The 72089-nt window shown below is 29.4% G+C and overlaps 3 protein-coding genes, 1 long non-coding RNA gene and 3 pseudogenes across 11 annotated transcripts; 4 read left to right on the top strand and 3 right to left on the bottom strand.

Annotated features, from left to right (window-relative positions):
- Positions 1–33779: 33779 nt before the first annotated feature.
- LOC149061929 (uncharacterized) lies at positions 33780–36254 on the top strand (annotated as a pseudogene).
- Positions 36255–41147: 4893 nt separating this feature from the next.
- LOC149061928 (uncharacterized) lies at positions 41148–41759 on the bottom strand. Of its 2 annotated transcripts, XR_016189504.1 has the most exons (4): positions 41645–41759; positions 41479–41564; positions 41262–41360; positions 41148–41198 (listed from the first exon to the last, which is right to left on the bottom strand). It is a non-coding gene; the product is annotated as an uncharacterized LOC149061928 (long non-coding RNA). The 2 variants fall into 2 exon arrangements; XR_016189503.1 differs by having other exon boundaries at positions 41479–41690.
- Positions 41760–42411: 652 nt separating this feature from the next.
- LOC149061927 (uncharacterized) lies at positions 42412–42881 on the top strand. Its single transcript, XM_089216357.1, has 2 exons — positions 42412–42619; positions 42757–42881. Exons 1-2 carry the CDS (start codon positions 42412–42414, stop codon positions 42879–42881), a joined length of 333 nt encoding a protein of 110 aa, XP_089072483.1.
- A 1701-nt stretch (positions 42882–44582) lies between these two features.
- Positions 44583–46199, top strand: LOC107161300 (E3 SUMO-protein ligase ZBED1-like). Its single transcript, XM_015507656.2, has 3 exons — positions 44583–45208; positions 45291–45545; positions 45838–46199. The coding sequence occupies exons 1-3, from the start codon at positions 44638–44640 to the stop codon at positions 46197–46199; spliced, it is 1188 nt and encodes a 395-aa protein (XP_015363142.2). The 5' UTR covers positions 44583–44637.
- A 7373-nt stretch (positions 46200–53572) lies between these two features.
- Positions 53573–56565, bottom strand: LOC149061926 (uncharacterized). Of its 7 annotated transcripts, none has more exons than XR_016189689.1 (6): positions 56333–56565; positions 55687–55785; positions 55400–55616; positions 55052–55317; positions 54694–54890; positions 53573–53777 (listed from the first exon to the last, which is right to left on the bottom strand). XR_016189689.1 is itself a non-coding variant. In XM_089217178.1 (5 exons), exons 4-5 carry the CDS (start codon positions 55303–55305, stop codon positions 54755–54757), a joined length of 390 nt encoding a protein of 129 aa, XP_089073304.1. In that variant the 5' UTR covers positions 55306–55317; positions 55400–55616; positions 55687–55785; positions 56333–56564; the 3' UTR covers positions 54682–54754. The 7 variants fall into 7 exon arrangements, 1 of the variants encoding a protein (XP_089073304.1); XR_016189691.1 differs by having other exon boundaries at positions 54654–54890; positions 55393–55616; positions 56333–56564; XR_016189692.1 differs by having other exon boundaries at positions 54654–54890; positions 55052–55314; positions 55393–55616; positions 56333–56564.
- Positions 56566–59754: 3189 nt separating this feature from the next.
- LOC149061925 (uncharacterized) lies at positions 59755–61848 on the bottom strand (annotated as a pseudogene).
- Positions 61849–65972: 4124 nt separating this feature from the next.
- On the top strand, positions 65973–69187 carry LOC149061924 (uncharacterized; annotated as a pseudogene).
- Positions 69188–72089: the final 2902 nt, after the last annotated feature.

Below are 72089 nucleotides of genomic sequence, written 5' to 3'. Positions count from 1 at the left end.
GCCCAGGCTAGGTATATACTTTATTTATTTACATTTAAAATTATACTCTTGCTAATTATATTTTTATATTGAAAAACTATTAACACAATAATTTTAACACGGACACCTCATGAATAAACAAACTCCAACCGAATGCACCCCATGCGGAACGACCCTCACGGTTAAACATTTTGCTAACCGAGTGCAGTCAACGAATATGAAAGGAAAAATTACAACATATCATCAAGCCTGTACGAAATAATTGGCCCGACTGCCAACCAGTAAAAAGTTTAGCATTCCTCAAGTCTTTTAAAATAGAAAACAGCATCTAATAATAAATAGATTTAAGTGACTACATTTAATATGTAAAAACTTATAAATAAAAATGTAATTGTAAGATTGTCAAAAGCTAATGGCTTATATTGCCTAAGCAATAATGTTCAATAAAAAAAAAAAAAAAAATTTTAAAAAATAATTAAAATATTATATAGCATTTCTATTCCATATTTCTTCATCTTTATTATGTATTGTTATACGATATTAATATAAAATTAAAATAATTGCTTTATAATCATTTACACCCAAAGAAAAACCATTAGTAATATTGATCATGCAAAATTGTTGACTGCTAACAAAGCAAACACTGTGAATTTGACAAAATCTTTTTCAATTAACTTAGATAATTGTTGAATTAATTATATTTTTGTCACTTCGATAAAAATGTATTATCAAGAAAAGAATAATGTATAATATTATTATTGAATCGACAATACTATTTATAGATTATTATATTATATTTATAAACAGTATATATAACCAATATGAAAGGGACAACAATATTTTTTTTAGATTGAAAAGATTATTGTTATATATTAATAATATGACTTATAAATCAACCGCGACTGTTATATTGTTCTATTCATCAGCTACACATGCTTTATTTAATCGTTTAAAGTGCTTTAAGTGTTTAAACACAATTATTTTGAAGTTGCGAGAATTCTTTTTTGTTATTTGAAAATCGATCATCGGTATCAGGCGATAGGTAAGTATAACTTAATTTAAACAATAAGTATGATTTGTTATATTTGTAAGTCATATATTAAAGGATGGTTACCAGCATTAGTGGCTCACTATAAAGTGTTCCACATGCTTAAGCCTGACAGTAATTACACTTGTTGTGAAGACTCGTGCAATCAATCGTTCGGTAACTTGTCATCTTTTAAAAGGCACGTGAATAAAAAACATATGGAAATGGTACCTAGCAATATCTCAATTGTGCCAGAAAATCAAAAAAATGTTACAAATAATGCAATTTTAAGTAGTGATATGATGATTTCTGAGGACCAAGGTGTTAATGTTTTCAATAGTGTTACTATAATTAATGAATTTAATTTCGAAAATTCTGTCAAACAACTTTATGAATCTACCGTGCAGTTTATTTTGAGTCTTTACAATAATAATAATTTTAATAATAGTGATGTCATTAATATACAGACTGGAATAAAGGATAATATTTTAAAACCAATGGCATCAATTTTAAATAATGTAGTAAAAATTGAAATCCAAGATCCTATTAAACTTTCTAAATTTAATAATCTTGAATCAGTAATTAAAGACCCTTTTCTGTATTGTAGCACTGAGTATTGCTTGATACGTTGGTTAAATGCAGAAAAAAAACTGCTCACAATACATTTTTGTTTATAGGTGGAAAAAATACAGTTTTTTTTTATTTACTACATTCCATATTTGTACCTACTTCTAAGAAAGTAACAAGGGATGGTAATGGGAAAAAAATCAAATTAAATACTCAATTAGAGATTCCCAAGATACATTTTTTGTATTCAAAAATACAATTGGCGAAATTGAAGAATATATTTTGCATCTTGGAAATGAAAATATGCCTATTCAACCATTCATTCTTCTCGTTGGTACTCCATTAAACCATAAAGAAATTATTGTTTATTTTGATTCCATAAAGTATAGAATGTTTAATATTTTATCTGCAATTGACATATGTTTTAAGATTTTTCATCTTTTTAATTTGGAATATCCACCTGCCAGCAGTATTGTATGGACATTTATACAAAAATATTTTTACTGTTTTAATACAAAATATGACAAACCTTACCATACTTTGAGCCAATTTTCGTCAGATATAAACAATTAAATTAAATACTTTTATTTTCTTTCTTTTATTCGACCATTAAAATCATACTGGCATACATAATTCTTGCCACTATTCTCTGTATATTGACAAAATATGTCAACCAGGATCTAACTAGATTCTTTCTACATTATTATAAATTATCATATTATCTTTATTAACTATTACTCTTAGAGTTATATTTTAAGCTGTATGTATTTTTTTTAAATATAGATTTATAGATTACACATACGTTTTATTGCTTAAATATAATAATATATACAAATGTTGTTACTTCGTTAGCTAAAAATTTGCGTTACTTTTATATTACAATTTGAATTTTTTTTTTAATTATTAATTTATACAACATAAGTGATTTGTAGATATTGTTTTGATTTAATTAAGTTTCATATGTTACACATGCATTTTTTTTATTTGAATTAAATAATATAAATGTTAGTTAAAAATTTGTTACTTTTATATTATTATTTGAATTTTTTTTTTAATTACTTTTATTTCAGATGTAAATTTTTACATTATAAATTATTTAAAGATATTGTTTTGAATTAATTTTATACATTATACATTAATTTTTTTGTTTGAACTATAAATATTATGTTACTTTTATACTACAATTTGATATTTTTTTTTTTTTAATTACTTTTATTTTAAATGTAAATTTTTACAACACAAATTATATAATTATATTGTTTTGTTTTTTAGTTATGTTTTTAATTAAGTGATTCAATGAGATTGTTTTGTATTAATTTATATGAATTTAATAAAATACATTTTACATTAACTTAAGTCTAATCATTTTGAAAATTTACAAATCAATAAATTGAAGATTAACAATTAAAATTATTGAAACAATAATAATTTTGTTGATTCAACAATGATATTTGTGGTATTAAAAAAGATTTTTGTCTTGACAAGAATATATATAATTTTTATTATAAGATGTGTATGTTAAATTAACAATTAAAATTGCTAGAAAAATTATAATTTTGTTGGTTCAACAATGTTATTTGTAGTATTTAAAAACGTTATTGTATTGGCAACAAAACATAATTGTCACTATGACTATCATTATGATTATGATAAGAAATATATTATTATTTCAACCATAAATATTGTTGAATTGACAATTTGACTCATTGGTATTATAAATTCAAGACTGTTATTTTCAACAACATGGTTTATTAATTTCACAATAAAACTTTGTTGGCTCTATACTGACAATGTTATTATCAAATCTACGTACATTATTATCAATATGATTCCAGTTTTTTTTTCAGTGTATGTATTTATATATTTTATTTGTTAATATTTTTTTTATGAATATGTCCTTATATGAATAGTGTTATTTATATCATTAAAACACGCGCATATATATATTATATGTATACGATTTATATATATTTTTTTAGTAAATTATTAATAATATTCATTTTAGTTATCTTATAATTATAAATAGGTTTTGATCGCAGATTGTTATCATATAATTTGTATAATATAAACACGAGATTTATTTTTGTAATTTGTAGAAGAAAAACACGATTTGTTTACAACAAACTGGCTATTGTAAATTGGTTCAGATATTCCAATATGTACCAAAATAAATTATAAATTATATACCCTAGAGTTTTAGATTTTTCCCGTTATATTAATTATAGGTGTGCATATATTTATGTATAGATTATCAGCGTTTCCAGTTACCCGATACGAGTCGAGTAAAAATGTAGGTATTACGCTGGGTGCCGTGTAAGGGCTGGGTAAAAATATAGGTACTACGCCGGGTACCGAGTAAGAGACGAGTTAAAAATATGATATCGAGTACCCGGAACATCGCTAATATATACGAGTAATTTTATTAAATTTTGTATGTTAATTGTAATGAAATTCTGTGTGATCCTAGGCTGAAAATCGGCTTAGAATAAAGGAGACGTATATTTTTGTTATGAACGCTAAAATATATTAGGTACAGATGTTTAATGTATAGTATTATACAACATTAACATTATAGCACAATTTCACGAAATGTGTAGCATAATATTTTTAACACGGTCTCGAAAATTCTATCGGAGACACTGTCTTAAGTTTAGGCTCTAAACTGGACTCTTATATGAGTAGGTTACTAGCTATATTATAGTACTGCTGCTGTGGTATGTTATAGCCTCCACCTCTCTCCCAACCGCTCAATCTGGTAATATAAGGTGTTCGAAATATTTGGCCCACGGGCCGTGAAGCAAAGCGGCGATGAAGGGGCCTCGAGACTGGCTGGCGAAGAGCTGGGTCGAGAAAACTGGATGGAAAACTGGTGGGCTTGAGCGCAGTTATTGTACGACTAAATAATTGCAATTATTTTTATTTGTTTGTTGTACAATAAACGATGAGAGCCAGGGGGGAAGCAATGCTAACAGCAGTCCCCTCCCTGGTTCTCGATAACACGGAAAAAAGGTGTTCGAAATATATATTAGACTTGTGTAAATCGTCAACAGACAGGTGGGGGGGGGTCAAAGGGTATGACCATTGACCACGCTCCCGAACATTTGCCTGTGTATGTAGTACCATGAACCTATTTACTGACAATTAATCGAACTAAATTAAAATGCAATAAAAGATTTATTTTTTATTTAAAACTAAATGATTTGTCAACATCAATATTTCCAATACTGTATTACATAATATACTGTAAATTGGATTTTGTTACATAATTTTTAAATGTAATTATAACTGTGATTATTTGATGCTTGTTAACAATTTAATAAGGCTTTAATGTCTTTATTTTTGTTTCATTTCGAAAACTGTATCTTAAGTTATTTTTCACCCCCCCCCCCTGAAATATGAGCTGAGGTACAGGACCGCCAATACGAATATCAAGTCTGGAAAAGACATCGAAGAATGAATGATTTTGACCGCACTAACTCAACATTTTAACCTAGGTCTTCGGTAATCGTTATGTAGGTAAGTATACAGAATGAAGCTTAACCGGACAAGTCTGTTTTAATCGAAATTAATCGTCCTTTGTTTGTTTATGCACACAGCCATAACCCTTACTTATCACCAATGCACGCCACTGTTGACAATAATTTACATAATATAATGTAAATAAAAAAAACCGCATAAACAAGGATCGCTCACCGCGGTGGCGTTGTAAGTTAATACGATAACGTACGACGTCAGGTATGTTAGATAACACTCATAATATAATATGTATTTTATACATCCTATAATATATATAGTAAATCGTAACTCATTTCCGGCTTCCGAACAGTGTACTGCACCAGGTGTCACGTATAATCGTACTTATTAAGTATTATTATATTATTATACACATATCTTATCATCGCGAGTGGCCAGTACGTTGGGTATACGATATATATTACGTGTGTAATAATACAGACTTACTGTAGCGACGGTACGATTTCCGTTATTTAAAAACACGCGATTTGTATATACGTAATATATATATATGTGGAACCCTGGCCAAAGCTCAACAATTTAAGCCGAAAAGATGAGGTCATACTAAATAGACTTAGAATTGGCCACACGCGATTCTCTCATGGATACCTGATGGGAAAATCCGAACCCCCCATATGACCGTCTTGCAACTTAATCATCACCGTCAAACACGTACTCATTCATTGTAAAATTTTTACCCAAGCCAGAGAAGAACACGCGATTCCAAACAACCTTTATGAAGCCATTGGACCTTATACAGATCCAGAAAAAAATTTCTTTCCTAAAAAAAATTGAAATGTACAACATAATATAATATTAATCTATTGTAAATACATATATAATATATTATAATAAATAACTTAAAATATTACTATTGTAAGCTAATAACCTTGTAGTTGATGCTGTAACAATAAAAAAAATATATATACATCGTTCACTCCTTTCAACGTCATATCTCAAAAATCGGCTAATTTCAGTTATGCCCATATTTAGATTGCTATTAAAGAGTAGTCACGGATTTCGGTGTGTGAATTGACAGACATACGAATTAAAACGTAGCCTGACAAATTGTACCAACGACTAAAAATTATGAATACATGGATTTATTTTTTTCTTTTTCTTTTGTGTGTGTGTATCAGATTTTTCATATATAATGCCTATTTAACAACTATATTTCCAAAGGATACTATCGATATTACCCGTAACATACATAAGTTAAAGTCAATATGATGCATATCCATCGGTTGTATTATTATTTATTACTAAAGAATATTAGTGTCGGGTGACACTGTAAATAATGTATAGGAAAACACCAGCGACATTTGCAATCACAACCACCCCTGCGACGGTTAGTAACATTCTGAAAGTATTGGCGCAATAACAATATTTGACTCGGGTTAGGGAGGCAAAAGTACAATACAACTCTCCTAAATGGCGCGGGCGTATTCACGATTGTAAATATCCAAATTGCGTGTGCGTGTGTGTGTAAGAACAATAAGAATTCAAACTGACTCTGCAGCGGTGTATTTTTTATGGGAAACACTTGTAAATTCGGAACTTTACTTGAATAACACCTGCGCCCAGTGGCTCACGTACAATAATAATATGTAAGCCAGCTGCATGATATATGCCTAAATATGCAATGTAAAAACGGCGCGTGGTTTATGATCATCACATTAATAAAAAAGATTTCCAAGCAACGATTTTAAATATTAAACATTTTGCAGGCAATACAAAATATAAGACGTCAACATTCTGATGGACCATAATACATACGTCTGCATAGTTTATACTTCATAATATATTACACGTATTTTGGTTATAAACAATACCTATTATACATGCTTCAACACTTGACGCTAAAGTACGTATCTATATCAACCACGCACGACACTATAATTACTGATAGTAATATGATTTTATCTTAGTTTAATTTCTGTTACAAAGTAGCGTAGAATAACAAACATTTTCATTCAGTGGGTTAGAATTTTTAGAGTGATGAGTCATATAATCTACCTGTAGGTGATACAAATGTATGGCTTATTAGTATTAAAATACAGTTGACGCCGCGAAACAGTTAACAATAAATCTATTCATCAGACTTACATACGATTTGATTAGAGAACGACATTATTATGACGGACCGTAAAGCACAATATTGAAATATGTTTACAACAATTGATGTTTAATGCAGTTAACATCGAATGAGATTTCATACTTAAAGATGCCGCGACCGAATTTAACAACCTCTAAATCCAAAATTCAACTATACCAATTTTTAAGTACATAATTAATATTCCGCGCAACGTTTGTCGCTTTATTTAATGTTCATATTATTTAATATATATATATTATATGTTAGGTAAGCTATAAGTTATAGCCTATAACCATAATTTTAGCAGCTACAAAATTGTATATAGTTACTCCAAAACGATTGCGTGACATTCATATGTCACTACGCAAGTGCCCAAAAATCATCTTAAGAAACCGTGGTTTATATAATATTCTATAATATTGTTCCGAGACATTTAAATCATCTTCGTCTAACATTTATCACCTATTCCAATTTTTTTTATACGAACTGTCCAATGAGTAAACAAGTATAATAATACAATATTATGCGTTTAAAAGGACTGTATCGTCCACAGCGGATTTCCGTATACACCAGGTTAAACTATGTTAAATAATAATCATTATTATAAATACAAATAGAGGTATATGTGGTATTGTGGTTAGTTCAACTTCACACGGTAAGTGGCTGTAACGGTAAGTGCTTAACTATTTACATTGGACGTATATAGGTACTTACGTGTACACGACGACTACTATTATACCGAAAATCGAAATTATGTGGTGCATGTAAATTATTTACATTCGGTTACATGACGCGATGATAATATTAAATACTTAAGCTTATGTAGGTATGCACCAATATATTGAGAATCGAAATTTATTGACGTAGAAACTAAGTTTTCATTTTCGACGCTTTAGATATTTCTTATATTGTTAATATCAGTTGTCTTAGGCAATTAATTTTTTTCTTACTTGGAACAAATGCTTATGTAGTGATATATTAAGCATAGAAATAGAACAATAAAGATAATACAGTAGTTAATCTGTGTCCTTTAAACAAATACAATATTATAATATAACATAAGATTGTCATTAAGGCACAAACAATACTTACAATATACGTTAACTATTGTATTTTACATCTGTTGTGAACCTATGCAGAATCAAAATGGATTATGAAAATAAATGTATCGCTGACTGGATTCAGTGTTTGATTTTATTAAAACAAAAAAATATATTATTTTCAAAGATTTTTCTGATTTAAGTAAGTATACCTACAACTATTGGCTATTGTTTACAGCGTGTGTTATAAATTAACATCGCATAATTATTGTTACATTATAGATAGCTATATAATATCCATAAGGTTGTAAAAATAATTAATTATTATTGGCCAAAACTGATAGATGACCATAATTTTAGTCAAGCTTCGTCATTCAAAAATAAAATTAAAATTGGCAAACTCTGAATAGAAAAGTAAATTTCAAGTCACAAATTCCTTTCATAATAAATTTTATTAAATGTCATCTCTAGGTTCTAAATGAATTAAATTCGTCAGCTTCGAATGAGATGATTCTAGAATTAGCAATGAGTAACGCAAATAAAATATTAATATTTTAAAAATCTTTGAAAGTCGTCATTGACAAACAATGAACAGAAAAAAATAATAAATTTATAGGAAATACATATCCATCCAGCAGGGTCTGTGGAGATGTAAGTAATTGTTCTCGTCTCAGATCATTTAAAATAATATTTTGTTCTCTTAATTACGGACCGGTCGCGATAGGACCAGCAGTATATAGGCAGGCAGGCATCTCGCATCGGTCGTAATATTAATTTATAATAATACGAGTTATTAACATAATATTAGGCGTATTGGCCGCGGGGGGTTGCGATGAGCACATAATATATTATTTAGGACCGGGTTGCGTCCGTGTCGGAAATTTCATTTTAATTCGGCCAATTAAAAAATATTATAATATAATAATGTAGACTTGTATGTATAATAAAGGAGCGCGCGACACCGCTGCAAGTATTATAATGTACCTACCTATAGCTATGGTGGTGGTTAGCACAACATTCACCGACGATATTTATCATTAAGTCGGTGCAATTTTAACACGCCGTTACTGAACTAGTACCTATATATACTATATATATATCATAATACGGCAGTAGTTACGGGTGTTAATAAACGCACCGAATCGTTGTAATAAATAATTATAACGTATGACGTACTTTTACGACTTCGTTTTTTGTTTAGTACGAGTTAATCCATTTCGTTTTCGGTTATTTTTTTCACTTTGAATTATTACCTCGCCATAACGCGTGACGCCTTGAAATATCAAACTATAATATTATATGTTTATGTATATACACATGCGTTTTAATATCGTGTAATTTAAATAACACGTGTGTTTTACAATTAATTATTATTATAATATAACCGTTCGTTTTTAAAATAATAGGTAGGTGTAAAAGACGCCTATATAAAATATAATACTACATATTAACCTATTTTAGGTCACATATTAAGTAATAAAGATATTATATAATTAATAATTATATTAACTTTTAGAATTTTTAACAATATAGTAATAGTCGCCTACAAGACACTTTCTGGCCTTGATTCCAACAAACGTTATTGTTTTCTGATCGATCTGTGTTCTGACTATTGATTAGCGGGAAAATTAAGCAAGAAGAATTTTGGTGGAATAGAAAAAAAGCTTGAAGTATATTACGATTAATACATTAAATTATTAAATAAGGTTATATGCAGTCATGAATACTCAATTACCAACATGCCTCCGAAACCGATATTTTTTTGTGACTTAATTATTTATTATTTTACTATAATTTTTGTTTTTTTTATACCTTTATGCTATAGCTAAAACGTATGATACAAAGGAGAATAACACCTAGATTAGAACAATACCAGTAACCAACGCAGTCACTTATAAAATAGAGTATATATAAATACATATTCGTTAACAATATGTATTTATAGATTTTAATTAAATTATCTGTATATTCAATCTCCACAGCAGTCGTTTACAGATGAAAATTTACTAGCATCGCAACTGCAAGCCTTCAAGCGATCTGTGCTGTATATTTTTTTAAATACAAAATTAACTTAATTATGTTTTATTAATTTCCAATGGCTTTATACGTTTTTATTTAAAAAAAATTACTCAAAAATAAATGCTCTAACCAACAGCAAATGATTGGAATAATTTTGATGAAACCTATTATAAGAATTGGCACTGTATGTACGACTAAAAAGTGTCAAGTAATCTGTGAAGATACTGTCAAAGGGTCATGTTCCGAAATATTACAGTAATGAAAAAAAAAGTAGAAAAAATACATTGCCTATTAATTTTATAATCTACATGAATTAAATGATAATATATTTTAGTAAGAGGAGTGTCTTACTTATGTAGTACAGCATAGCAAAATTAGTTTTGCGCATGATAGAGCCATTCAGGCAGTGGTAGGTACTCATGAATATGGAATTGAAGTGAAGCAATACTTCACTTCAATCACTCATAAAAGTGAGCAATTTCAAGATATTATTGGTTATCTGTTGTGCTATTTAAAACATACTTTCGACAAAAATAGTAGTTGTCGAGTATAACATGAACATATTTGTTAATTTAAGCTTAGATATTAGCTTAAATATTTTTTACATCATTCTTACGTCATATTTTATATACAATAATTTAATCACTCTCTTGCTCCCTCCCCCGAATTAAAACTCTAGATACATTCATGCTCCGTTTACACGCAAAATTTAACATATTAATATATTTCTACAAAATCACGTATAATATATCAACTATAAAATAAGCATCTCGTGATATTTTGGTTTGACTTTACTATACTAATATGATAATATTATGTCCGTGTTGAGGGAACCGATGAGATTCCTACCGATATAGCCTCATCCGAAATGATGATGGATATGATCCAAAACAGTTGTTGTTAAAACGTAATATAGGTACTAAATATACACGTGAATAATCGGATCTATTAATCACACGCGCAAACGCATTACGCCCGTATAATAACTCGATATAAACGTAAGCCTTCACGCGCTCTCTAGGTAGGGTTTTCAAAAACGACGTACATATGTACATGTATTATTATGCGTATTTATACATAATATGTGTGTACCCTACTGAACAATCAACAGTAGCCCGAGTTCGTACGAACAATAATGTCCGTATACACGTATACAAAAACACACTCAATAATAAATATTATGTGATTAAACGGTCAAGACGATCAATTGCATCCACGTCGGATTACACAACGTGGTTGTGACGAACGCGGGGCGGTGTCTGAACATAATATATAAATATTATATACATAAACTCGTATACCCTGCCATAAATGTATACATACATAAACTATAGTATATAATGCGTGTGTGTATAAGTACCTACACCAACAGCGATAAGTCAATGTCGCAATTCCGATGAAAGCCCGCCATTTACATATACCACACGCGCATATATATATATATATATAGGTATATAAAATATGGTATACCTATACCTTAATGTATATACATTATATTTATGCAGTATGACCTAATACCATTCAGTTGAAGTACCTACATATCTATATATCGCTGCAGGTACCTACATCGAATAAGTGCCACACATGTTCAATATGTTTAATATAATATTATAATTTTTAGATATTTGACGCGTATTTTGAACATATCAATATGAGACAGTTCTGTCGTGTATTCATATAATATACTTACGCACACACGAGTATTGCAACGTTGCAGTTTTACCGTGTTTAAGCATTTTGCAATGGTAGTTTACCTCCGACAGCTTTACATTAGCTTTGCACCGTAGATTACATGAAAAACAAGCTGAGCTCCAGCCGTATAAAACTTTGAAGTATATAAATTAAAAATAATTATATTTATGGGAATAAATAAAATGTCTGTATCTACCCAACCCGAAACAATCAAAAGTTTTTCAAATTTATTCCTCGTCAATTTAATTATATCAATACTATTGGTGAATCTTTTTATATCTTCCGCATCTTTATGTGTAACGAATTGAATTTTTCGAAAAATATTTAATCGTTTTCAAGCAAACTACGTGGTCACTGCGTGAAGAGATAAACGCGGTATCAGTTCAATTTTATTCTTATATTTCCCGTGGGCTGTGATACTTCGACAGTGAGGATTGTAAATCCGTTCGCACGTCTGCACAGCACATATTTTAACCAATTCCATAAAATATAGATATGTGGCACATACATACCCGTATATTTTCAGATTCGTGTTATACGAACTCGTATATAGCTACCTGCAGCACTGCAAATGTATAATTATGTCTCTTTTTAGTTCTGTATGAGTAATTACAGTGTGTAAAAATCGGAAATACAATGCTTAATATACCTATAGGTAATATAATATGAATATATAATTGGTAAATAAAAAAAAGGATTAGTGAGTGGTTCTAAAAAAGGTCGGCACGTAATTTAAATATATAATACGCAAGCCCGGAAAAAATCGGATATTCCTAGGTATATGTTTTGGGATTAGCCTTTCAGATAAGTCATATATGTCATAAAAACGAATTTAAATTAAACAATATATATGGTGGAAAAAATAAAAGAATATTTAAAAAAATCGTATTTGTAAAAATGTTATTAAACTAAATGTTTTTGGAATTAATTTTTTTTAATTATTGCACGACGTGGATTTAACGATATTGGCCATTTTTATCATTTTTTTCCCACTTTGTTAGGATTTTTATTTACACGGCGAGGAGATTAATGCTAAAATACCTTTCATAGTGCAGTGCACATAGAGGGGATTGTTTGTTTGTCACTAAGTGTCACTACGTGAGGCTTATTGCTAAATAAGGATTGGCTAAATCAATGTCACGTTCGTCATACTAATGACTTTGAATGCCATTTTTTTCACACAAAATCATTAATTTTTTTTTCATTCTATGCAACGGAATATTTTGTCCTTCTGTCAACTAAATAAAACGGTGTTTAAAAACACATACAATGAAAATACATGCACCATACCGCAAAGTATTAGTAACAATATGAGCGTTGCAACATCATCAAATATAAACACTGAACACAACGATGCGATTAAAAATCCAAAAGCTGGTTTGAATAAATTCAATTGATAGTTATTCGATTAATTTAAAATGATGCTAATACAATTTTGAAACAATTGAAATCCACAAAAAAAAGTTTAAGATATTAAAGAAAAAAGATTATTATATACTTGTCTGATCAATTAATAATATATAATATTATTAAATTTATATATAAATATAATATATAATTGAAAATGTTGATGAAGATCGATGATGTAGCATCTCGTTGATCGTAGATCACATTTATTTCCATTATATGTCAAACATTAAACAGATTTTTATTATTAAAGTAGCTAGGTCGATTTCCCCAGCAAAAACTAGATAAATATAACCTATTGTATTTTTGTTTATTCCATATGTTCATATATTATTTTTAAAGAATTTTCTTTTATGCAAAATAAAATTAATAAAAGCTTTTTTTATTTTTAGCAAAAAAATAAATTTTATAAAAAAATGCCAGTATGTTGTACAGTAGATATCTAAAATGGATGTTACAAAATTTGAATTCAATGATAAATAATTGTATACGAAAGACGATTTTGAACGGAGACAGTTTGTTAGTCTAGATATCTACCTATAATATATATTCAAAATCAATCAGATCAAATTCCTTATGTAATCGACTCACTCAGTCATTCATAGTATATATACAATTATATAGTATAATAAATATTATATAATTGTTAGATTTAGATAGTATAATGCTGAAACTTTAAGTACTAAACCTATGTGAAATTTAATTTTAATAGATCGGAAACTAATTACCTAATAATTTTTCATATTTAGTACCTATATTTTGTAATAAAGTTATTTTGATCACACATTCAAAAGAGTATACAATTTTTTTTTTTTTTAATTAATGTTTACCCTTTTTTTTTGCATATTTTTGTTGAAAAAATAGGCACATATATTTAATATAGTTTCTAGCATATAACAAATCTTTTTTAAATGCATATTTTAATAACATTTTGGTAATTAACATCCGGGACCGCTCAGAATCTAAAATATTTAGTGTTGCGGAATACATTGTTAAAAAAAAATTGTAATCATCGCAACAGCAGTAAAGAACAATAATCTAATTTATAAGCGGATAGCTTAATGCGATTTTAATTTTAGTTTCTATTGTTTTTATGATTCTAAATATTTGTGCAGCATAAATCTACATATTGTTATTATAAAACAACACGAACATTATGAATGAAGTAAGTGCTCTTTATTAAGTAATGATTATAATAATAGTTATAATAAAGAATGAATTTAATAAATACTTTTTTTAGATTCTGTAGAAATGCAATCTAAATTATGTTCAAAATACATACATTAAATTTATAATTTTACTGTTGCAAAAATAATAGTATAATCTTGTAGAGAATGGATTAAAAAATATTCATATTTTTATTATAGTAGTAAGGAAATATAGAAGTACTCTTTATGAATTGGCTTCGGCTAACTTAAATTTGATGCAGAAATATTACAAATAATAATAATATGAAACAAATAATATAATTAAACATTGAAAACTGAATATTACCTATATTATTATATTATACTTCACATTGTAACATATTTTATAGGAGTTAAGTTATGATGATGATGTAGAGTCAGATTGTTTAAGTACTTATAGTTATGGATGCATTAGTATTTAGTAGTGATGATTATGAAAATAATCCAGACTACATACCCGTTGTCAATTGTAATGACTTAACAAATATGGTGAGAAAATAATATTATATACTTTATTATTTAAATATAATACATTGTTTAGAATTATAATAATTAATAACATTCTACCTACTATTTATAATATTGGATGAGAATCAAATTAATCATAATAATATTGAAATAATTGATGTCTTCTATAAAGATCTAGAATGTAGTGTTCTCGACGGTGTAAGATATCATTTATATTTGTAATTGGAATTGTTTGACCATCAATTAAATTAAACCATTATATTTATAGGACGAGATTCAAATGAATAGTTCTGATCTCGAGCCATGTAAACTAGGTTTTGATAGTCTTTTCAGTGTAAGTGTTTCATAATAATATAATATTATAAATATCTTTAAACAATTCTTTTAAATCTAAGATTTTATAATTTATTGAATTTAACTATTACAATAAATAGGTATAAATAGAACGAGGATCAAAACTATAATCCTGAATTTGAAATTGATAATAATATTGTTATGGTTGAATGTGACGTAACTGATAATATTGTTGACACAGGCTCAAATTCAGTAAGTTTGTTATTACATAAGTATCTCAATTAATTAATACCTATTTATATATATTTTATAAACTATTAGGTACTAAAAAATGTAATATTAAATATTATTTAGTGACACTATAGTTAGTATAGTATAATGGTATATGAAATATATTATTTTATTATAATAATTGAATAATTTTTATAGCAGCTTTTAAAATTTATACTTGAATACTACTATGAATTAATATTATGATAAATATGATTACCTACTCATAGCAAAAATCTGCAAGCAAAAATAAAAGAAAAATATCACCTAAAGAAGTATTGACAAGGAAAATAAAAATGAATAGTTAGATGTAAAAGCTAAGACTAAACTCGACTATGGTGAAGAATATATGAATAGACTAGGACAACTTAAGCCCAAAATGGTTATGGGAAAAGGATGTACTTGTGCGTTATTAAAACGTAAAATTAAAGGGTAAATAGACTTATGTTCAAAAAAGAAACCACCGTAATAACGATATTTTGGATTATCACGGTACACAATTTTCGAGTAATCAAAAAAAAAAAATATCTATAGTATCATAACAAAAATTATATTTGCTTAACCGTCATGACCTGGTCTATCAGAAAAATACAACTTTATAAATTATAGGTAAGAAATAAAAGTTTTATAGGCTTATGTTCAACACCAAAATAACCTGCTAAAATTATGCCCCATTACTGAAATACGAAGGGGGGCCCACCGGGAAATTCCCGGTTTCCCGGTAGGCCTATCCGCCCATGGTAGGTATAGATGCGTAGGGTATATCCACAAATATATTATTCTAAAAAAAATCTATTAGCATGATACCTGCATTTATTGCTATTTTCTATCTTGTTAATTAAGTATATTTTTATTTTTATGCACCTTTATTTTAGTCTTAGAAAAGCTTAACTAGAAAAGTAATTTTTTATGAAAATGTTAATGATATCTAGGTGATGTACAAATGTCTAGTATTGAACGATATCTGTTAATTAATTATCATAAAGTTTAAAAGTGCAGTTGTTACTATAAAAAAAATACTGTTAATAAAACTAGTAAAAACTGAGTTCAACTTTTGATATTTATACATCAAAACATACATTTGGAATATTATAAATTCAAAATAACATTGGCAGTTACAAAAATGTAAAAATTAACACCTAATCATTAATTTAAAAAGAAGAAATTATTTTTATTTATTTTTAATATAGATCTATAATAGTTGTATTTTAATCTTAAGCACTAAAAATAGCACAAATGACATTTAAATAAAACTTTGAAAAGTACAAAAATTTAAAAAATGTTGTATGTTAAATTAAAATTTATTCCAGAAAATGATTTGCGACTACATAAGAAAAAGAAAAAACTATTCTGTATAAAAATTACATTGCATATTTAAACATAATAATATAAGTACTTACAGATATGGAAAGCTGAGAGTAAAGAAACACAAAATGTCTGCACTAGGTGAAACGTTCAGTTCGATGTCAGACTGTAGAATTATAGCTAGCTGGTCTTGCGATCTCATTAGACTTTTCTCGTAATATTATGACATTATTGATACCTAACTATAATATAAGGTAACTGGTATACCATAGTTTACGCAGTAAAATAGTCATAAACTCATATACATAATATAGGTAGTAGGTACAGTAAGACAGACTTAAATAAAAAAAATATATTAACTTAATTGATTTAGATTTCCGAAGAATACGTACAAACTCACATACTTGGTTATTAGAAACTAAATTATTAAAAAAGTCATGTAGGTATAATCTTTAAAAATAATATTATCGGTATTTATAACAGTATAAGTTACTATAATTTTGTTGCATATTCAGCATTGATGTTATATGATATTACACGTATACTGTTTATACTAACAATAATCATAAGTATCATAATACGATCGGTGGGGACTGTCCATCGGTTATTATCGAGTAGAACAATAATGTACGTTATAACGATTTATACTGTGAACAATAAATGTCTATATAATGCGTTTATGTTATTATTTATATTAATAATACTTAACAAATTGGCGACGAAGATTGGATAGTGCCATGTTTCATGTTTCTACGCTATTGTACAGATAGAATCACCAATTGCCACTGAAGTTGAAATAACTGATATCGTCCCCACTCTCATATTTCGTGTTGTTCTTGATATAATATGCTTCAATTCATTTTCTCCAACAATTTGAGGAGCACGAAAGCTGGCATTGATGCTCTCTTTGATTCCCTTGATGTGGTCATTAACAGAATATCAGCGATTATGTTTTATAACTCCCTCACTTCTGATGCCTTTTTACCTGCACACACTTGAACTATGGAATCTATTTAGGACAGAAAAGACATGGTTCTTTGCACTGCTGATCTCCATCAGTGTGAGATCAGAGTGATCTCTGGATCACTTTTTGCTAAAGAGATCAGGCAGGTTAACGGTCCCAAAGACTGCGCCATGCCAGATTTCTTTTCTGGTGGCAGACTTATGCCCTCAAGATTGATGTGGTGAGGGGGATAGAAATTATACTGTGAGACTGCCACATAGTGCGATTTGCCATCAGCCTTTTTGGCAATCATTGAGGAATGACCAATTCTTAATTCACCAAGTCTAACCTTGAACATGTTTATTAAGCATCATATCGGTGACACAGTGCCGTAGTACGCCTAGTGCTCTGCACGATTCAACTTATTGTGGACTGGACCGGACCAGATAATAATTCATTGACTGAAACTAGACCAGACTGAATAATGATTTAACAATGTGAACCGAACCAAACCGATTGCTTTTGTTTAACATATTGAGCAGACGGAACCAGACCATTTCGTTTTTAAAACAATTAATAGACCAAACCGAACCGACTTAAATTTAAGTAAGACCAGACCGGACCACACTAAATTTTTTTTTTTAATATTAGACCGAGTTGGACTGATTTTTCTTGATATTAAGACCAAACCGGACCACTTTTTAATTATGTGACCAATTAAAACAATACTAATTAAATATCACAAAATACCTAAGTAGTTAACAAACATTTTTTTCATACAAGATAAAATTATATTATTTCGTTAAATATACATAATATAGTAGCCACCTAACGGCTATCAATAAACACAATATTTTAAATAATTTATTAAAATGTACCTACCTAATAGAGTAGGTAATTAGTAATTACTATTAAGTACTTACCAAAAATTTCAAAATCTTGAATAAAATTAAAAGCACTGTATCAGAATATCAGATGTCAAAATAATATAACCGTAGATATCTGATATGATGTATATTCGTTTTAAAATAAAATGTCTGTGGTAGTGTTCCGTGTGTTTGTCTTCAGGACACAAATTACATTATGGCACAACCGGCTCGCCGTCGTCACTTGTAAGTTGTCGGGAGTTGATCGTTGATCGGTCGGAAAATAAAGATAACAATAATAATTCGATAGGTAATAATTAATATTCCATACGTAAAATATTTATTTATATATTTTACTTGGAATTTCGAATAACATACTTTATCATTTAAAACTGTAGTCTGTAAGAGTATATAGATATATATAGTTCGTGGGAATCGACAATATTGTACATAAGAGGTAAGTAGGTACATATTACATAACAGTCATAACAACATTACATATCAATAAAGTCAAACAAATTATTTTAAATTCGAAACCCGTATTGTCACATTATGTTGTATGATCTAAAAACCAAATTGTTATTTGGAACATAATGTTTATTCATTTATAAGTAATTATATATTTGATCAAGAAACAATAAAATATGTTCCGTTTTTAATATTTAGTTAATTAATTAATTACTTAAATATTTTGCAAATTCTACAAACCCAATTTACTATTTTAAACATATTATTTATTAATTTTATAATATTTTTGTACAATTAATAAAATAAATATTATTTCAATAAATGCATGTTTATTAAAAATTGATAGTTGCATATTATTATTTATACTAGTTATATTTGGTTCAGTGCTAACATATTATACTTAAATCTAATATTAGTATACCTAAAGCTGCACTAATGTTTCAACTGAAAAAAAATAAATTTACTGTGAGTAATTAAGTTTTGCGTTTTTAGACAATTTCAGTGTTTGCTCCAGGTTGGGCCCAGCCCCCCCCCCCCAAATGTAGCCTTGGGGCCCGTATGTCCGGGTTTTGCGACACTGCGTGTGAATCGTTCGTATATAAATCTTATTCGTACGAGTTTCTGAATAGCCTCCCTGCATAAAATATCATACGATTTGTGGAGCCACGGTAATACCTACCGTGACGTATTTTAATTGGATCTCGTATGACGTAGAGAAAATTGTTCGCACTGACTTACTTCCTTAAGCCCCATTGAGCACGGGTGCCGGTGACCGGTGTATAATAATAATAATATTTATTATTATTGATATTGCTGTTATTGTCGTATTTATTATATATTTATATGCCTACATCATGACGTGCGGAGCGTACGATTAGGCGGCGGTGGCTGCCGTTCGTAAAACAATGCGAAAACATGACGAGAATAAAATATGATTTACGGATGTGCGCTCGTGTGTGTGTGAAAATAAAACGAAAACACGACGATAAAATCCTGCGGCGGCGGCCACATTATCGGTAGATCCCATCGCTACGTGAACCGATCGATCCAGCCACTCGACAGTTCCGACCGCAGCCTCCACTCGCTGTGGCCCACAGTCCTCGGAGTCGGCAGTAGTAGTACCTACCAGTAATAATAACTCGACATAATATTTTTAGACACGTGTGATTTGCCGCCGACACGGCTACACCTCGTACGAATATAATATAATATTAATAAAATAATGTGCTCGTATGGTTTTTCTCGGAAACCGGCACGTCGCCGTTATTATCATTAATGCGAGTTACGCGCGTTCGTTATTCTCGTGTAAGTATTATGATCATCATTATTATTACTATAATACGTCTTTCGTTTGTCCGTCGTGTTTAATATTATTGTGGTCGTTGTTTCCATCCTGACTACCTTTACTTGCTCACCGACGCCGCACTGGACGTCTTTGAGCTCTCTGCCATGACGTTTTTACAGCGATCCGGTAGCGATGGCCAATAATAATAACCTAACATGCGTTCACGTGCCTGACGGAGGACTGACACAAATACGAGTAGCAGTCCAGCCGACGGCAGAATTCTCTCGTTAGAGAGACTGTTGCCGACACGTACGCGTACCACTTTTACCCACCGAAAACTAACCCTACTCACCCACATAAAAATTGAGTAGTTAAACTCCTTCCAACGATCATATAAATATAATTTATTGGTTAAATAAATGGCGTAGTAGAAATAAAAGAAAAATCTTTATTCTTATATTATCCCCCTATATTTGTTTTAAGGAATTTATAGCAGTGAACTTAAAAAACTTAAAGATTTTTATCTACGATTTTACCGATTTAATTTTAAACATTGTTGTTTTTTATAAATTAAGTTGAATTTCATGTATTTGTAATGCACAGATTTATGTTCATTATGTTATCTATATTTTGAAAGTTGTTTGTACCTGTTTGGGCAACAGCACTGTTGTTCCGCTGTATGTCGCGTCGGGTGCCGAACATTAACGAAGTCTTACCCCGTCCCCCTCCCCCCCCTGTGATCAAGCTTGTGGCGCGCTTCCATCCACGGTCTACCACCGTCAACGGCGTCAACCAGTTCGGTCCGAATTTCAGTGCCCGATCGGTCGGTTGTTTTCTTCTTCGTACCCGTGCCTTTAGTTTTTGTCCGACGTCAGTGTTGTAGCGTCCGAATCCGTCAGTCGACCACGCTGGTTTTCGTATACACGTCGGGCCTTTTTTTATACGCGCGTGATCGTTCGCATAGGCACACATAGGGGGGTGCTTGGGGGTGCTTAGAATTAAAATTAGCACCACATAAACTATTTAAAATATTTATTACATTTTACATATAGTCATATCTTTTGAAATATTATTATATAAATCTGTTTATGTATATCAGGATATTTTGAAAATATCAACAGTTAGTTTATCAGCAGAAATGATGGTTTTAATGAATAGTCTACCAGCCAGCTTTATATATGAAGGCATGAAAAATCAATGTTATAAAACTTCGTTTCCAAATGTCTGTAAGCTATTGGGAATAACAATTCCAATTTCTTCGTCAACGTGTGAACGCTCCTTCTCAGCTATGCGTAGATTGAAAAACTGGTTACGCACCAATATGGGCCAAGAAAGATAGAAAGATTTACCAAGCTATCTACGCTTAGCATTGAGAGTGATCTTACCAATAAAATAGAAGGGGAAATTATATTGCAAACATTTGCAATATCAAACAGAAAATTAAATCTTGTCTAACATTAATAAATTATGATTACATGTTATTATAACTTGTAATATAATTACAAAATATTTATTTTTATTTTTAATAAAATTTATAATTATTGCAATGCAATTATTATAGTATTAGGGTGGTGTAGTGGGGGGGGGGGCTTCGCTCCCCACGGGTCTGTGTACTATAAATTATTTCAGCACCCCCTAAATTCACACCCTAGTGCGCCTATGATCGTTCGTAGTTTGTGGGATGTGTTCGGGCTCGGCCGTTCCGACCTCAACGCTTGCGTCAACGTGCCAACCCGTTACCGTGGTTAGGTAACCTCGATCCCTACAGTCGAAATTCACCGTCGCGTTTGTGCGGATCCCTTTTTCGCCCTTTTACCGTACAGGTGAATATTCATCGGCCGCGCTCGGGCGTCATACCAGTCACGTTTGTCGCGTGTTTAAGTGCGTCCCCGATCGCCAATCCCTTGTGATTCGCAATCGGCCTAATTTGGGTGTCCACGTGGTTTTCCACGGGCCCCTGCTGTACGCCGTTACGCCCGGAGCGCCGCGCCGATCAGGTTTGCCAATTCATCGCCGGTGCGTCCATCTTGCGCAGCTGCTGTCAGTTGGCACCAGTAACTTCCATCGTCGTGTCCAGGAGTCAGCTGTAGTCATTCCCAAACCACTATCACCTTCATCGTACAGATAAGACTTTATTGTTATTGTTTATATTTTATATATTTTGTATATATAGTCATTCCTTATTAGTAGGTAGGTAATTGTAAGATATGATCATATCCTCCCCCCGTTTATAATTTTATATCACTATTCTGTATTATGTCTATCACCAATAATAAGTTTGTTTAGTGCCTCGAGTGCACAATTCCAATTTTGTATTCGATCATTATTAGTATTGTCATTTGTCAGGTTACCTATTCCTCTTTACACACAGGTATAAAGATCCGCCGCAAGTGTCGCGCGGCCAGCTAACGATCTTACCTCATTAGCTCCACGATGGTGCGCAGACAGTACCAATGTTGACTAATAAGTTATAATTCTAATAAACTAAAAAAAATCATATTAATTATATTATTAATAAAATAATATGACTGGAGAGTTATGGTCTACAGGTAAAAAGCTGACTCAATGTGGACGAAGTCCTTTATTACTATTCGCAGACATCTGCAGTGGTATATTATATGCGGCGGAGTACAGAAACATGATACAAAACGAGAAATCGGGGGAAAAAAGCAATAATAACATAATGCATAATATACGGCCGAGGAGGAGTCATCGAGCGTGTATTGTTGCAGTCTTGTACACAGACACATAGACACGATGACCGAGACGAGTATAATACTTTAATATATATAGGTACTATATATATTATGTCGCTTGTCTGCTCTTGAATCCCACCGCTCAGCACCAGTCGTTGCAGCCGACGCAAATCGCAATACGTGCGGTCGATTTGAATATATTATATTATTATACCACGTGACATCTGCGAGAGAGTACGAATATCGATAGAGGCATTTGCGTTAGATATAATATTATTAGGAAATATGTATGCGCACTGTATAATATTATATAATATATTGTGTACCCGCCACCCGCGTAAAATCACACACAGGATGATTTTTTTATCTTGACCCGGGTGATATTAAGTACATCATCAACGATTGCATCGTCTATCCCTTACAAATGTCGTTAGTATTCTGGTATTCACTCTAACACCCTCTCTTATATATAATATATATATATATTATATATATATTTAATATCTATAGTATCATAACAAAAATTATATTTGCTTAACCGTCATGACCTGGTCTATCAGAAAAATACAACTTCATAAATTATAGGTAAGAAATAAAAGTTTTATAGGCTTATGTTCAACACCAAAATAACCTGCTAAAATTATGAAAATATGCCAAATATTTACGTTCAAAATGTCATTTCTAAAAAAATATATGAAGTTGAGGTAAATTCTGTATATATAAGGATTCAGCGTGATATAATCTATCAGGAAAATATAAATTTATATAGTTTAGTTGAGAAATAAAGTTTTTCTACTACATATCGTAAATAGTGGATCGATGTATTTTAACTATAAAGACTACTTTTCAATTATATTATTAGCCGTTGTAGATTCTGAATACAGATTTATATATGTGAGTGTCGGATCCTATATTTTCTACGAACCCTAAATAAAATGTAAAAAATTAAATATAATTTTTACCTTGATTTTGCTTCATCTTTTCCTCCGTTGTATAAACACTTTGTACTGGAATTGGTGGAGTTGGTACTGGTATGTCATCATGCTCTGCTGAAATAACCAAACAATTAATAATTATATTTAATAAATTGTATTGCATAATATTGGTTAAAAGTAATAATAACCTTCATCATTCTGCCATTGCTGAATTTTTTCAAATACTTGAATAGATATATGTGATTGAAAACAATTTATCCAAATTTTTCCATTTCCCAATGGAGATAATTTGTTTAGCGACATATAAAAAAATTCATCTTCAATACCTATGAACCTAATGAACTTTCTCTATAACACAACAAATACTATAATTAATAGTGCAAAAAATTAAGCTAAAGCTATAATACCAAGATATTAATGTAATTTTGTCCATTTATTTTCAGTGTGACTTTTGCGTCATACACACTCAAGCTGGTAACTTTTTGCAGATGTTTGATTGTTTTACCCAAATCTTTTTTCACTACAGTGATATTCATAAAGTCTAAAAATATTGAAACAGAACCATGGTAAAATTATTATCTAGGGCATCACGGCGGCTTTTATATTACCATTTTGCTCAATAGGCTCATTTTCCTTTTTAGATTCTGAACGAAGTGATGAATGTATTGATTTTACAATGATGTGTGTTTTTTTTTTTTGTTTTTTTTTTTTTGTGTCTGTGTACAGCATAACTAGTCGAAATAATGCTTCGATTTCAAACTTTGGGGGTGGTTTCCGATGTAAAATTGAAGATCCTTGGTGCATTACAGAGGTCAAAAGTAAACATTTTCCAACAGTTTTCAAAAAAATCGAGAAAAACAAAAAAAAAATGACAGAAAAACGGGAATTTTTACGCAAAATCAGTTTTCGACCAAATCGATTTTTTTATATGGTTGTAATTCAAAAAATAATCACTTTAAATACTTGAAATTTTCACCAAATGTTTATGTTAGTGTTCTCTATATACAGTTTAATTTTCAAAAATTTTTGACTTTTTTTGAGTTATTTATAGACCACTGAAATTTACACTTTTTTTGAGAATTTTTTTTTGAAGTGTCGGTAAAAAAATGTTGGACGACCAAAAAAACTTGAAAATTTAATACAAGGTTCCTTATGAGTTTTTCTTATTGTAGCTAAAAAAAATTAAAAATCGTAAGTCACAATTTTTTTTAATAAGCTTTTATATTTCAAAATTTTACGAAATCTGTCGAAAACGCGAAAATTTGCAAGTAATTTTGAAGTTGAAAAATCATAAAATTTTTTGCGTTTATAACTAAGGATTAAAAATACAACACTAAGTTCTCCATAAGTTTTCCTTCAAGTAGCTATAGAGAAAACTCGAAGTATCATTATAGAAAAAATGTTAAGTGCGTTTGAATTTTAAATTTTTACGAAATAGCGTAACGATAACGATTTATCCTGAAACGATTTTAAATATTTGTTATTATTCAAAAAGTATAAGTCCTAGATACTTGAAAATTTTACCAGTTATTAGGATTGGTATTTTCTTTACATGATTAAATTTTCAAAATATTTTGACTTTTTTTGAGATATTTATAGACGACTGAAATTTTCAATTTGTCTGAAAATTTTTTTTTGAAGTGTCGATAAAATTTTTTTGGCCCTATCAAAATACTTGAAAATTTAATACAAAGTTCCTCATAAGTTATTCTTAAAGTGATTAAAAAATTATAAGAATACATAGGCACAATTTTTTTTTATAAGCGTTTATAGTTCAAATTTTTACGAAATCTGTCGAAAATGTGAAAATTTGCAAGTAATTTTGAAGCTGAAAAATCATAAAATTTTTTGTGTTTATAACTAAAGATAAAGAATACATCACTAAGTTTTCCATAAGTTTTACTTCAAGTAGCTATAGAGAAAACTCGAAGCGTCATTATAGGAAAAATTTTAATTGCGTTTGAATTTTAAATTTTTACGAAATAGCGTAACGATAACGATTTATCCTGAAACGATTTTAAATATTTGTTATTATTCAAAAAGTATGAGTCCTAGATACTTGAAAATTTTATCAGTTATTTAGATTGGCATTTTCTTTACATGATTTAATTTTCAAAATATTTTGACTTTTTTTGAGATATTTATAGACAACTGAAATTTTCAATTTTTCTGAAAATTTTTTTGGAAGGGTCGATAAAATTTTTTTGGCCCTATCAAAATACTTGAAAATTGAATACAAAGTTCCTCATAAGTTATTCTTATAGAAATCAAAAAATTATAAAAATACATAGGCACAATTTTTTTTATTAGCATTTGAACTTCAAATATTGACTTAATACGTAAAAATTACGGCAATGTTCAAATTATCTTAGATAGAAATTCATAAAAAATTTTTTTTTTGATCTAAGATTTGAAAATTTAATACAAGGCTCCTATCATATTTTTTTACAATAGCAGTTGAAAAATAAAAGAAATATATTGTCACAAATTTTTTTTATAAGATTTTACAGTTCAAATTTTGACCAAATACATAAAAATTACGGAAATGTTCAAATTATGTTAGATCGAAATTCATAAAAGTTTTTCTTTTTAATTCTAAGATTTGAGAATTTAATACAAGGCTCATAATATACTTTTGCAACATCAGTTGAAAAATAAAAGAAATATATAGCTACATTTTTTTTTACATGCATTCAAATTTTAATTTTGACAACATACGTAAAAATCACGAAAATTCGTAAATTATTTTATTCTATAAATTCATAAAAAATTTTCCTTTTATACCTAAGATTTGAAAATTTAATACAAGGCTCCTTACAAGTTTTTCAATCTTTATCACAAAAAAAATGTCCATCGGAAATTCAAATTAAATTTTTATTAGCATTTGAATTTCAAATATTGACAAAAATTCGTTAAAACTATGAATATTTGCAAATTATTTTGTAGTTCAAAATTCATAATATTGTTTGTATTTATATCTAAGGTTATACAATTTAACACCAAGTTTTCCATAAGTTTTGCTTCAAATAGCTATAGAGAAAATTTGAAGTGTCATTATAGGAAAAATGTTTTGAGCGTTTGAGTTTTAAATTTTTATGAAATCGCGTAATGATAACGATTTATCCTCAAACCAGGTATTCGTATATCTATGATAATATAAGGTATTATGAATTATGATAACTACACTAATTAATTAACCGTGCCTTATGCAAAATGCGTCTTAATTGAAAAATAAAATATTTGTTTCAAAATAGAATATATGACAATATTTAAATATAATATATCCTAGACTGACAAATCATCTCCGTTCAGAATCGTTTTTCGTATACAATGATACCTATGATTGCATTCAAATTCAATCCCATCCATTACAGTAACCTACTGTACAGCAGAGCGACATCCACGACTTTTTTATAAATATACTTTCCACTTTTCATCTTTAGGTGATAATAATTTGAAAAAATGTAGCAGTAGTGTAATTGAAAATGAAAGAGAAAATCTGAATAGTGATAATGGTAATTTCTAGTTATTTTTCTATACTTATTTACCTAAACTATTTTAAAAATGAAAACTTCCCTTTCTAGATGTCAATTCTTCAAAACAAGATATTAAAGATATTGAAAATGTTGATACATACCATGGCAATAGTTGAAACCGAGGTTGAAACCTGTTCAAATGTTGATAATGGTACCTATATAATATTATATACCTAATTTAAAAGTATGGTCTATTGGCCCGGATGGCCTCTCAGGTCATTTTTTATTTGAATTAAGAACAATTATTGCTTATCCACTATGGCTTCTATTTAGGAGGTCACTAGATGAAGGCACTTTTCCTTCCATATTCAAACTCAGTTCTGTAATTCCTATTCCCAAATCTGGTAGCCCCTCCATTGTATCTAATTATCGATCTATTTCCATCCAATCGCACATCTCAAAATTTTTTGAAAACCTAGTCTTAAATTCAATTCAACCGACAGTTAATTCGATCCTAGCTGAAGAACAGCATGGCTTTCGCCCAAGACGGTCTACCAATCTTGTATTCAATAATTATGTCTTCGACTCAGGTAGATGTAATCTACATTGATTTTAAAAAAGCATTCGATTCAGTCAATCATAATGTTCTTATACATATTCTCAAAGAATCAGGTTTTGGCGAACCCCTTCTGTCTTGGTTTAGTTCCTTTCTTATTAACAGGTATCAATGTGTTAAAGTATTTGATGTTAAGTCTAATTTGTTCTTAGCTTCGTCTGGTGTCCCTCAAGGGAGTCATCTGTCGCCAATATTGTTTTCGTTATTTATTAACAACCTCCATTGTGTGCTACATCACTGTCATTTTCTATGTTTTGCTGATGACATCAAAATATATATGCGCGTAACCACGCCAGATGATTGCACAAATCTTCATTCCGACCAAGATCGGTTCTCAAATTGGTTCAACACTTTAGGTTTATCACTTAATCTTGATAAATGCAAAATAATGACCTTCACTAGATCCCGTTCTCCGATAATGTCCCCATACTTCATCAACAATGCAGCTGTTTCTCGTACTATGGACTATGTCATGGATCTTGGCTTCAAACTAAGCTGCAATCTGGACCCAACTGCACACATCGAATACGTATGTTGTAAAGCTTTAAAAACTCTTGGTCTTGTCATCCGATTAATAAAGGACTTTCGGCTTGTATCATCATTAAAAACACTTTTCTGCGCTCTTGTGCGTCCCATTTTAGAATATGGGACCGTACTTTGGAACCCACATACAGCGGATAATGCAAGGCAAATTGAGCGTGTTCAGCGACGGTTCCTGCGCCACGCTAGTCATATTCTTAAGATACCTTGTCCACCTCACGACTATACACCGATTGCTGTTCATCTTGGTCTGGCCCCCTTGGCCGAACGTCGCTATGTTGCAGGTTTAAAATTCCTTGCGGGCCTTTTAAACAACAATATAGATTCTCCAGTCCTTCTCTCTCAAATCTCCATTAAAGTTCCATCCCGTCAATCCCGTTCAAAGGATTTCTTCTATGTCCCACACGCCACCACCAACTATATGGCTAATAAGCCTTTAAGACGCCTAATGTCGTCTGCCAATGCAGAGCCTTCCTTTGACGATTTGCTAAATTTGTAAAATATTTTTTATTTTTTATTTATTTATTTATTTTTTTTTTCAACATATTAAGCTATTATTGTCATCAGATATACATATTCTATATTAATGTAAATTGTTTAGATCTAAGTTGCTTTATCTGATTGTAAAATGTCTAATGTAAAAATATATATTGTAATGTAAAAGGGCCAAAGCCCGTATAACCAATAAAATAAAATAAAATAAAATTTTTAATTATATAAATCTAATTTCCAATTATCATCTGTAGGTGACAGTAATTTGAAAAAATATAACAGTACTGCTATTGAAAATGAAAGAGAAAATCTGAATAGTGATAATGGTAATTTCTAGTTAACTTTTTTACCTAAACTATTTTAAAAACTAAAACTACTTTCTAGATGTCAATGCTTCAAAACAAGACAATGAAAAAAATCAAGTTAATACAATTGAAAATGTTGAAAATGATGATACCATGGAAATAGTTAAAACCTGTTCAAATATTGATAATGGTACCTATATAATATACACCTACATTTTTTTTTTTTTTTATTGTAAATTAAAATGTTTCAGCACACTGAGTGCTAATAATAATAGTTTATAATAAATGTTATACGTAAATTTGAATTCTTTAATTTTAAACAAGTAAAACTTTTTTTTTTTACAGAGGCTACTGATATGTTTATAAAACCTAGAAGTATTAATTTTACAAGCTTTTGGTCATTCCATCCTCATCAACCGAAAACCAACATTCCATTCAGACCTTCAAAATTGTACAACCGTAAGGATGGAGGTCATCGTAAATGGATATCTTATTGTGTTAAGAAAAAAGCTTTATTTTGCAATATATGTCTTTGTTATGGTGATGGTTCTGGATCATTTTCCAAAGGATTTTCTGTCTGGAAACATGTATTTGAGCGAGTCAGTGATCTCGAAGAAACAATAACACACAAATTAAATGTTGATGCTCATTTGATGAAAAAGCAATTTTCCTCAGTGGATTCACTTTTAACACACGGACTTGGTTCAATAAGAAAAATACAAGTTGAAAACAATCGAAATGTATTACTTCGTCTTATTGATGTGTTAAGGTTAATTGGAAAGCGCGGATTAAGTTATAGAGGTAAAACAAATGAGGCTGCTTATTCACTCGACGATTCTTCCTTAGACCATGGCAATTTTTTGGAAATAACTTTACTTATTTTACTTTACTAATTAGTAAATATGATTCCTTGCTTAAATCACATTTAGATAAAGTTGTAAAAAAAAGTTTAAAATGTCATAATTCTGGAGCCCAACAAGGAGGAGGTCAAGTTACTTTTTTTTATCAAAAACTACAATTACTTATATTCTTGAAATTATTGCTAAAAATATCAAATTTACAATTTCTAATGAAGTGAAAGATGCTGTAATATATTCTGTACAACTCGATACAACACAAGATATATCTGTTACAGATCAATGCTCAATAATATTAAGATATGTAAATGGTACATCTGTCTTTGAATGATTAGTTGGTATGGTAAGGTGTAGCTCAAGTAAAGGCTCCGATTTTGTTGAGTTACTCTTAAAAGTTCTCAAAGATATGAATCTAGACCCAAAATGCTGTATAGGAAACGCAACCGACGGAGCTGCAAATATGCAGGGAGTTTATAATGGATTTTCCACAAAAATGAGCGAAGCAGCAGTTGAACAAGTACATTTATGGTGTTATGCACGTGTATTAAATTTAGTTATTAGTGATATTACAAGCGAAATTGTCCAATCTATTTCTTTGTTTGGTATCTTGCAAGGATGTGCGGTATTTATACGTGAGTCATATAAACGTATGGACATATGGACAACCAAAAATTCCAAAAAAAAAAATATGTACAATCGGCGAAACAAGATGGTGGTCCAAAGATGCAGCATTGACAAAGGTTTTTGGACAATTTAATGAACCCGAAAATGGATTGTATGTTGATCTCATGACTACATTAGATGAAATTGAAAACAATTTAGGTATAACTCCAGATGCTCGATTCAAGGCAAAAAATTTAAAAGAAGGTTTGTTAAAATATGAAACTATTTTAACTGCCCAAATGTACTTGCGAATTTTTAAAAAAACCACTCCTCTATCAAAATATTTACAAGGGCATGGAGTTAATATAATTGCAGCTTATCAAATGGTGAAACAAACTTTGAATGATTTACAAGACCATGCCCGCCAATTTCAATGTATAAAAGAAGCAGCACTATGAATCAATAGATGATCCTATTACAGATCCATTACGGTCATTTGAAATCAATGTTTATAACCAAGTATTTGATACTGTTATTGAAAGTATTTCATCAAGATTTGAAAAACATGAACAATTATGTGCCGATTTTTCTTGTCTTGACCCAAACAATTTTCAACCAAATTTACCACTTCCAACAAATGCTTTAATAAAAATATATGAAAAAATCAGAAATTTTATTCCGGACATAACTTACGATGATCTTAGAAATGAATATGTTGACTTTACATCTAAATGGAGAGAATTGAAAAAAACCATTGCTTGTGTGTATGATGATGGTGATGATTCAGAAAATGGTAATCTATATTTATTATTACATAAATATTAAAAAATAAAATCATCAATAATTATGTTATATTTTATTTTATGTTTTGTTCTAGGACTCAAGAGTGATGATGATATTATAGTATGTGTGCATAGTGCCAGTACCAAGTATTGTGTAACCTGCTGTTATGAAGTGTTGGTGAATTATAATTTATACGCAAATACATATAGTGGTCTCCACTTTGCATATAAATTTATGCTTACTTTATCCATTACACAAGTAGAATGTGAACGTACATTTTCGAAATTAAAATTTGTAAAAAATTATTTAAGAAATACAATAGGTCAGAATGCATTAGAGAGTATGTTGCTAATGAATGTAGAGAAAGATATTCTCAACAAAATTGATTCCGAAGACATCATAAATAAATTAGGAGCTAGGAGCCCAGTATTTTGTAGAATGTTACTATTTTAAAATGAAAAACTAAATTTGATTAAATAGTAAAAAATTGTTTTATTATACATTGTTGGTTATGTGTTATGCTTTATTTTGATGTGGTACTTAATAAAATTGATATAGTAATGTGCTTGCGAGCGACTTTTTTTTTCATGTGTGGGGCCCCTTTGTAAAATTTCCCGGTAGGCCAAAATTGGCCTATCCGCCCATGATACCTACATTATACAATTGTTTAGTTAGTAAGTACCTACTTGTATCAATTAATATACCTTTATATAATATAGAGTTCATTATTATATTGTTTTAAGTGCTAATATTAATTTAAAAATATGATTTGTTTTGTTTGTAAAAAAAATATCTTAACTTTTTCGGGATTTTACGGAATATTTGCAATTAATTTGCTATGCAATTTTCAGAATTTGCATACCTGTAGTTTTTCCGGAAAAAAAATTGTTTGTGTTGTGCCCCCCCCCCTCACAAAATGATTTTAATGGTAAAATCACAAATAGTGAAAATAAATTAGAAATTTAGTCAACACTTTTTTCTTATAACATTTAGTGGGTCTTACATATTTCACTTATAGGTATATTTTTTAATATTGTGACTTAACAAATAAACCTTAACATAATAATATATTGTACACTATATAGGTTATATTACTTATTATATTTGCATACTAAAACTAAATTATATCATATGATGTTTTATGCGATGTACAATAAAACCTCTTATCAGTTTATTTTAATTACTAAACAATCTCGACAATCATAACCACAGCTTGGATAGACAATTATTTATGATTTTTATTCATAATTTTATGAATAATGTGAATTAATATGACAATATATGTAATGAGTTAGAAATATGAAGTAAGAAAATTATAGCATTGAAAGGTATATTAAGTGTTAAATTATTATTATATATTTTTTAACTCATCACTTCATGAAATATATTACGGGGGATAGGTACGAGAGTTTTTCCTTTCCAAACAAATAAATGTATTAAAATATTTGTTATGTATAATTTTTACTTACCTTTCGAAGAACCCTGAGGTAGAAAACTATCTTGTATAATCCAATGTATAGTTGAAGTCGATCTGACCATAATAGTGAGAGGTATATTAAAATGTTATGATTGAACAAGTCGGTAAAAATAATTACAGCAAATTTAATTCATTTCTACTTATAAAAATCGGCACATAAACAATTTACAAATTTTCAAAAATATAACATCGGGTGAGCTACTGGATGACTGAGCGCGGTGTCACAACGACTTACGTCCAAAAATAGAAAAAATAAAAAATTTCAGAAAACTGCATATCAACCCTCTTATAATATTTTATGTAAAATTATAAGACATAATTTATATTTTAAAGCAGTTACATTTATTTTTAAATCTTTTTATCATTTATAATATTAAAAACTATTATTAAAATTAAATTTAAAAAAATTATTATTGATATATATTGCATTGCTAAAATAATTAATTCTTCTCTAAGCATATTATAATTTTATATTAATTTATAAAAAAACAGATTGCCAACAAGACTCGAAAATGTGAGTGTTATTATTGATGACCAATGTGTTGTTTAATTTTGCGTACCAAATATGGTTGGTATGAACTTCAACAACATTTTAGTTTTAGCGTGCATTTATATGTATTATAAAAATGCATGTATGACAGATAAACACACAGTATTTTATAATGTTTAGAAATGTACTTACTATATAATTATTTAAAGTGTATTAATGAAATTCAATTATTTTTCCTTATAGTTGTCCAATATATATAAGCACATTATAGTATGCATATGTATAATAAGACATAGTTTTATAGACAAGTCTGGAACAAAAGATGTGCTATTACAGTTCTTAAATGAAAATTATTTAACAAAAATAAAATACAATGAATACACTATATATCAACCAAATTTATTAAAGATCTATGAAACAACTCAAAAATTTAATAATATAAACATAGTAAACCAAATTTAAAATATCACAGAAGAAATTTACGTGACGTCGGCAATATTTTAAAATGTAATTTTTTTTTTATTGTTTTAACCAAGATGGCATTTTAAAAAAAAAATATTATTATAACATTATCATTATTCATTACAAAATGCTTTCTGGGAAGGCACCAATAAAGGTTAACAAATTTAAATCATCTTTCTAATTGTGTGTTTGTTTCAGCTACCAACAACATTTTTTCTAAAAACAATCCAAAATACCAATCAGACATTAACAGAACAATAATATTCAAAACATTTACAAAAAAATCTTCTTTATCAAACAATTTTTAAATACCATTACACATTTCCATACCACAATTTTCGACACAATACATGATTTTTATATATAAAAAAAAAACAGAAAACTACAGGAAGGACCTAGAAAATCTATTATTCAAACTGCCAAAATTAAAACCTGGTTCAACTTTGTCAGTTAACGAAATTGTAGATTTGATTACCAAACACCACAAACAAAAGATTCAAAATTATATACAAACAGCAACAATTTTTCCAATCAACCTTAAAAAAATTATCTGGTTCAAAGTTAAAATTTTACTCTGAAACTTCAGAAATTCAAAAATACATAAAGGAACATTATCCATAAAATACTATTTTTTTTATTGGCCTGTTAGCACTTGCATTGAAAAAAAAAAAATAAATCAAGTTTTGAATTCAGAGATTTGAAAGGAGTATGAGTACATTCCTATGCACTTTAACTATCGTCCCATAGTGTTTTTGAGAACAACAAGTCCTGCAAATAACGGCCGTCCGGCAGGTTAGTATAGGATTTACCGCGGAATTGCAGATCGAAAATATCACTATGTACATATCAAATATTTAAATATAATAATATTAATTATACCAAGTTTCTGTTAATTATAATCAAACCATGTCTTCATTTTATTTATTTATCAGTAGAATATTCAAGAGAAGAGTTCAAACTTCAGGAAATATTAAATTACTCTCTAATTAATTAAATAATAGTTATATGATAGTGCAATTATTGATACTTCAATTTAATTGAAATAACTAAAATAAAATAGCTCACTTATGGTTTTCATAACCACACAATATCAAAATACATTCAGACTCTAAAACATTAAATGTGTATTAAGAATTTTTTTTGTAATGTAACTAAACAACCACCCTCTCTTCCAAAAAAAATCGTGAATATCACTAATGTTCATAAAAAAAAAAAAAAAAAAAAATATGGTAACTATCATCCTCAAACACAACAATAGTGTACCACTAAAGAATATGTGTATACACTGAAGATTAGTCATAGTCAAATGTGACATATTGTTTTACTAAATGCCAAATAGTCAAATGAGTTCATTTTTTATCGGGGTTTTTATTCAATTTCACTATCAGCCTAGACATTTAGTTAAATGATTTTAATAAATTTAAAAATCTAACGATATTTTCTATTAATTATTACTAATTAATGTATATATTATATACAAAAACCATTAGTGATGATAGTGAAATTATATACAAATGTAATTTGATAAAATGCCTGATTTGACTATGGGCCTATCACGTATACACTATTCATAAAACTATACAGTAGGGTCTCGATAATCCGAACGAGATTGGGGAAAGGGGTCGTTCGGATTACCTATGGCTTAAAAAAAAAACATCAATTTTATTTTTATTTAAAATATGAAATTTTATTTTTATTTGTATTAATCGTGTAAAAACTCGTTATTTCAAAAGACATTGAATACATAAAAATATTAATATTAATTATGAACTTTACCATTTAAAATATTGATTTTTTTTTGTACATTGGTTCCCGTTATGAATTGGTAGCCTTGTCCCACATAATTGAAAAACTTTATTACCGGAAAATATTATTTATAAATACATACATAATATGTACATATTATGTAGTATGTACATATTATGGCGATAAGATAATTCTCAAGCCCGTTCGGATTACCGCGTCTTTCGGATTAGCCTGTGTTCGGATAATCGAGACCCTACTGTAGTAACTAGAAAATATTATCTAATTCTGTTGTAGAACAATGAAGTCAACGGTGAACCAAATTACCTAGATGGAGATGGAGGAGGACGGTAAACTTATTTTATTCGATTGAATAAAAAAAATAAAAATATTCGTTTTAGTTTTTTTTACAATATCCTTCATTCATCTTGGATCATTAAAAAAAAAAAATCTACCTATAAAAATACAAAATTGTATAGTACATTAGTACTTGTGCTTATTATACGTCGACTAGTTGGTTGTGAATGAGTTTTGCTGGTCGAAGCAGACAGATATGTTAAGACAGCATAACGTATGCACCAATAAATAAGTACACTTTTTTGAAATCTGCCTACTCAGGGTTATAGGACCTGAAAATGTAGGTTAACAAGTATTAAAATGTCCAAGATAAATGTGTCAAAAATTGTAACACGCAATGTATACCCAAAAAGTACTCACCGAAAAGAGTACAACAGTGTTAATAATACATACCATACATTGTACTAATTCAATTATTACATTGAAATGTCTAGGCATAGTAAAGTTGCGCATAATCACATCGGTTAGGTACATAGATGGACAACCAACTTTCTATTATAAGTCCTCACAATTATGATCCAGAAGCAATTAACTTAGATGTACCATTCTTGAGGAACACACTCGGTGAAAGGGGCGATACCTATTTACGCACATTTATCCTTTTTTGCGACTCGTTTGCGTACAAATGTATAACTCAATTGCGCACACGAATTTATATAAATGACCCAAAACGTAGGACTCGTTGGCGTCCATAAAGTATAGCAAAAGTCTACTAAAACTCTTAACAAAAATAATGTTTAAGATTGTTTTCAAACATTTTCCTTCTCACTTTTACAGGCTTAGGACTGTCTGTTTATAACTGGCGTGATTAAAAATGTCTTTTTTTTTGTTAATTTAATTTAAATCAAATTTGTCATGTTTTTTCTATGTTATGTTTGTATTTACTATTTTATTAATTTTAATGTAATGCTTCTTTAGAACCGCACACTAGTTAATCACACGTAACAATATAAGTCGAATTTAATAGCTGTACGCAAACGAGTCGTGATTTTTCAGGTCAAAATTAGTATTAACCGAGTTTTCTCGTTTTTCGATGTACGTAAACGAGTTTTCAGTTTACAGGTAAAAAATTGTGTACTGTGCGCAAACGAGTATCGCCGGGTGAAAGAGCTGTTGACCGCACAACTTCAACCCCATCAATTCGAGGTCTTATAACAGCGAAATAATTAGGTAAGTTAGTTTACTTCATTGTTGTGGTGAAATACAAATATATAAATTATACCAAATATATATCAATTTGTTATACCTTTTGGTAGACGTCCTCAAGTTGCCATAAACTATCCATTCCTCCAGACACAATCGAGAGCGAAAAGTATCCCAAGCTCATAGTTATTTTTATTATATTGGAGTATCCAGTTTATCTAGCACTATTAATTAGATAAGCAATTGTTTTTTAATCATGGAATTTTTTATGACATGATTCAAGATGAAAGAAGGTTTTTCATTACTTCTGTTAGGATTACACCTGATAGGGAAGTAGTAGGTAGGCAATGTTTTTCTACTGCTGTTCAAATCAATGCAACTTTCCGTCATTATGGAGTTGTTCATGGACGATTCATCTAAGTTAATGATGTTTGTATTGGCCTGATAATTAATAAAATAATAAAAACAAAAATTGTATACATATTTTTTTTTTTTTTTATCAGAAAGGCTTATTATTGTTGAAAATCTGTTCTTTGTAAAATTCCAACAGCGCACAAATAACCTCACGGTAATTGTTTAATTTTTGATTTTCTGAATAAAGATGTTAATATGTTATTTTGATTGCGTTCGAATTATATCAATTATATTTACATTTTTAGATTAGAGATGGTACTTTCAGATCTAAAAGGGAAAAATACAATACGGATAATAACAGAATCAGTACAACTAAACAGTGACTTGTTAATGTTTTTGAGGAGAACTGGTCACCGAAATGACGGCTATGTTCGTCAACAAATTGTACCTTATCCCCGAGTGTGTTGTAAATTATAAAATATACTGTATATATTTTAATTACATTTTTTACTTGTCATCTTATAAAAATATTGTGTTTATAATTTTTAAATTAAAATTGATTATTGATTCAATTAAATGAACTTGTCAGTGGCTGTCACAAATAAATAAAAAACTCGAATTATGATTCTTATGATTAAATTATTTACTGAATCAATCTGAACCAGTTTATTTAATTGAAAAAATGAATCAGTTCATTAAAGTAAAATTGTACCATCCCTACTACACTCATCAATGTACTCTTTACTTACTTCATACTTCTTAAAAGTTACATTTTGTCTATTTAATAACTTTATGTATGTTTGAATGTTTTTATTTTGTTTCTATTTATTGATTAACTTATACGAAAAAAATATACATTTATATTTTAAATTTCAACATTAGATTTTTTTAATACGTACATAAAATCTTAGTTTTATAATTTATACATTACGTATATAACTATTAGAAAAATATGATAAGAATAAAAAAGATGAGTATTGTTATGTTTTTTTTTTTTTTGTTACAATTATTTTATACATTGTTTTTAGTATGATTTGATAATTTTAAATTCTTATGTTGGTTATTTCAATTTTATACGATCTGTTGTTTTTATTACTTAATACTTATAATATAATACATTGAAATGTTTTTTTATTTTATAAAGTTTTTTAGAGATTTTTTGAACTATAAGTGCTGGACACAGTAATTTTGAATCTCTTATATTCCTTCACCGTATAGCTGAAGTGTATACCAACCTACTGATGTGCTTTCCATAACGGTAGTACATGAATTGGATTTTTGGTGATTTTTCAAACAAGACACGCTACCACATTATCATTGGGCTAAATACATGGGTATTCTGAACATATCATTATTTCAATACATCATCGGCAGTCTTTTTTAAAAAATCGTAATAAATCCAGAATAGGACTTAGGGATTTGAAAGTGGTATGAGTACATTCTTAAGCTGCGGTCGCACGATGATAGTAAAACGCGATAGTCGCTTTCGTGAAAGCTGCTATCATGAGACTGTCATCGTGTAAACAGGTTGATAGTGACTATCGAACTATTGCGAAAGCGACTCTCATACTATCAGACCATAGAGTATTGTTATGTATGTATATATATATTACTCTATGTATCAGACCTGCACGATAGTTGATAGTGAATGTGGGTGATAGTGGCAGCACTTTCACGAGCGGACAGTGGCGTAGCCAGAAATCTCCTTAGGGAGGGGCCCACTAGATAAAACACCAAAATCATACGTTTTAGTATATTATATTTTATATTTAATTAAGACAATTTAAGTACTTATATTAAAACCTGTACAATTTAAGTAATGCCTATTATTTATATCATTTATATAAGTCTTTTGCCCTTTCACTAGATATCATATGATATTTGGTTTTAGAATGTTCATTTAAATCAGCCATTGCATTCTTATACTTGGTCATCGGCTCTCTTACTAGGTTCTTTAACGGCTACAAGAAATAATTATAAAATTACTATATTTATAAATAATCAAAGGAAATAATTTTTTTTCTGTGTAATATACCTGGTTGCCTGATCCACCGCCTGAAAAAGCAAATACAACACACCATTTGCAATAGGCTCCTTTATTAATCTCACTATAAGCTAACCATGGAAATATTTCTAAATACTTATATTGAAATTTTCTATTATGTTTGCCTTCTGTACGTATAGGAACGGTTCCAGATAAACGTTCTGGACTAGAATCTAGATACGATAATCCATTATTGATTTTATCTTTTGCTATTTATATTGTACTGCAGGGTATCGCAAAACAATGCGAATTAACAATTTACTATTTTTATTTTGGTTTTCATATCAAATCATTATTTAATCATACATTATAAAGTATTAAAGTATAATACGAGTGTCGATTACTCAGTAGTATTGTGTTATACTATTATAATATGTACTACACGGGCCAAGGGGGGGGGGGGGCCCGGGCCCCCATGGGCCCCCCTCTAAATACGCCACTGCGAGCGGATCACTGCAGCTAGTTCCAAGTTACGTACGCGCACCAATTCCTATTATCAACATATCTTATCAATAACTGATAAGCACTTCGAAATTTTACAACTGTCAAATGCACAATCCGATATTATTTCAATAATTATTTACAATTTATAAATAATATTATTACAGTTTTACAATAATATGTCTCATATTATTTATTAATTATTATCAATAATTAGTAAATAAGGTAGTCGTCAATAGTTAATCTGGTCATACTAATATAAAATAATATTAATATAAAATATTATTGTAACATTATTTATAATTTATTATACTTGTATAATAGATCTTCAAATTAAAAAAACCACTGGAAAAATGTATAATGAATCAAAAATAAGTTTGAGAGTTGCTATTGATAAAGCTTTACCTCATAATAATATATTAACTAAGGTGTTATAATTAAATGTTAATTCATAGGCATTTCAACATTAATAATGTCTTTTCTATTTATCATATAGGTATCATTATTTATTATTATTATAGTACTGTATAATAATGTGAAAATTACAAAATAATCTAGCATAATGTATAATATTTATGAAATTATTAAAAAAAACATAACACAGCAAAGATAATTTTTTCAGAATGTACAGACTTCTATTTATAAAATATTAAATTATAACAAAACTTCCAGCTATCAGTAGCTAATAACAAATATTAGAATAAAGATAAAGTTCAACTTGTTTTATGGATAATCTAATATTTTCATATATGAAAGATATTAGATTATTAGATTAAATTACACAAAATCCAAATATAATATCAGCCATATAGTTTGTTTTGCAGTTGTGTGTACAATAGTGTTTCACAGTAATTATGTTGTCCAAGGATCTCAAATAACATCGGTTGACCAAAAAGAATCTGTTTCCATTTCGACTCGCTTTACAGCTTTAATTAATGCGACAATAGGAATCGCCAGCACTGCGACAGATGAAGCAAAATTAAAAGGCATTAAAAAGTTAGATGAACTAATGATGATCTTACAAAATGGTCAGATTAATTCCACAAGTTCTTCTGGCCTTCTTTTTTCAAATGCAACTAACTTGCCCAGCCACAAAAATATTGATCAACAACGTTTCCACTCTACAAAAAAAAAACAGCAAACTTCAAATAGCAGACTATCAAAACCAACAGAAATACAAAAATTATCAATTATGAGTACAATGAATAGTGAAGGGCAATCTAACGAAGTAATACACACCGACTTTGATCATGTTTATTATGACACCTCTTCGAAACCACAATAACGAGTAGTAGATTTATTAAATGTTTTATTTGTATTGCATTCTGTAAACATTTGTGATTTTGTGAGTTTTTTATTAGTACGACTAGATTAACTATTGACGATTAACGATTTATATTATTACCTGTAGTACCTATATATTATTAGTATGACCAGATTAACTATTGACAACTACCTTATTTACTAATTAATGATAATAATTAATAAATAATATGAGACATATTATTGTAAAACTGTAATAATATTATTTATAAATTGTAAATAAAAAATAATTATTGAAATAATATCGGATTGTGCATAGTGATGGGCACAACCGAGTGAAAACTATCGAACTACTCGATAGTTTTAACTATCTAATTATTCGATTGTTTTATAAAACTATCGAAATATCTAAAACTATCGAACAATCGAAAACTATCGAACAATCGAAAACTATCGAACAATCGAAAACTATCGAACTTAAAAAAAATTTTTTTTTCCATCTATTGAATGGTCTACGAAACTCCGTAATCTTGGCTCTAACATCATATCGGAGCGGTAAACAATTCCATGTTTTTCGGAGGTTCAGACTTCAGATCATAGGTAAACAAGACCCCGTCAGCTGATCGAGTTTCGCTTCTATATTGTTCTGTGCATAGACCAGCTATTAATAGGTTAGGTTAAAACTAAAAGGTTAATACTTTAATAGGTCTATGGTTCTGTGAGATTGAACACACAAAGTTAGCACTTAATTGCCACTTGTCAATTATTATTCAATATTTTCCGATTTTCGTCATTCGAGAATTCGAGATTCGAATGATTCGATTACTGTAATACTGTGATTTGAAGGTTGATCTTGATTTGTATTTTTATATTTTGTATTATTTTGTCTTTAAAAATTATAAAATTATGATGCCAAAGTCCAATAGTTCGATAGTTTGGGATTATTTTCTAAGGGATCCTAACACCCCTAACGTGGCCATTTGCAAGCATTGCAAAAAACCATATAAACGTTGTAATGGAACTACAAATCTCATGGACCATTTGAAGAGAAAGCATTTTACTCTGTTGACACGTAGTAATGTACAACAACAAAATGAAGATGATGCAAATCGCCCAGGTAAGTGATACCTATTTGGATTTTAAAATTTCCAAAAAACAATATATTCTAATGGAATTATTAATTAATAATTTACTTCAAAATCTCGTGAGTTAACTAAAACAATATTGTAATTTTGATTTCAATGTTTTTAATAGGAACATCAGGAGAACAATCCCAATCTTCAAGTGTTTTGTCTCATACTAATCCAGTAATGGCCGTAACCGATAATAATGTTGAAACTGGCAAGAGACAAAAACAATTAGTGTTGTCTAATAGGTAAGATTATGAATAATGATATTAATTTCTATACAGAAATTTCAGAACATGCCGAATATAGTAAAATTTTATGTAAATTGCAGTGTTAATTTGTATATTTAATTTTATACTGTGAAGACTAACCATATGTCAGTATATTTTATATAAATTTAATTAAATTATATATGCTATCATGTATTTATATTTATAATTAATATGCTTGTACATATTCTATATTACACTATGTTTTATATTTATATGCTTATACAGTAGTCAGTATCCAGTAGTACAAATAATGGCAATTGGATATTATGTATTTACTATTATTAATTATTGTAAATTATCATATTTCATTTTTTAGTTTACAGGTTTAATTATCCAACTGGTTTGGAATGCAATTATTTGTTTAAGAGAAAACTGTCTTTTGTCTGCTATAATATAAGTACCATAGTCCATAATATTATATGAACCAAAAATCCAAGAGGCTTATCAGCAGCATAACTGCATAAGTACTAACTATTTAAAAATAAAAGGAAGTGACTTTATTAATACTTATCTTAGTACCTACATCAAAAACCCTTTTCAGTGGTTTAACTCGATGTATATTTGTTATTACTCTTAAAATCTTGAGGTTCACAAAGGAGAACCGTGACTGATCAGGATAATAATTAAATAAAAACTATTTAGTTCGGTTAGAATAAAACAAATATAATTATAATGTCTGTTAAAACACTCCAAATAACACAATCGGTAATACAACGGACTCGTTTCGTTACGAGTAAGAATCTGTTCATAGAATATATTATAATTCAAACGGTTGTACGGAGGTACGCGGCGGCGATAACGGCGTCGCCGGACCTTTACAAAAACCAGACTGAATAACTGTTTTTGGACGGGCCGCCCGCGCGGTCCGTGCTGGTTCTGTGGGCACGAGGCGCAGTGTGACCAATACAGGGCACACAGTGCCTCGGCCCTTACAATAACATAGATTAAACAAAATGACCGGGTGCTAACATTACTTATTAGCATTATTACAAATTATCATATTTCATTTTTATACTTTATAGTAGATTTTTCACACAATTTTTAAATTTAAATTAATAATGATATTAAGTATTTAATTTAGCTTTTTTAAGATTTATGTCTTGTACCTATTTTGTTATTTTTTTTTTTAAGATTTGGTACACCTTCAGAAAACCAAATTAGGGCATTCCACGAAGCAATTGTGAGAATGATAGCCGAGGATCTACAGCCACTTTCCATAGTTGAAAACTCAGGATTTCGTAATATGGTGCAGCTCTTGGACTCTAGGTGATAATTAAATAATTAATTAAAACTTTTAATATGCCAATATTTTTTTAAAAAATCTGAAATCAACACTAACAACAATTTACTATTAATTATATTTGTATTACTATAAGTATACTATACTTATATATATATACCTTGACTAAATTCATTTTGGATTAATGATCTTGATTTTTTTAATTGTCACCCAAACATAACTAAATTAACTTTTTTTTAGGTATGAAATCCCTAGTAGAAGAACGCTTGGAAGAACAATAATTCCAAGACTATTGTCAACAGTTCAGAATAAAGTCAAAACTTTGTTGAACCAAGCAAAAAATGTGGCCATAACTACTGATATATGGACCTCCATGAACACAGATTCGTACATTACTATGACTGTTCATTTCCTTTATCAAACTCAGTTAAAAGCCTTAGTGTTGTGCACCAAAAAATTGGAATCCAGCCATACCGGTGTGAATTTGTGTGAAATAATGACTGATGAACTAAAAAAATGGAATATATTGGAAAAAGTTGTTGCCATAGTAACTGATGGTGGATCTAATATAAAAGCTGCAGTCAGGCTTATGGATTTATCACATTTGCCATGTATTGCACACAAACTAAACTTAGTTGTTCAAAATGCACTCAAGTTATCTGACGATGAAGAGATTAATGTCAACGATAATACAGATGAAAGTGATCTGAAGAACATTTTTAAGAAATGTAGAAACATGGTTAGTTTTTTTAAACGTAGTGAGGTCGGGAACAGAATGTTGGTTGAAAAACAGAAGCAGCTTGGATATGAAACAGTGTTGAAATTAAAACAAGATATTCGTACTAGGTGGAATAGCACGTTTTTGATGTTAGAAAGACTTATCAAACTGAAAGAACCATTAACAATAGTAATGATTACAATAAGAGAAGCGCCTAGTAATCTTAGCCCTGAAGAATGGAGTATCATCGAAGATATGGTCCCGTTATTAAGACCGTTCGATAAGCTGACTACTGAGATCTCTGCTGAAAACTATCCAACTATTTCAACAGTTATACCGTTGATAAGAGGTAATTAACTTGTTGATTATGTATACAGTTTAATTTTAGTATTTTCTATTAAATTCTATAAAATGTTTTTAATTATTTATAGGTTTGCAAAGTTCATTAATTTCTAAAGATCCGAAAACACGACTGGGAATGTTCATAAAAAATAGATTAGTAGAAAACACTAATAAACGTTTTGATAGCATAGAGAAGCAATCCGTTACACCACATTTTTCTAGGGCTACATTGCTGGACCCAAGGTGCAAAAAGGTTGCATTTGGGTCAGAACAAAATGCTAATGAAGCAGAAAGACAACTGGTAAACGAAACAGCTGCTTTAATTAGTAATGCTTCAAACACAGGTAAATAATATATAATTGTAACTAAATCTATAAAAATATATAGTTAAATAGAATTGGTTAACAAACTTAAATTAGTATGATAATATAACTTAATATTAGCTAAAAAAAAATAAATCACTTAATAACTACACATCAAATGTGTTATCATTATTTCATCATACCTAATCATTTTCTACAAAAACATTATCAATTCAAAATGTAATTTGATTAAACATGTTTGTAGAAAAACTGTTGAGAAATCTAACACTCATATTAAATAGATAACAATTAATTAGATTTTACTTAATTTCAGAACAACCTACGTATGAAGAAAATCTAAATACAGATAGCGATAACGTGTGGAATTTTCTCAATTCCAGAGTGACCAATGTCCAGTCGCAGACAACAACCACTAGTAGTGCTATATCCTTGATGAGCCAGTACTTGAATATGCCTCATCAAGATTTGAAATGCAATGTTCCTGTATTTTGGGACAACCACAAGACCGTCTTAGCTCAACTCAGTGAAATAGCATTAAAATATTGTATAATTCTAGCCACATCAGTACCAGCTGAAAGAATATTTTCGAAAGCTGGACAGATATTAAGCGCTCGACGCAATAGATTATTGCCTGAAAATGTTGATATATTAATTTTTTTAAATAAAAATATGTAAGTTTTTTTTAAATTGTTTGCACACAAGGTAAGTGACAAGGTATAAAAAGGTATTTTATTATTTTATTATTAAAAAAAAGTATAAAGTTTATAATTTATATTTCATAATTAAAAACCTTAGAAGTTATAGATCAAAAATATGTGTTTTTTATTTTTCAGGTGATGTTCAACTGGTTTGAACATCCAACATATTATTAAACCTCTGGAAGGTCATATAAGGGTATTAGGGTATGTTTTTATTTAAAAGTGTCGAACAAGGTTCAAGACTTATTTAACTTGTAAATTTGCAATTTTAAACTAATATACATATTTATAGCTGTGGTGAGTATGAAATACAAGGTGGACAATGACAGTCTGCTTGCGGTCCACCCTACATACAAATTTTTTACTGGTAGTGGTATCAAATCATTAAACCTAGTACTGCTTATATATATTCTATTTCAATTATTGAAAGTTGTAACTTAAGAATCCCTTGAATCTTTAATAATACACCATTAAAAAAGTGAAATATTAAAAAAATTAAAATAAATATTATTTTGATTGTTTTTTTTTTAACTCTGAATAGTAAAATATATCCAATTGATTTGGATAAAATGTTATATGTACTTTTATAGTGTTTTAGTTATATTTCAACAGTCCATCTAGAACAAATCATACTCAGTGTATAGGTACAATCACTACAATCCTCGGTATTTACTATTTACTATTTCCCAAATAAGAGTTACCTACCAAACAACCAATACCCATATCCTATCATTTATTGTGATTTTTTTCTCATAATACAATTCCCAAATTTTTCATAGTTGTTAATACTTGATACTAAGTAACACTTGGAGAAATGATCAATGGATGAAATCAGAAAAAAAAAATTGTTGGATTCATAACTGAAGATGGTACTATTTATGTCAAATTTTAATTTTTAAAACAATATAATATTGTGAAAATATGAAAAATAAAAAATGAAATGGCAAGATATATGTTTGAATGTATGATCTTAATGGTCGATTACAGACAAGAAGAAGAAGAAGAAGAATATAATATTAATATTTGAAATACACCATATTATAAGTAGATGACATTTTAGAAACTAGGATATAAAATGACACTGGTCGGTTTGTTTTTACTTTTTACTCAAATGGTTATCAGAAGTTATTTGAAATTGATTAATTTTTTATTTATATTTTCCATTACCTATCTAGTTATTTATTAGTTACCTATATCAAATTATAAGGAACATTGAATGTTAATGGTTACAGTTCACCAAAGGTACACTATTAAAATATAAATAAAAACGAATTAAGTACTATTTCAATGAAAAAAATAATATAGCATTACATTATTGTGGTGGGAGACTAGGAGGAGGTTCAACCTGCAACTAATATTCACTATTAAATCTTATAAATTAAAAACTTAAAGTAAAAAAATTACCAAAATTAATAATTTAAATGGATTTTGACATTTTGTATGTAAAAGGTTAAACATCCCCGTTACAATATTTAGAGAAAGGTAATGTACTAATGTGTTCGGTTTCAAAACGTCTAGACAGTTTGGCATCTGACCAAATTACTTAGTAGTTAGCATGACAACATTTATTTTGTGGTAGTTAGTAGTTACTAGTTAGTACTTTCATAAAAATATTAAAAATGTAAAAAGTGATAATTAACAAGAAAATTTGGTAGATAGTATCGAAAAATCATTCGATTGTTTTTTAAACTATCGATAGTCAAAACTAGTTGGTACTAGACATGTACAACTACCGAAAGTTAACTATCGAGTATATGTACCCGATAGTTTTAAAAAAAATCGATGGATAATAATATCTATTCAATCGTAAAATCACTCGATTGTTTAAAAAACTATCGAGGGACAATCGATTGTACAAACTAGTCGGTAGTGCCCAAGGTTAATATAAATAGAAGGTTTGATCATGTATGATAGGGAATAAATAACAGGTGCGGGGTAGATAATAAAATGACGTCATAATAGTACAAAGTTTTAAATATTAAATGCAGCCAAGCAGCCATACTGGAATATATTATTTAATTTATTATTTTTTGTATTTTGTATTTATTTATATCAATCACAGAAGATTTGTATTTATTAATTTAAAATATAAAATAGATAGTAAAATATTTCTCACTGTATATAAATATTAACCTTTGTCCTTTAACGTCAATAAATTAAAATATTATATTAGTACCTACCTAATTTATTAGTATATTACAAGGAATGTGATTTTTCCGATTTTGGTATTGTTATAATACTGAAATTAAATAAAATACCATGTAATTTTTTTTATTTAAACTGATTATTCAAGTAATTAGTGATTATGACTTTCAAAAAGTTTTTCTCATTAAGGCCCATAAAAATAAAATCACGTCAAGGAAGGGATGGATTATATTAAAAGTATTGTTCCTCCAGGCACGGAGGACTTAGTAAATTATTTTGATATGCAAAACGAAGTTGGGGCTGATAAAGCTAAATTAACACTGAGCGAAATTGGGAAATTAACTTACAAACGACCACATAAAGAACATAAATTTCAAACTCGTCTAAAAAATGTATGCGAACAAGGGGAGAATTGAGTGTTGATATATTCCTATCTAATATAGGACGTAATATAAGGATGAAATGTTATTGAATTTGTAATTTGTATTTTTAAATTATAATGTGTAATTTTTGTAATTTATAATATATAAGGATACTGCGTATAACATATAAATAAATATATATTTTTTAATGTATCACATACCGTAACTAGAAAATTGAGTGTAATTAATTAAATTTGTAATGTGTAATTTTTGTAATTTATAATATATAATGATACTGGTATAACATATCATAAATAATATAACATGTAAAACGTAATTGATTATTGAGTTTTAGTAAATATGTTTTTACCGGGGGACTTTTTTGCCGGCATTCGGGGGGATGTCCTACTAAACTGAAAACAGTCGAGGAGGGAAAAAATATCAATTTACCATTATTAAATTTGAAAAATTACAAAATATTTAATACATATAGGCTATAATTAACTTTGCAATAATTTACAAATTATTAAAAATCATCTTAATTGTTAAGACTTTTTCCAGTGTTGTTTTTATAATAATATTATTTTCTACTCTACTAACAAATTGATAATGACAAATTAACTAAACAAGATTATAAATAGAAAATCTGTACATTTTTCTTTAGTGCATTTTACTGTTTTATATAATTTAAAAAAAACTTTTAAAATGCCTGGAATGAATTGTGCTGTTGCTGTGTGTAAAAATAATAAATTTAAATCAATAAAAGAAGGCAAAGATATATCATTTTTTACATTCCCCAAAGATGGAAGAAGAAAAACGTGGGTACTTAAATGTAAAAGAGCCGATAAATTTAATCCAGATACTTCCTTTGTATGCTCAGAACATTTTACTAAGGAAGATTTTGAATTAAATTATAAAGTACAATTGGTTGGTGGACCAACCAAGAAAAAACTTAAAAATTGTGGTAAGTCAAAAGCAATATTGATTATATTGGCCATTGAGATTCATAAATCATGCAGTTATTAAAAATATGAATTTTAGATCTTTGAAATATTATACTTAAAGACAAGGGTTAACGTGGAGGGGGCGCAGGGGGAATCAGCCCCCCTACCTCCGACGGTGGGTAAAAAGCTTCCTCTTCAAAAAATTAGGATTGACATTATTCAGGGCTAACAATCACTGTTAACGCTTAAAACTGTATGGAGACATTAGTCCCTTCTGGAATTTTTTTCCCACTTTAAGCCCCGTTAAAGGCCATATTTTCTTAAGGCTTTTTTTACTACTTAAAAATAGTTGTTGCCTGTAGAGATACTAACTAATATATTTTAAATACCAACCTCCTTTTTTTTCTGTAAATAATTTAATATAATATACATTTTCTGAAAATTTTGAAGTAGCAAAATCAAAACTTAAATGAGTAGTTCTTAACTCAATTAACTTACTAAATTCTAAAAACCAGAATTTGAATAAATTTGTCATAAAAGAATATTGGTAATCGTTACATATATACTGTATTATATTATATTTGTTTGAACAATAAATTCAATATTTTAGTAAAAATAAATGTTTACATAAGATTTATAAGAAAAGTACATTGTTCAAAATATTGAAATATAAGTATTTCTAAACATTTTTACGTTTGAAATTTATAATATATTTTTATTATTATTAATTTGAACTTTAATTATACAAAGTATACAGTGGCGCCGAACCCATGTATTAGGTGTGGCAGTCGCCACACCTTTTTAAGGGGGTGGGTGGTCCGAGGACTGGGAACTTTAAAGTTAAAACTTTAGTTCTGTGATAGAAAACCAGTCTTGGAACAGTAGAAGAGTAGTCATTGTATAGTTATCAAGATAGAGCAAAGAGTTTTCCTTCATGTAACACATAGGCTGTTAGTATTAGCATTTAGCATATCAGCTGTATCTAATGGTATTGTACATTTTGTACCTTAGGTAATTGTAATTTGTGGCATTTATATATGAGAAATTGAGAACTGAGAACTAATTAATGATATTAAGAGTTAACTGTAAGCACCAGCTAAGCCAAGGGGTCGCCAACCTTTTCAATTACGTTGTTAGCTACATTCGAAATTCCAAGTCTTTGGTTATCATCTAGGTCTAAGTCTCTAAGAGATTTGTTTGATGAGCAGAAAAAAAAAGTTGTAAAATCAATAAATTCATCACTCCGCCGTTCAGAATCTAAAAAGTCTTAAAAATAAAAATATAAAATTATTAAATATTCCAATTATCGCAATTGCCAATAATGGGAAATACTAAATAGTAAATACCTAGAATATAATATACCAATTCGCATTATCCGATAATATTTTTATGCGATCGACTGATAAATGATAATAGTTAACTGCTGGAAAGATAAAAATAGAAAATAGTTATTATTTGTTAACAATAAAACTGACTGCAGCGCGCGCGTATGTGTGTTATACATCGGTATTATTTTTCATTTGTTAATACTTGAGTGCAAGTTTATTCGAGTCTCGAGTGTTTATTAATTATTTTTAATTATTATATACTATTATAATACATTAACATTATTGTTGTTATAATGAAGTGCATATATTGTGGACGTCAACGCGATTTGAAAAAAATGAATACATACAATTGGAATCGACATCTTATGTCTCATCTAGCTATTGTAAAAGAGCATAATTCATCAGCTACTTACGTTTGGTGTTGGGCGCACAAATTTAATTTGGTTATAGTCGATGCTGTAAGTTCCTGTTCACAAGCTAGAGACTTATTTGGTACATTGGAAACACTTTATGATTATATAGGCAGTAGTAAGAAGCGAGTAGAACTTTACTCGGCATCCCAAAGAAAAATATATCCTGGAAAGCCACTGCGAAGACTAAAAAGAGTAGATACTACCCGATGGACATCACACTCAGCTGCTCTTTGTACGGTTTTCGACACATATGATTCAATCATTGATACATTAGAGGAATTACAACACGATTCTGATCGTATATCGAGTGTCAAAGCTAGTAGCTTGATAAATTATTTATTGTCCGAGCGTTTTATACTAACTGGTTTTATTTTTAAGCAAATTTTTGAATTAACTAGCCCTTTAACTAAATTTTTGCAAGGTGTTAATATCGATTTGCTGGGTGCTAGTGAATATGTAAAATTGATATTAGAAAAAATTCATACATTCAGAAGTGAGCACCAATTTAAAAAATTGGTAGAAGATAAAAATACATTTATAGCGTCTAAAGCGAATGAATTATCATTTACTCCATTGTCATTAAACAGGATAAGAAAAAAAAAAAATAATGCCAGGAGAAAATATAGCAGATGAACAAATCAGTTGTCCAATCAAAAATTTTCAAGTTAATACTTACTATACAATAATTGATATTGTAAGTACACAGATAGTAGAGCGATTCAGTGATCAATCTACTCCACTTTATAAAGATATTTCACTTTTTCAAGAAAAAAGATTAAAAGAAGTAGCAGAGCAGTCAAATTTACCCAATGATGCTTTTGATGGGTTTGAAATGGTCTATGGGAAATTTGTAAAAGCTGATGATTTAAGACGTGAATACAAACAATTTTCAGATTCATATTTTATGTTTAAAAAAATAATGATACTACCAGAAAAAATTCACAAAACAGATGATATAGACGAAGAAATAGAAACAAGTGATAATACTGAAAGTGATATTGATCCAGAAGATCTAGACTTAGCAACAAACCAAGGAAATATTTCGACGGTTTTTAAGGTGTGTCACCAAAATGATTTAAAAGAAGTGTTTCCATCAATTTATATTGCATTATGTATATGTTTAACTTTACCGGTTTCAAGTTCTTCTCCTGAAAGAGCCTTTTCTAAATTGAAGCTAATCAAAAGTAGATTGAGAAGTACTATGGGAGAAGATCGATTAGAATCACTTATGCTTATATCATGTGAAAAAGATATTAACATTGATAATGAAGAGGTAATAAAAACCCTTACAACGTATAGTACTGTTCTTAAAAATCTATTATAAAAGACAATTATTTAACGGTTTTTTTTTTTTTAAATTTTATAATGTATATATTAATTATATTTTATTATTACACTTTTGTTAAATTATATAATTAATTGTTATTTGTACCAATATAATCTTTTTTTGCAAATATAAAATGTATGAATGTTGATTATAAAATAAAAATTGATTGCTGTAAAAGGGGGGGGGGGTAGCCCCCACTTTTTGGGTGTACATTTATAAAGGGGTAGCCTACTGAAATAATGCAAAAATAAAGTAAATAATATATGGGTTATATATTTATTTATTAAAATTATATTTTCTAAGTTAAAAAATCTGTAGTGTCTTTGGGGGGGGGGGGGCTTAGCCCCCCACGACTTAGGTTTCAAAGCGCTTAGGTAGGTGGGTGGGTATAAATTAATGTCCATTGCCACACCTAAAAAAAATTAGTTCGGCGCCACTGAAAGTATAACAAACACTTGACAAATGAAATAACTCCTGTTCTAATCTATATTTTTTATTATGAATTAATTTGAAAAGTAATACTTAACTTTTTCAAAATACACTTTTTAGGAATTTTCAGTTAATCTGAAATTCTTTTCATACATTGAACTAGCATATTTTTTTTATTTTTCATTTGTTAGGCCATTCTGTATATTTTGTTACATCGGTATTTAACTTTATTTCCAGCAATACCGTCTCTAAATTTAAGTATAAAAGAAGGAATAATATTATCTTCTCAAAATATAACATCTTTAAGTTCACGTTCTTTGCGTTTAAAAAAAAAAGACCACAATGAGCTAATAACTTTGTTAAGTGAAGAAAGGTCGTCTGATCAACAGCTACTTTGTCACATTAGTTTTAATATTAATAACTTTATTTAAAACATAAAATATACCTATTACAATATATCAAATAACTGTAGGATGTGACAAATGAAAATGTAATACAAGCTGATATAAGTGTTACTGAAAACCTAAATAATCATCAGCTTGAAAACAATTTAAATGAACGTTTGCCATCTGTAGAGCTTGAACATGCCAAAAAACAAATTGAAGATCTAAAAAATAAATTGAATGACATGACTACAAATTACAAACAATCAAAAAATGAAAACAAAATATTAGTTAAATCATTAAACAATTATAAAAAACAAAAAACAGAGGAAGATGTCAGATCTTTGGTATCAAATGTTTTGACTAAAAATCAATTGGACTTGATACTTAAAAAAAAAAAAAAGGTTATATGGTCTACTGATGAAATTTCTAAATCTTTTGCATTGAGGTGTTTAAGTCAACGTGCCTACTTATATGTTCGTAACTCACTAAATTATCCTTTGCCTGGTTTATCTTCATTACGTAGATGGGCCTCCAAAATAAATATGAAACAAGGAATTCTTAAAGATATTATTAAAGTTATGAGTATTTCAAGCAATAATTCATCTCCTATAGAAAAACTTGTAGTATTACAATTTGATGAAGTTAAAGTGGCAAACCAATATGAATATGACAAAGCAAATGATGTGGTTATGGGACCATATAATCAAATGCAAATAGTTTTAGCCCGTGGACTTGTTGCTAAATGGAAGCAGCCAGTATTTGTAGATTTTGATAAAAAAATGACTGATGAGATATTAAGGAATATAATTAGCGAGCTCCATGCTGTAGGATACACCGTAGTAGCATGTGTATGTGACTGTGGAGGTGGAAATATGGGCTTATGGAAAAAATTAAATATAAATGTTGATAATACTGCCTTTCCACATCCAAACACTGGGGATCCAATATTTATGTTTGCTGATGCTCCACATTTATTAAAACTAATTAGGAATTGGTTCATTGATACTGGATTTATAATGGACGATGGAAATATTGTGACAAAAACACCAATTGAAGAATTATTAAAAATAACTGAATCAGAAATTTCATCTTGTTACCATTTGACAAAAAACCATTTAGACTGTGTAAAAACTCAACGTCAAAATGTATTGCTTGCTGCACAATTGATGTCACATTCTACTGGAACAGCATTGAAACATTATTTACCAGGGACAGATAAAAATATGGCTGTTAATACTGGAGATTTCATATTGCTAATAAACAAGTGGTTTGATGTAATGAACTCATCTAATGTATGTGCAGCAATTCCAACAAAAAGGCCATTTGGTTTACACCTGGAAGAACAAAAAAAAATATTACAAAAAGTTATAGAAGTATTTTCAAATATGAGAGTCATGTCAAAATCTAAAGTAAATGCAAATCAAACTAACGATGAGTATACTTTAAAAAAAAAAGGTATGGAAATATTTCAAAAAGGTGTCATTATAAATAGTACCTCATTGCAAAACCTTTATGAATATCTTCATCAAAAGTACAATCTAGAATATATCCTAACTCGACGGTTGAATCAGGATGCTTTGGAAAATTTCTTTTCACAGTTAAGAACTCGTGGTGGATTAAATGATCATCCAACACCATTAAATGCGCTATACAGAATTCGAATGATGATATTAGGAAAGACACCCGGCATTGTAGTATCTCGTTTAAACACTGTAGACAATGAACCAGATGAGTTTCTGATGGCCTCATTAATGAAAACTGCTAAGGTAATAATAAAAATAATTAGTTAATATAATATATGATGATAATCTGTACCTATTTAAAATACAAAATTACAAATTACTATTTTGTTTTTTAGGTTCAAGTGTCAATAGATGATCCACAACAGTTTTTACAAGACAATACTGATTATAATAGAGTAGCAGAAGTTCAAAATATTAAAGAAATATTTCATTCGCCAACATCTAAATCTGCTTCATTGGTTCAAGATAATAGAACTGTTAATCCTCAAACTAATATTGCTGAAGAAGATGGTTTTAAATATGTAGCTGGGTGGATAGCTAGAAAGTTTAAAAATGAATTTCCCGAATTAGGTTCAATAACAAAAGCTAATGAAGAACATAAATATACTCTTCCTAGTTGGTTAGATCATTTGTCATTTGGAGGCCTGACTACTCCTTCTGATGAATGGATGCAAGTGGTAAAATTGATCGAAACTGAATTTAATATCTATAATGAAAAAAAACAGTTAAACGATAGGCCAAATATTTCTAAAATACTAACAGATAAAATAATGAAAAAACAAACTGCATTTCCCGAAAAAATAATAAAAGCATACATTTTACAAAGGATTTTTATACGTATTAAATATTTAAATTTAAAAATAAAAGAAGTTCAATTTAATAAATTAATGAAAAGAAAAAATTATAATAGAGATATTGAAGGATATAAAAATTGTAAAAAAATGAAAAAAATAATTACTTAACTATAATATATATATGATATTCAGCCGTGTAAGTAGACCATGCAATTATAAGTTACCCATATTATGCTACTTTATTATTTGACAAGATTTGTATATAAAATTCATTAATATTTGTTTATGTTTTATTAGGTTAAAAACATTTTTATTTAATATTCATGTCTTACAACATCAAAAATGTAATTTTAATGCTTATAAATAATACTTTAAAAAATTGGGTACTGCAGTAGTTGGCTAATATTTGTAAGAATTGATTAATTTTTATGTTTTAATATAAAGTACATTTTTACTTACCAATATTCAATTTCATATTAGCTGTATTAATATTATACTGCACACACAGATATATATGGTATTCAGAAAATTAATGAAAAAGCAATAAAAAAAATCTAATAATTTATGGAGTTAACAACTTGATGCAAATTTAATTTAAAAGTTTTGTTATTTATTTGTACCTACTGTAGTTTTGTTTCAATTTTTGGTTTTAAACTGATTTTTCTGTTCAAAACAAACAGTGTTTGAGTTTTAAACAGAACATTTAAAAAAAAAAAATACAATATTCACTTTAGATACAGTTAACAAAATGTTTAAAACAAAATAGGTATGTTTTAAATTTATGTATTAAACATTTTTAAAATAAATTATTTATAAGATAGGTAGTGTTTTAAACATAACAACTATAACAAATTAACAACTAACATAAGTAACAAGTAACAACTAAAAACCTCGAGTTTTATATACTTTTATATGATCGAGGATATAAGATAAAAAGATGTGTACTATTTTGACGTCACACGCAATTCAACCAATCACAACATATTATAAGCCCAATAAGCGAACCTTCTATTTATATTAACCTTGGGTAGTGCCCATCACTAATTGTGCATTTGACAGTTGTAAAATTTCGAAGTGCTTATCAGTTATTGATAAGATATGTTGATAATAGGAATTGGTGCGCATGCGCATGCGCGTACGTAACTTGGAACTAGCTGCAGTGATCCGCTCGTGCACTTTCACCGTGTGTACAGGTACATGCTATCACTATCGCACTATCGTCTATAAAAAAAAAATACAAAATGTACTATCGTCTATCGTCTATCACTATTACTGCTAATGTGTGTGAACAGGCAGTGATGGTGATAGCAAACTATGATATACTTTCACGACAGCAACTATCGCGTTTTACTATCATCGTGCGACCGCAGCTTTATGCACTTCTACTATCGTCCTATAGTTCGTCTTGTGGGTGTTCGAGTATTTTACTTGGCAAATACTAATATTAGTAGGTACCTAGGTATACACACGTTATCAAAAATATGTTTTAAAATACTGTGTCAACATTGTATACACTTTGGTAAAAGACTGTTAGTGATGATTTCACGTGAAGTGAGCCGAACCAAACGACCAGCACGGATAAAACTATGTTTCATGGACGTAACGTACGTACTAGATCCACAAGCAAATAGTAGTTTGTAAGTAGCAAAAGCAATGTAATTCGATTTACCACCACCGGTAAATTTAAATATTGCTAAATTAATTTTTATACATTTTAACTTTAACTCAAACACAAATAATAAAACAACGACGGGTGTGTTTTACGGTGACAACGTTCATATAAAATGTGATATTTCAACACCATTAACATAATTTATTACGCCGACAGCAGAACGCATATAATATTGCTGCGGCGGGGACGTGTCGAACAGTGGCTGATGTCTCTGTACAATTATTGACAGCGGTAGCGTCGTAGCTACAATGCGAATATCGTTTTCAGTCCATATTATAGTAGCTCGTGATATGCACTGACCACACGCATTTGTTTAGGATATGGAAAACGGCTTGTGTACACAACGCAGCTCGACTTCCTGCAAATCAATGTTAAAATCGCACATTGCGTCGCCTGAACACAGCAGAATTATGGATTAACAAAATAAATATGGATACGTCATGAACGTAACGGAGTGTCGTCTGTACACGTGGTTTCACCAGCGCCAATACGGCTCACGACGGCGAGGAAACGCAACAGCGTGTAGAGTTCAGGTGCCAGGAAAAGACCGAGAGCCGGCGGCACAGCCACGGGCAACTGCGAATCCCCGCCGGTAGACGCCAGACGGCTCATGCTGGAAGTGACAGAGTGGGAGTACACCACCGTCGAGAACATTCTACTCTAGTGGCGCTACCTAGAGGATTTTCGAGGAAGCTTGGGTGGCGCGAAAATTCTCACTTATTCGAATAACAATCGATCTAAATCTTTTGTTGTGTAAATGATGAGTTGAATTAGAAATAATTTAAAGTTACAGGTTTTGAATTCTGTTTATCGTTTTTCCAAATCAATCTATAATTCATTAAATTTCTAGCAAAATATAGCGTGCTATTACTGATATTTTTATACTGCACTATAATCAAAAACATATCTATGATTCCTTAATTTCCCTTGCAGTAGAAAAACTTATGTACCTACCACGCTACACATTTATTTTTGTAACATACCTATTGAAGTTTATTTTCAGTGATTATATAAAACTATGTAATATGTAAAATTGTTACAAATGTTGAATGATTATCTAAAATGAGTCAATAGTAAAAAAATGAATCAAGACATTAAAAACAATATTTATGCTTTAGAATGGGATTTTTTTTATATATACTCTCGTACACTTATATTTTGTAAAAATAAAAACTTATTTAATTATGCGATCTCATGTAGGTATGTAAAAAATAATTTATTAATTTTCGATATTATGTTTCATCTTCAGGTTTTGAGTAAAAAAAATACTAACTAACTATGAAATAAAATGCTAAAATCATGAACACATATAAATTTAAATAGGTAGTTATTATAAAATTAATTTAACTCGGTATTAATATTGATCACGAGTACATTGATTATACAATTTCTTATATTTAGGTACAATGGATTTGAATTTTCTGCGAGTGATGGGCAGTAGGTATTGTGACAAATTAACTAAAGTTTAAAAGCGTAGCCATACATAAATCTGTGAATGAACACTAAACTCATTCACATTTTTTTTTTTTTTATTAAGTAATAACTAGATATATTAAATTTAAACATCCAGCAATAAAAACCTTGTAAAATTGTATAAACGTATTTGTTCTAATGGTATATTATACATATGTGTTACTAAATATTCAACATAATATACATTTTGGGTAGGTACCTAATTTTCGAATGTTAATTGTTTTCATTTTTATATTTGGGTCTTATATAACGATCTTGGGTAAAAGAAATTCAGCAGTTTAGGAGGGGACAATATACTCCGATTTGTTCTAATTTTGTAAATAAAATCTGGTGGTTCACTTTATCAAAAGCTATGGCAAAATCAGTGTAGATAACTTCAACACTATTACAAGTCTTAAGGGCATCAGATAAGACATTTTGGAAGATGAGCAAATTAGTAATAGTACTCTTATTACGCCGGAAACCATACTGGTCATCAACGATAACATTTGCTAGAATAGGTATGATTTTTGCAGCAATAATAGATTCGAATACCTTGGGTATAATAGAAGGTAGTGAGATTGGTCGGTAATTGGCGATATTAGACAGGTCTGATGATAATTTTGGTACAGGGCGAATAATACTAGTTTTCCATGCATCGGGAAAAATACCAGAAGATAGCGATAGGTTAAACAGATATAATAAGGGAGTAGAAAAAGCATAAGTACAGTTCTTGAAAAATATACTTGGAATTAAATCAGGTCCTGGGCATGAGCTAGAAGTAAGTGAGATAAGTGAATTAAAAATATCAAGTAAGTGTATTGTATAAGAGTGCAAAGGAGATAGGAGTACCTACATTAGGTTGATTAAACTGGTTATTATTTAAATTAATATCATTGTTATTTTCATATACGCTAGAAAAATATTTAGCATTATAGCATTATTTAGCAAAATATTAAGCATTGACAATATCATTCGGTGAATCAAATTTTTCATTACACAAGTACAGCAATTTGGTGAAAAATTGGATTTGCGTTTATTATTTATGAATTTTCAAAAAATTTTAGGATAGACATTTAAGTTTTTTTGTAAATTATTAATGTAAAGGTAATAGTCAATAGTCTGCTTTTGAGTAGAACTTACACTTGGTACGAAGTTCTAAAAAAAGATATGTGGTCACTCACCAAACCGGTACTCTTATAAACTTTATGAGCAATTTTTTTTTTTAAATTAGAGCCTTTAAATTTTTTGAAAACCAAATAGGGTAGTTTGAATGACGTTTAATAATTTTAGGAACAAATATATCAATAATTTCATAAATAATACAATAAAAAATATTTACAGCCTCGTTTATAGTTAAGTTTTTAAACAGATTACACCACTTACCGAGCTTAAGGTGAAATTAATATCAAAGTAGTTACAATTATAAAAATTATAAGTACATAAATTATAATCAATAGGATTCATTATGGTAATAGGGAAATAAATAAGTAAGCCTGGATGATAGCTATCACAAGGATCTATTAACTGATAAGTTATTTGCATCAGATAAAATTAAATCTAAAATTGAATCATTGTTATTTAGTATATGGTTAAATTTAAAAATTTAAAAAAGATAATCTAGACAAAAATTCCGACTTTGTTAAAGTTAAGTTGGATAAGTTAGGGAAAAAACCTATAGAGCTAGGAAGCCAAGTTAATTTTGAAAAATTGTAGTCACCGACCATTATTATATTTTTTACATATGGTAAACTAGATAGTAGGTTACTAATGATATTAAAATGAATATTATAATTATCGATATTAGAACGAGGTGGAAAGTAAACATTACTTACTAGAATATAGGAAGTATTAATTTTAATTAGTATAAATAAATGCTCAACAGGACTGGCAGGTACAGATAACATACGAGAATAATATTTATTATTTACAGATAATAGAACACCGCCGCCTCTAGAACAGCTGCTTGTATTTGAGTTACGATCATAGCGATAAGTAGTATAGTTATTAAAACCTAATTCCGATGTAAGAACATTTTGCGATAACCAAGTTTCAGAAAGACTAATAATATCATTATTATTTTTATTTTTTAGAATAACGAAGACATCAGATGGATCTTGCAAGATAATTTTTAACGGGTGAGGTTAAGTAGATTTTCTACCTAGTCTATTGATAGCTGTAGGAGTCATAACAATAGCTAGACTATCGAAAATTGATTTGATTGCAGAAGAGTCATTAGCCAGGGTATTATCATCAGATTCCGGAACATTGAATATAATCATATTACGTGATCTTAACTGTCTGTCGGAAACTTCAGATATTATGTTATTTATTATTATATTATATTATTAATTAATATAATATAATAATATAAAACAAATATAATAACAAATAATTTATTATTATATTTGTTATATTTGTTATCTGTTAAGGTATTCATGGACTCCAATTTAGATAAACGGGTTTTTAATAACGTTACTCTATCTTCAAGTGAGGTAGTACGAACAGCTAGGTCACGTAATTGGTTTGCAACATCATCAATTTTTTTATTGAGTTTACCAAACAATTGTTCATGCTTAGAAAGAGTAGTTTTAATATCACCAACTGCAGCCAGAATGATATCAATTTTAGATGCGTAATCAATGTCCGAAGGAGTGGACAAAGTGGTTTTCTTGATTCCAAGTTTTACAGATTCACAGGTGGTGCATATCCATGAACTGACTCGCCTTTTAAGAGAGTTGCCTGAAAAGCTGGAAAGAGATGTAAAAGCAAGATTCCAACCGTTTAGACATTTAGTACACTTTATAAGGTCAGGTTCGCTCAGCGGACAGTTGCACTTTGTTCACTGCATGTTACAAAATATTAGATAACGGAGCAAACAAAACGGAATACGTCCAAACCGAACAGAGGTCGAATGATAACTGACTTGTTGGTGAGACTAAAGAGTTTAAGGTTGTAGTTGGAGTGCATCAAGGTTTAAAATTGAGTACTTAAATGTTTTCTTCAGTAATAGATTAAATTACAAAAAGTATACAAGGTACCATGGTGCATGTTGTTTGCGAATGATGTAGTGTTGATTGGAGAGAGTCTGGAGGAAGCACTTGAGAGTAAAGGGTTAAAAACTAGTAAAAGTAAAACTGTGAATATTGAGTTTAATTCTCTTCTTGGAAATAGAGTCCAAAGAGTAAATCAGAATATGCATGTAGTGAATATAGTGGGCAAAGTAGTGGACGAAGTTGATAGTTTCAAGTACTTAGGATCCGCATTATAAAAGAATAGTGGTTTTGACAAAGATATTATGCGTAAGATTAAGTGTGGATGGATGAAGTGGATAGAACACATCAGGTGTTTTATGCGATAGAAGAATTCCGATCAGGTTAAAAAGTACATTTTATAAGACAGTAGTAAGGCCAGCGATGATGTATAGATCGGAATGTTGGGTTATAGATAAAACAATGGAGAGGAAAATGAGTGTTGTGGATATGTTTTAAGAAGAGAAAAACCTGAAACAATTTCAGCGACAAAGACATGAGTGTAGATGGAAAACGAGAAAGAGTAAGACCGATAAAGAGATGATTTAAGATTATAGAGTGCGATATGAGAATGACTGGTGTTTGTGAGGAGGATGCTAAGGATCGTAGTAAATGGATATTGTGGACCAGGGTGGCTGACTCCAAATAGATTGGAGAGAAGGCGAAGAAAAAGAAGAAGATTTATCTCAGTCTTTGAGTTTATTATAAAACAATATTAATACGTGTAACAACAAAAGGCATAAAAAGTATATTATAACAAAAAAATATTAGTAAACAACTTTTTGGTAAAATATTTAAAAACCTACTTAATCAACATTAAATTATTTAACCCAGTCTTCGGGTTATATTAGTTTAATATTTAAAATGTGTAAGAATAACATGTATAACAATTATATTAAATAAGAAAAAAAATGCAACATCGTTTTCTAGTAAAATATATTATAAACCTAACTAACAGCATTCAATTTATCTCTATCAACATTTTCATAACTTAACAGTTAAAAAATGTAATTATTGATCTTAATTATTATTCTCAATATCAAAACCTTAAGTCTCATGTAGCCATTAACATCTTCCTCATTTATTGCACTATTTCGCAAAATTTGTATAAAACTCATAAGCATCGGTTGGTATGTATAAGATGCATTATAGATTTTATAAAATCAAGTTTTGCTTTATTTATTTATTTCCCATTAGGCCATAGTTGAGTAACTAGTGTTTCAGATGGAAATATGTTATTTTATGCTCGAACACAACAACGTTTTTCAGTGGTATGCTAAAGGAGGGGGAGGGTCAGGGTATCATATTCCCCCGCTTTGAATTTTTTTGTAGAGAGTTATTGTCTACAATGTAGAATTTAAAATTTAAAATTCAATATTTTGGTCGTAGATTAGATCGCACCCCTGTATTTTTATCAATTCGATATGCACTTGCGTTTTGTTTGTGTCTTCGCATAACACGTTCAATACTGCCAATATGTTTGGTCTAAAAATATACCTATTACCTGTTGTTTTATTTTTCCTGAAATGCAGAGACGGAGCTGATTTTATAACTAATAGTACCTATTATAACATATTTATATTGCATATTATCAGGGCCGGCACAAGGTCAGTGCAACCGGGGCATCTTCACCGCTGGTTATCGTTTGCGCATCACTATTGTTAATTTTAACCTTTTTTGTAAGACATTTGTGCATTGTTCGGTTTTTGGGTTATACATCGTTTGCACATTGACTGTTTAAAAGGTCCTACATCATTTCGCACATCAAAATAATTATTATTCAATAATAGTAATGAAAAAAATAATGTGTACCCCAAGTGCAGATTGTTTTCTAAATTTTGGTCTTAAACTTTGTTCGTCTCTAAATTTACTCACGTAATGTTAAATTTTCGAATATTGCATAATATGTATAAGGTGATAAACTGAGTAAAAATATAATTTTGTAACTTACATTTTCGAGTTTTTGATGAATTTCGACAAAATTTGAACAAAAAAATGTTTATGTATATAAATTATTTTTTAATTTTAAAAATCTTAAATTATTTATCATCTAAATAATATTATACATCATGTCCCTAACACAATTCGTTATACCCTTCTATTTTTTAGAATATTTATGCGCATTTGATGTACGATAATTTGGTACAGGTAAGTAGACGATTCGCAAATGATATACGGCCACATGTGTACAGGGCCCCACACAAATATGGGGCCCCGCGGAAAACACATCATTTCTGAATAAATATTATAATTTAGAAAATATTAAATTATTAATAAGAATATTATATTTTAAACTACTATTGAAATAATAGTTTAGTGATATCCTATAGAACAGTACTTGTGTACTATATTTTTATTAATACTGGTGATTAATTAACATAATAACTTATCAAAATACTTGTAACAATATTATTGTTATTGTATTTATAGTACCTATGCTATTATTGTTGATAACAAATAATTATGGGTATTTTCGTAGTGTCGGCTATATAATATGCATTGATTAACTGAGGAGTATAAATAGACTATGGTGAATGTTGTCATGTTGATAATATTAATTTGGTATCTCATTATTTACTTATGCCTACTGATATTATTGTTTCATTTATGACTAATCTGTAATTTGCGCACACGCATTACAATTGTAGAGACACGTGGATAATATAATATATTTATATATATAATATTCATACAACTGGCAGTCACTATAGGTTAATAACTTTATTATTATTAATATTATGATTTCATTTATTTAGTTTATACAACAATAAATAAATGTATTAGATTTTAAATTATTTAAAAAGTAAACATTCTTATTATATATTTTTATGTAATCTGGAGTGTATTTATGTGTTTATGACACTTAAATATATAATATAATATATAATTATTTAGTTGAATAATTATTATTTTAAATTCTGATTTTTACTTACATTAACTATAATAAAAAACGTATGTTATATAATTAAGGTATTCGTCGACTTCTGAAATCGAATTAGTCTGGGCTAAGATAAAAAATACAGTAACCGAAGCTGCAAGCACCTTTCAAGAGGAAAGCCGAAACCCAAAAAAACATTTGTTTGATAAAGCCTGTCAAGATGCAATAAGTAATCGCAATGCATGCAGACTACAAATGTTACAAGATACAAGTGAGGAAAAGATACAAGCCTATAAAGAAGCAAGAATTTTAGCTAACAGGATAATAAGACGCCAAAAGAGACTAGCAGAAAAGAAAGCGATTGAGGACATTGAAAGTTACAAAACTAATCCTAGACTGTTTTACAAGCAATGTAAGTCGATCAAGGAAGGATTCAAGCACGTAACTGCACTATGTCGGATGGCGATGGGAACCTAGTTACTGGAACACAGGCCATAACTAATCTTTTTAGAGAACACTTTGAACAGCTGCTAAAGAACTCTAAAGAACCGAGCTTAGGCGATAAATACGAACAAATAATATATGACACTGTACAACCGGAGCTGCTGGAGCCAAATTTTGACGAAATCGAGATGATCATCAACTCTCTGAAGAATAATAAGTCGCCGGGAGAAGACAACATTAACGCAGAACTTCTTAAGCTAGCAGGATCACACCTAACAATACAGATACAAAAACTAATTAAAAGTATATGGATCGGTGTACCGTCAATTTATCGTAAACAATTTACCGCGCGACAATTGACCGTAAACAATTGATCGCAAACCAATTTATCGCACGATAATTGATCGCAAGGCCAATATTATTTTTTGTAACTTTATTCGATCGTTAACAATTAAGTCTTATCTAACATTATACTCGTACCCTATTTTATCAGTCCGTATTTTTCCCTATCTATCTATAGAATATAGATCACCATGAAACACTATGAAAATATATCAGTACTGACACAATCGTCAATCGGTATATACTAATAACTTGAGCTGAAAGTACTGTACATAGAATATGGCTTTAGAGTACGTATTAAGCGAAAAAAATAAGTATATGCTTATTTATCAAGGTTTCTTACACGTAAAAGAACGAGAACATGACAATAAAACATACTGGAAATGTTCTGAATACAAAAAAAATCATTGTAAAGGTCGTTTACACGTAGTAGACGACAAAATTACTAAATTTATTGAACATAACAATCACGTTCCAAATGCAGCAAAAATCGAAGCGAAAAAAGTTATTTCAACTTTAAAGAAAAATGCATTACAAACAACTCTCAGCACACATTCAGTTTTAGGAAACGCAGTTATGCAGGTAATTCATATTTTAGTTACATATAGAAATGGAAAAAATAGTTAATTATTCAAATTAAACTAAATTAGGTAACAAGTGCCGTTTCCGCAGAAATGTCGAGTGTTAATACATTGAAAAGGACAATTCAACGTGTACGCCAAAAGGAGGAAGCTGCACCAGCTAATCCAAGTAATTTTGAATTTATTATACCAGATCAATATAGATATAACTCCAATGGTGAATTATTTTTAAAATTCGATAGCGGTCCTACTGAATCACGCATTTTAATATTTACAACTCAACAAAATTTAGATTTTATGAGTGAATGTGATAATTGGTTTTGTGACGGAACATTTTCAGTGGCACCCCCCATTTTTGCTCAGTTATATACTATACACGGGGTATGTTATTCCAACGTTATTCCTAGTGTTTACGTATTACTGCCAGATAAAAAAGAAAAAACTTACCGTCACATGTTTGAAATTTTAAAATCGCTGAAGTCAAATTTAAATCCAAAAAGTATTATGATAGATTATGAAAGAGCAGCTTTAAATGCAATCGAAACGGAGTTTTGTGATACCGAGGTAAAAGGTTGTTTCTTTCATATGTCACAATGCATTTGGCGTCATGTCCAAGAATTGGGCCAACAGACAACTTATCGAAATGATCCGGAATTTTCATTACGAATTCGAATGCTACCAGCATTAGCTTTTATTCCAGAAGCAGATGTAATAAAATGTTATAATGCATTACTAGTTACAAATTATTACACAGATAATGAAGATCTACTGGCGCCGCTGTTGGATTATTTCGAAAATACATGGATAGGAAAATTAGACAGGAGAGGAAAAAGAAAGCCGCCAAAGTATCCAATCACATTATGGAACTGTTTTTCGAGAGTAATCCAAGATTTGGCTACCACAAATAATGCTATAGAAGGGTGGCACAATTGTTTCACATCACTTATAAATAGTATGCATCCTTCAATTTGGAAATTTATAAATGCATTAAAAAAAGAAGAGAGCATTAACAGATTCAAAATCGAACAATATGTTGGGGGCAACGAGCCACCCAAAAAAAAAATTTACCGAGATAGAGCAGCTAAAATAAAAAAAATTTGTACCAATTATAACAATAATACAAATATTGAAGACTATCTTCGTGGCATTGCATACAATTTTCAATTGCAAATTTAATATTTAGTGTTTTTCATTATTATATACCTACCTTCATGATTTATTATAATATTATATTTATTTATTTTTTATGTTCAATTAAATGTACCTACAAATATTATCTATTTATATAAAAAAATATTGCAGATTATAATTTTAAAAGTTAAATTTTTCTCATTTTTATATACTGAACAATATTTTTTAAACATTTTTAATCTAAGACGAAAAATATATTTTTAACCATACATGTAACCAGAGTTGTGCCAAATTTATTAAAATTAAATATATATTCAAAATATTTTTATATTACTGAAAATGTTGTTTTTCGATCAATTGATGTGCGGTAAATTGCAATTGCGATCAATTGGCTTGCGATCAATAATTTGCGGTAAATTGTTTGCGATCAATTGACGTGTATCCATATGGATCAATGAGCAGATTCCCAAAGATCGGAACACAGCGATTGTGTGTCCGGTCTTTAAAAAAGGAAACACAGCTAAGGTAGAAAATTACAGAGGAATTTCATTATTGGATAAAAGCTATAAAGTACTATTCTTTGCGGTCTTAAAACGATTGGAAGGATACGCAGTAGACATAATTGGAGAATACCAATGTGGGTTCACAAGAGGCAAGTCAACTACAGATCATATTTTCACCATCCGACAAATAATGGAGAAGTACTACGAACATGATAAGGATTTGTACATGATCTTTGTAGACTTTAAGCAAGTCTATGATAGTGTCAATAGACAACAACTATGGACAGCGTTGAGAAATTTCGGAATCCCAGAAAAGCTAGTCAAAATGATAGAAATATGTAATTCAAACACATATTGTAAAATCCGGTACCAAGGTGAGTTATCCCCACAATTCGAGGTTCAATCTGGACTAAAACAGGGAGATGCAAAGTCTCCTATATTGTTTAATCTGGCGCTTGAAAAAGTAGTCAGGGATATACCAATAAATTATGAATTGGAGCTGAATGACAAGAATATAATGCTTGCGTACGCGGACGACATCGTTAAACTAGGAGACACTAAAGATGATAAAGTGGAGGCCACAGAGAAATTAATTGAGTCTAGTCACAGAATGAACCTCGTTATCAATGAGAATAAAACTAAATACCTAGTTATGTCTAGACATATGGTAAATACAGCAGCTCTAAAAGTAGGTCCCTATACCTTTGAACAATTGGATGAGTTTAAATATTTGGGAGTCAATATTAACTCAAAAAATAATATGCATAATGAAATTCAGCTAAGAATAAGAAATGCAAATAAAGCGTATTTTGCCATGAGTAAGATGTTCAGCTCCAGATTATTGTCCAAAGCTATAAAAGAGAAATTATACACCTCCTACATCAGACCGATAGTAATGTACGCATGCGAGACATGGTCCACAACACAGGGGGACGAAGAGAAGCTACTCACCTTCGAAAGAAAAGTCTTACGGAAAATTTACGGACCTGTGCGAAATCAAATTGGGGAATATGAGAGACGAAAGAACGATGAACTAGGAAGGCTATATAACAAACCAAATATCTGTTTGTTCTTAAAAGTGAAACAATTAGAGTGGGCTGGCCATGTTTGGCGGGCTTGTGAAAGTGTCATACGGAATGTCCTAATCCGAAACTCAACAAAAAAGCGTCCAAGGGGAAGACCTCGACAGCGGTGGTTAGATAGAGTTAAGAAAGATATTTCAGATACCGACGAGACAAAGCAATGCAATGGACCGGAATATATGGAGAAGTTTGGTTGAAGCGTGCAAAAGGCCTTAATGGGTTGTATAGCATAAAAAAAAAAAATATTATATAATTTATTATTAGGTATAATTCAAGATAATGTATAATCGAGATCGCGATAGATTCAGATCATATGAATCGGGGTGCAAAAAAAGAGAAAAGAAACAAATAAAACAAGATTTTTTAAAAACACAGCTAGGATCATTACTTAAATTTTTAAGTAAAGAAAATGATAAGTTAGACAGTCAAAAGTGATGTAATATTAGCTACTAAAATCTCAACTATTTCCCAAGTTAACTCTGAGATAGAAAATCTAGAATTAGAAAGAGAAAAATCACAGGAATTATCATCCATTTGTTTAAAGTCTCCAAAAGCGTTAAATAAAGATTCTGAGTTACCACAAACTAGGTAAGTAATTTTAAAGAATCGAATTTCAAGAAATATTATCTTGTTAATTACCTTAAAATGAATCAAAAATAATATTAACAAACACTGCTATGAATGATTTCAATATGTACGATGACTGCAAATTGGTCCTAAGATAATAACTAATTTTAATTTTCCTTCTCGTGTAACTATTTCATCTTTGAGTGAAAGAGAAGTTAATAAACGATTTTCAACCAATGTTTTCTATAGAAAGTTACCTAATGGTAAAATAGTTGATAGAAATTGGCTGATATATTCGATATCTAAATATCATGTATTTTGTTTTTTTTTTTTTTTGTAAGCTATTTGGTCTTTCTGACTAAGGTAGCTTAAGTGGATAATGCACAAATGATTGTAGTCATTTAGGAACCAAACTGATAGAATATCAACGATTCTTAACACATTTTAGGAGAACAGAAAAGTGGTTTGATTTAAAAATTAGAATACAACAAATGTATACCATTAATAAAACTAATTTAGAAATTTTTTAAAAAGTAAAAATACATTGGAGAAATGTTTTAAAAAGGATTATAGCAGCTATTCACTACTTAGCTAAACACTATAAGGCTTTTTGAGATACGTCAGATGCAAAATTTACAAAAAATAATGGATAGTTCTTGGGCCTTATCGAAATGATTGGAAAATTTGACCCAGTTATGGGAGAAAATTAAAAATCACGACACACATGTGCATTATCTTGGTCATGATATACAGGAAAATTTAATTAAATTGATGACCGTTGCAATAAAAACTAAAATAATTCATATTACAAAATCAGCTAAATATTATACCGTAATCATGAATACTACGCCAGATATAAGAATGGCAAGAACAGCTCTCAATTGTTATTCGTATAGTTAATATGGAGTTTAAAAACGAAATGTGCGATCAGCAAATAAATGAGTTTTTTATGGATTTTATCCACATTGAGTCAACAACAGGTTTTAGTTTAGTCAATGTTTTAATTGAACAATTACAACATAATGATATTGATTTACGAAATTGTAGAGGACAAGCTAACGACAATGGTATAAATATGATTGGTCAATATAAAGGGGTTCAGAGTCTTATACTAATTCAAAATCCAAGAGCTTTATTTACGCCTTATGCAGAACATAACCTTAATTAATTAATCAACGATGCAGCAAATAGTTCAACCATAGCTTTATTATTTTTTGGAACAATTGAAATGATTTATTCAATATTTTCATCTTCAACTCAACGCTGGGATATACTAAAAAAAACTGTGACCTGTTAACAGTTAAAAAATGGGCAGAAACAAGATGGAAAAGTAGATTAGAAATTAAACAATTTACCGATACATTAAAATAATTATTTAACACTACTACTGACGGAATGTTTAAGAGTGAGTCTCAGTCATTATTAAAATCTATAAGTTGTTAAGAATTTATTCAAGTACAGTAATTTGGTACGATATCTCGCTCAAGACCAATATTGTAAGTAAGAGTTTACAAGGTATAGAAACTTGTATATCTTTATCAGGAAATTTATTAAAAGGGCTTATGGATTTTTTTTAAAGAATACCGGGAAAATGGTTTTGAAAAAGATAAATTAGAAGCTAATATTTTAGAAAAATTTGCAGAAGTTCCACAGGTACTTAAATTAAACCGATTACGAAAAATGGCGCGTATGTTTAACTATGAAAGCGAAGAAAATGCTGCTGTTAATGGTGAAACTTTATTTTGTACCGCGTTTTTTTATTTTTGTTATAGAATCTATAATATAGATCGAGCATAAAGTTCTCCAAACTTACGTTTTAATCAATTTAAGAATTACAATAAAATATTTGGATTCCTATTTCACATTGGGAAGCTTAAATGGAAGACGACGAATTAATGAAAAATTGCAAAGATCTTCATATGTATCTCATAGATAACGAGCTCAAAGATATTGACGGTAATAATTTATATCATGAACTTCAAATATTTAAATCTCTTGTGGAAATAAACACTACTGTACTTCAATCGCTTTCCATACTAAAAAAATTGAACTACTCGTTTCCAAACATAATTGTAGCTCTACGAATAATGTTAACTATACGTATCTTCTGCTGAAAGATCATTTTCGAAATTGAAATTAATTAAGAACTATCTAAGAAGCACCATGTTACAAACAAGACTAACTGGACTTCCAACAATATCCATTGAAAAAGATATCCAGAGGCTACCTATACCGAATTGCACACTGATGTCAGCCAGTGGGGCTTCGGAGCTGTGCTGTTACAGACTGACGACAATGATGGCAATCGTTTGCATCCTATCGGTTACATGAGCAAGAAGACATCCGAAGCTCAACAAAAGCTCCACAGTTATGAGCTCGAACTACTAGCTATAGTTGAAGCATTGAAGAAGTTCCGTGTCTACTTGTTGGGCTTGCATTTTAAAATAGTGACCGATTGTGCGGCGTTCACCAAAACTTTGGAAAAAAGAGAGCTCGCTACCCGAGTGGCAAGATGGGCGCTGTTAATTACAG

The sequence above is a fragment of the Diuraphis noxia genome, unplaced genomic scaffold (genome assembly GCF_037042655.1).
Source record: "Diuraphis noxia isolate RWA-SAM2 unplaced genomic scaffold, SU_Dnox_SAM2 contig0001, whole genome shotgun sequence".
In the NCBI taxonomy this organism is placed as follows: Eukaryota; Metazoa; Arthropoda; class Insecta; order Hemiptera; family Aphididae; genus Diuraphis; species Diuraphis noxia.
Note: the sequence above shows the minus strand (reverse complement) of the source record. Positions and strands in the feature narration are given on the sequence as shown.

Bases quoted from the DNA above. Each gene is read 5' to 3' on its own strand.
- LOC149061927 (XM_089216357.1), top strand. From the start codon at position 42,412: ATGCCAAAGTCCAATAGTTCGATAGTTTGGGATTATTTTCTAAGGGAT. The intron at 42,620-42,756 runs GTAAGTGATACC...TGTTTTTAATAG, and splicing joins AGATGATGCAAATCGCCCAG to GAACATCAGGAGAACAATCC.
- LOC107161300 (XM_015507656.2), top strand. From the start codon at position 44,638: ATGACTGATGAACTAAAAAAATGGAATATATTGGAAAAAGTTGTTGCC. The intron at 45,209-45,290 runs GTAATTAACTTG...AATTATTTATAG, and splicing joins AGTTATACCGTTGATAAGAG to GTTTGCAAAGTTCATTAATT. The intron at 45,546-45,837 runs GTAAATAATATA...ACTTAATTTCAG, and splicing joins TAGTAATGCTTCAAACACAG to AACAACCTACGTATGAAGAA.
- LOC149061926 (XM_089217178.1), bottom strand. From the start codon at position 55,305: ATGAGGCCATCAGAAACTCATCTGGTTCATTGTCTACAGTGTTTAAAC. The intron at 54,891-55,051 runs GTACTATTTATA...TTGTTCTTCCAG, and splicing joins CATAAAGGTTTTGCAATGAG to GTGTAAACCAAATGGCCTTT.